Genomic DNA, 72089 nt, shown 5'->3' with positions numbered 1-72089 from the left:
AAGCATATAATACACATAAGGAAAATAGATACATAGAGCATGGAAGAATAATCACGTACCAGCCACAACGTCTGGCGTTGCGCGTGCCTCTTCGGTAGTCAGCTGAAATGCACGGCTCTTCACTGCTGGAGCTTCCGCCTTAGCAGAGTGTCCGTCGGTAATCCTCATCGTGGCAGGCGCAGGCGCCGCCACCGCTCCTCCTCCTCCCTGCAACTTCGGACAGTTGACCCGCTTATGGCCGGTCTGGTTACAGTGAAAACAGATTAAGCCCTTCACGGGGCAGTCCTTGCTTATATGGCCCTGCTGGCCACATGCATAACATCCCGAGCCTGCGATATGGCAAGCTCCACTGTGTACCCGACTACACTTGGCACATCAGCCCCGACCCTGCTGACCCTTGCTGGAAGTGTATGACGTCTTTGGCTTCTTAGCCTGTCCTACTGCTGCCTGAGCCTGCTTAGGCTTCCGCTTCGTGCGGTATTCCATCTCCATTTCCCGTTCCCGGGCCTTCTCCACCATTTCATTCAGGGTCTTACACCCCGTAAAGCTCACAAACTCCCGAATATCGTCCCTTAGCATGGAATAATATCGGGTCCGCCTCATTTCCTCATCGGTAGCGTATTGCGGAATCAAAAAAGCTCGTTCCCGAAACTTGGCGGTGATTTCCGCCACAGTCTCGGTGATCTGCTGCAAATCATGCAACTCTCGCACTAAACGTTGCACCTCAATGGGTGGTGCGAACTCCAGATCAAATCGCTGAACAAACTCGACCCACGTCATCTCAGCCACCCCGGCTGGTCCCACCTGTCTAGTAACCTCGCCCCACCAATCCCGAGCTCTGTCTCTCAGCATACAAGAGGCAAACCCAATCTTTGCCACATCCGGGCAAGAACTCGTGCGTTGGACGTTTTCGATATCCGCCGCCCAGCGTCGGCTGACAATGGGGTCCCTGACCCCGAAAAACTCTGGCGCCCCACACGCCTTGAACTCCCTAAACGAGGGAGTTCGGGCCCCCAACTGGCCCACAACAATCTCATTCCGGAATGATCTGAGTCTATCTTCTATGATCTCCATTATGCCCTCCTTGACCGTCCCAAAAATTACTGGGGTAGCGTCAAGGATGCCCCTGGTAACCTCGACTGCAATAAGCTCACGTAGCCTTTCATCTATGCCGTCTGTGGTGTCACCCGATCCATTCCCGGATCCCGATCCCGATCCTGATCCTCCCGTCCCGAAACGTTTCACTACCATGCTGAACTGGAATGTCATAAATCATAGCGATCAAGATTTTCATAAAACGGATCTCTCCACACCGGTCCTCCTTGAAATTGTCAGATCTAACATTGGCTCGGGTACCGGTCCTGTGCTTTCAGTAGTACGGGCCCAATACTACCTTCCACACCTACCCGTACCTTACCCCAAGGCTCGACCTGATAAGTCCAATTTGCCCCAAATAAACCGTATTCTACCAACCACCACATAACTTTGTAAAGTCCTTAAACGGATCTTACCAGTGATCAAAAAGCAAACACAATCAATAACAATAAAGAACAATTAGCAACAGAATGATAACAAGCTTGCACACGCTTTCTATTAGGAAAAACGTCAGGTACAACTTGTGGAAAAAACTGCCGTGAACTCTTGTGGCATCAACAACTGACAAAAGACCTAGCACACCTATATTTATACTGGACCTGGGTCGGCCTTGGGTTTACGGCCGTAAACAGCTTACGGCCGTAAACTCACTGTCGGGCCGTAAACTACTCACTAACTACCAAAAATTATCAATTTACTCAAAAGACCCTATTACATAGAGAGCCTAGACCAAACCACTAATTGGACCCTTCAATCTCCCCCTTGGTTTGGTGCTAGCTTTAAGTCAATCTTTGTCCACGATCAATACATCATCCAGCCCCATCGCTCCATTCCACATCCGCTTGTTGATAATTTCAGCAACCATCGTGGTATAATCTTTCGCAGCAGTCTCAAAAATCTCCTCAGCAACCTGAATCTGGAAATGGCTCAAATGATGAATGTCCCATTTCCCAAACTGGTACAAATCCCTTTTGTCATATAAACGAATACACCCCTCCTTTAGTTTGATGACAGCAGATGCTGTGGTTTCATCAAATACCCAATAAAGCATAGAGCTTAGAGATCCATCCGAGTAATCCTGAAGCACTGGAATTTGTTTGACTTGCTTGCTTTATCTTCTTGAAGATCAGATACTTGAATCTTCAAATTTGTATTCTCACTCAAGAGATCTTTAACATGAATGTTTATCTCAATGATTTTCTGATCTTGCACATTTACTCTTTTCTGAAGCTCGTCTATCACGAAGTCATCTTCTCTTGACTGGCCTTCTCTAAAAGCAATTCCTTTCCCCTTAGGAGCAGCAGCTTGTTCCTGAGCAAGATGAACGGCCAAACGCACAGAAGCTGCATCGTGAACAGGTCTTGGAGGAGAGAATCCTGGTGGAATAGAGGATCCACCTGCTTCAAAGAGTGAGCTAGGGCCTTCCCGTAACGGTTCAGTGGTTACTATAACAGGAGTGGTAGTTAGAGTAAACGGTAAGCCTTGAGACATGCTAGAATCCAGAGGCTCGAGCCTAGGATCTCGTCGTCTTCTTTTGGACGGAGGCTGCAAAGTCTGATCTGTTGAAAAATCACCCTGAAGTGGCTCTGATGTAGGTGGGACAATATCAAGGGGAGGAATCCTTGATACAGTCACCATTGGAACTGAAGAGACAGCCACTCGTTCTGTAGTTATGGGGGTTGATTCGAGAGCGTCTTCCGAATCCCTACTCTCCGTTGCTGTATGAGCACCATCACTGAGATTATCTAGCAACGAGATGAGGTTCACATTTGCCAAAAAATCTTCATTAGTTCCAAAATTGGCAGGAATATCATCTTTGTCAAAACCTGTGAGATCAAGGTTTTCAAATTGGTTTGGCTCAGCAGTATTCTTAGAAGACCCTTCATTATAGTCTCCTTCGACTTGGACATTTTGTAGGTCATGCCCCTCTGCAGTTGACACAGTAGGAGCAACAGTTTCTTCTCCTTCTTGATCTGATTCAGTGATCACATCTCCTCCTGAGATCACCTTCTCCGATGACGTATACTCTGAAGAAATCTTGTCTGACGATCCATGAGACTCAGTTGCTTCGTTTGGATTAGCAAATCGTCCGAACTTGACAACAAGATACAACCCTTGAAAGATCACCTTTCCCCTGCGATTCTGTTTAATGAGCCCAATAGTGTGAGGGCCCAATGAATTCATATCGAGTGTTTCTCCGTCCTTTACCAAGTTGGGAAATTGCTTATTTATGAAGAGCTGAACGAACCGGGGGTACATTAGAAAGGTATCCCGAGTAGTGGCATTAATGTTGACTACAAATTCGTCCAGAATAAATCTAGAGAAGTTGAAGCCAATCCCCGCAGCAAGAGAAACAATAGCGCCAGTGTTTCTCAGAGATATCTCATCAGCACCAGACCTTCTGCCGGAGATGCAGCTCACGAACACGTGGGCTAGAAATCTCCAATAGGGCGGCAGAAGTTTCTTCATTGTTGGTGGAGAAACACCCTCGTATCCCATCTTCCTTAGAATCCTTTGAGCATCTTCAATACCAATCTCCGTGGGAAAGCTTGGAAGGTCGTTGATCAGCAAGGTCTCTCTCACAAAGGTTTCATCGATAACAATCTTGCATCCCTGAACGGTCGCATCCACAGTCACAACTCCATCATCATCCCTTGTCATTTTGGCAGTCTGCCAGAACTCACGAATCATTTTCTGATAGACATTAGTGTTCATGGTAATGGCAGAGGCCAACCAGCATTCTCGCAATCCGTGAATCATTGATTTAAACTCCTGATGAGCCACAGGAGGGTCAGCAAGAACTATCGCCAGGTTGTGCATATCTGCAAATTTTAAAGCTGCCATTTTATCTGCACTAAAATATACCAAGTAAGACAAGAGAAAATGAGCAATTAAAATTTAAATGATTTAATTTTTAACCTCAAAATGAATTAATAATAATATAATTTTTTTAATTTAAAAATAGGTCAAAGTCAGAGTTTGCGGTCAACGAGGGTTTGCGGTCAACGAGGGTTTACGGCCGTAAACCCTTGACCGTATGCTAATGACCACTTGGGGAGTTTACGGCCGCAAACACCTTATGGCCGTAAGCTTCGACCGTAAACTCTGTCGGTCACATTTTCGTCGATTTCAGGCTCAAAAACACGGTTAATCATAGAATGAGATGCATATTCCTGGTCGAAAACGCAGTACCTTCAAAGCTATCGGATTAATTTCGCAAAAATCGAAGAAATTTTTTTCGGAGGAGAGAGAGGGTGAGAGAGTTTGCGGCCGGAATCAGAAAAATGAAGGGGATTCCGGCTGTAAGCTCCTTTCATACATACTTTTCATTTACCTGATAACCACACAGAATAAGGCAGGATCCAACACAGTCCAATATTTTTCAAAAATTTTAAAAACCAAATCTTTTGAGGATTTAAAATTAAAATTAAAATTAAAATAAAATTAACTAATTTCTAAAATTTAAAAATTAAAATAATTAAAAATTAAATTTTTTGACAATTATAAAATAAAATTACAATTAAAATAAAATAAAAAATAAAAAATAAAAATAAAATTAAAGTAAACGCAGACAAAATTTATCTCAAAATTTACTGAAAAATTTTCTTGTGATGCTGGGATCAAAGTTGTTAGACAGCCTTAATCTACTTGTCGGTACCTTTCATCTTCACATCTTTGTCTGGTCGATCGCCGACATTGTGGTCCACTTAAACACGAAAAATTGTGACAATTTTTGGACATGCTAATAATTGTAAGACAAAGTGATCCTAAGTTCCTAGATACTATACCTGATCCTAAGTTCCTAGATACTATATCTTAAGGACCATTCAGCTGACGACGACCAGGGATATTGTTGTCCACCTAAATTGAGCAGCGAGATCTATAGACAATCTTTGAGTGTTCAATTTTAATTGTACTGGAACATGTTTCCCGCTTCCTGATATGCCCCAGTAATCAAGAACTTCCAGAGTACTCCTTACATCGGGTGAGCAGACAATCATTAAGAGAGAGAATGGATTCAGATTATTATTAATTATAGTTCTTAGAGGGATTGAGAAGTAGAATGGTGCATATACTGTGTACCAGGTCGGATTATGTGTCACGCAAAGGAGACAGTATATGGCTAACAGATAGGAAGAGTTTCACAGAAATAATATGTAGAGAAATAGATTTGCATATGTTGCTGTCCAGGTCGGATCTCTTCCAATCACGCAAAGGATGCAACATATGACTGACAAATAGGAAGAGAAAGAAAACGATTTTCTACAGACCTAACTCATCGGAATTTACCAGTCGCCCCATCAATACCGGAATTAAGGACAGAATCTGCACATCGAGGAAAAGTTAATCCACGGTTCCAAGTACGGGTTCATTTAATGTGACGAGTAGATTCCCATATTTATCTCCCTGCTCAACCTATCCAAGTGTCGTATAGTCAGGCTAAACGGATCTAACTAGGTCAAGATTTGTCAAGTCTAAGAATTTCTTAAGGTCAGTTCTGCCTAGTCATGTCCATTTCGAATCTTTCGTGCCTACCGACGCATCAAACCAGAGCATAGACCCTTCAACTTTGGGTACGTTACGCAGACTCAGGTTGCCTGTTATCACTAGATAATATCACTTCCCAAACATCTCCCTCAAGCACATTCCATAACCAACATATTTTTGGATTTTCTGACTTTCTAATGTTTTTGGATTTTTGAATGTATTTCTCAAAAAAAATAAAACAGAAACAAAATATTTTTGGATTTTTGGATTTTTTTTATTTTTTTTATTTTTTTTATGTTTTTGGATTTTTATTTATTTCTCCCCCTAAATTTGTGCATGGGAAAGAATGAAATGACTAAAATGCGCAAATTTTAAAAAAATTGACGAAACCAAAGAAAATTAATCCTCAAAACGAATCATTTTTAAAAATCCCACAAGCACATCGAATCGAGCTTTGTTAAAAGGCTTGGTGAACAGATCCGCCACATTATTGTCAGTGTGAACATGTTCTAGCCTAATGAGCGAGCGCTCATAACAATCTCCGATAAAGTGAATTTTGATGTCAATGTGCTTGGTTTTAGAATGTTGGACCGGATTTTTAGTGATTTGAATAGCAGCCTCATTATCACAGTAAATGGGGGTTTCTAAGTAATTCAAACCGTAGTCCAACAGTTGATGTTGGATCCAGATAACTTGAGAGCAACAAGCAGATGCAGCAACGTATTCCACCTCCGCTGTTGAGGTTGAAACAGTGTGTTGTTTCTTGCATTGCCACGACACTAATCTGTCACCAAGATATTGACACCCTCCCGAGGTAGATTTCCTGTCAAGCTCACAGCCTCCATAATTACTGTCAGCAAAAGCATATAAATCAAATTCAGAATTCTTTAGAAATACCAAAGACCCAATTTTGGGCTACCTTTGATATACCGAAAAATTCTTTTGACAGCAATAAGATGTGAAAGTTTAGGATTAGCCTGATAACGTGCGCATTGACAAACTGCAAACGTGATGTCAGGACGGCTGGCAGTAAGATACATCAGCGATCCGATCATCGATCTGTAGAGTGTCTGATCTACGGATTCGCCATCAGGATCTGGAGTCAGGAGAGGTCTTTCAGCCATTGGCATTGATGCAGATTTGGCGTCGTGAAACCCGAACTTCTCAAGAATATCTTCCACATACTTGGCTTGATGTAGCAGGATTCCGGTTGAATTTTGTTTGACCTGAAGCCCCAAAAACATGGTCATTTCCCCCAACGAACTCATTTCGAACCTCTTTTTCATAACATCTTCAAATTCCTCGCAAAGTTGCGGACTGGTCGACCCAAAGATAATGTCGTCAACATAAATTTGAACTAGAATCTGATTATCACCGACATGCTTGATGAACAAGGTTTGATCGATAGTGCCACGAGAGTAACCATGCTCGTGCAAATGCTTTGTTAGAGTCGCATACCACGCTCGAGGAGCTTGATGTAACCCATACAAGGCCTTGTCCAACTTGTAGACATGATTAGGAAACTTGGAGTCAACGAACCCAGGGGGCTGATCAACGTAGATTTCTTCCTTCACCTTGCCATACAAGAAGGCAGTCTTGACATCCATTTGGTAAACAGTAAAGTTCATGTAAGACGCATATGCAAGGAAGATACGAATAGCCTCCAGGCGAGCAATTGGAGCATAAACTTCAGTGTAGTCAAGACCCTCAACCTGTCGAAACCCGCGAACCACCAATCTAGCTTTGTTCCGCACTATAACCCCTGAATCATCTTGCTTGTTTCGATAGACCCATCGTGTGTCAAGAGACTTTTTGCCCTTTGGCAACTCAACCAACTTCCAAACCCCGAGTTTCTCAAATTGATGTAATTCTTCATGCATTGCATCTACCCAGTTGGGCTCATTCAGAGCCATTTCAACATTCTTGGGCTCTATTTGAGAGATAAAGCAAGAGTAAAGACATGTATTGACATCTCCACTCTGACTTCTGGTTTTAACACCGTCGCCCAGCTGACCAATGATGTTGTCGATAGGATGATCACGTTGAATCCTTGAGGGTATTTCCTGGCTGATGTCATTAAGCGAGACAGGAAGATTGTGAATATTGATACCTCCCTCATTTGCTGATTGAGTCGCGCCAGACGATGTTGCCACAAACTCATTTGAAAAGTTTTCAGGAAAGAGTAGCTCCATAAAAGTTGAAGTATCAGTGGAAGAGTCTTTGGACATGAACTCTCTTAGGAGTGAGTGGTGTTGTGTCAGCATCAGGAGTAGTATTCTGAACTGGAGATTTCGGACTTTCAGGATGTACAGATGACTCCCCCTCAGGTGAAGCGAGGGACTCCCTCTCAGGCGAAGCAGGAGACTCCCTCTCAGGCGAAGCACGAGACTCCCCTCAGGTTGTGAAGAGGATACTGTTGGAGGTCTGTATACAACTTCTTCGTCTTCGTCATCAGAAACATTCTTCGAACCGGAGATAGATCCAGATGAGCTACCCGAAGACACATTTATAGATTTGAGCAGGGATGTGTAATCAAACAACCAATCCGGACCTACTCGTGCATCCGTCTCATTTTCTTCCAACCAGCGCACGTCATAAGATTCTACAACTTGCTTTGTTTTCTTATTATAGACCATATTAGCGGTGCGAGCACCATACCCTATGAAGTAACAATCATCGGCTTTGGCATTGAACTTTGGGTTGGACTCTAAGTGAAGAAGGGTGCAAGGGCAGCCAAATACACGGAAATGACTGACTGAAGGCTTGTGACTATATAGAATTTCGTACGGAGTCTTCATTTGAGCTTTCTTGATCAACACGCGATTCTGAACGTAGCAAGCAGTGTTTATCGCCTCATCCCAAAAGAAGACTGGCAGTTTGGAGTCACACAGCATCGCCCTTGCGGCGTCTTTCAAAGTTCTGTTTCTCCTCTCAGTAACACCATTTTTTTGGGGTGTGTGAGCGGAGCTGTATTGACGCATAATACCCTTTTCTGCGCAGAAGTGATCGAGAGCAGAATTCTTAAACTCTGTTCCGTTGTCAGTACGAAGCGCCTTCACCCTGTTGTTAGTTTGGTTCTCAATTAACACAATGAATTTCTTAATCAGATCAGCAACTCCAGCTTTATTGGATAGAAAGAAAACCCACGTAAAACGCGAGAAATCATCAATCACGACCAGACAATAGGAGTTTCTGTTAATGCTGAGAACGTTTACTGGTCCGAACAGATCCATGTGTAGCAATTGAAGCACCTGACTAATTGAGTTGACCTGTTTTGGCAGGTGTGGTTTTCTATGATGCTTACCTTGGGCACATGACACACACTTCTCAAACGTGATAAAATCCTTGACAGGCAAACCACGGACCATCTCATTCTTTTCAAGACGATTCAAGTTCTTGGCGTTAGCATGACCGAGTCTTCGGTGCCACAACATTGCATTTTGTTCGGAGATCTTTGAAAAGAGGCACGTAACTTGTTCAGGGAGATTGCTATTCATATCTATGATGTAGGCATTCCCATCCCTTTTAGATTTCACAAGGATCCACTCTTTTGGGATGACAAAGCCTGGCTTGATAATCATACATTCCTTTTCAGTGAAATGTGTAGAATAGCCTTTGTCCCAAATCTGAGACACACTCAACAAACTATGCTTCAATTCGGGAGCAAAGTTGACATTCTCGAAACTCAAAACCCCATTTGTGATAGTTCCTCTTTGAGTGATTTTGCCACCTTCTCCACCCGCAAAGGAGATGTATCCCCCATTAAAGGATTGAATGTTGAGCAGTTGGGCGATATCTCCTGTCATATGCCGGGAGCAGCCGCTGTCGACGAACCAGGGTCTGACGACATTCCCCCGCAACTGTCCCTGCAAGATGTGCGGGTTTAAATAGATTTGGGAACCCAGGTCATTATTTTTCTGGGTGGTCCCGATGCCTTTCTCAGATTTATTATCATTTACAGATTTTTCAGAGGACGCGGATGATAAATTGGAAGCTAATTTGGGCAACTATTGATAGTTAGGTTTTATAACAGTCTCGGGTGGTTTTGAAATCGGATGTTTATCAGTTTGCTTGAAGCATTTGGGTTTTCTACTAGAATTAGTTGAAGACCCACTGCTGCTTCTTGACGAAACCGACCTTGGCTTGGCCATGCTCGGTTTTGGCAAACTGCTTGGGACTTTGTTATGAAAGACCTTTTTATGTTTTTGAAAAGCAGCCCGTTTTCTACTCCGATCATTTTTCCAATCATCATTCCGAGAACGATTTCTAGAGGACTTTCTAGTTAAAGACCTTCCTCTGAATTCATTCTCTCCTCTTGGAGACTTAAAATGTACAAACATACGATTTTGACAATTTCTAGCTATATGACCACCAATTCCACAATTGAAACAAATCTGTTTGTTATTGTCATAGCTTGTGCTACATTGATCAGATTTGTTTTCCATACTAACACCCTTGCTTCTCTTACAAGAACAAGAGCAAGAATTAGGTTGTAAGACAAGTAAGGGTACATTAGATGGAGAAGCTTGTGAAACTGGTGGTTTTTCAAGATTATCATCACAAACATTAAAATTGTCAACCACATTATTCAAACTAGTATCAGACACTTTAAAACCATTCCAAACGGTATCAGAAGAGACAGAAACACCACAAAAAACATTGTCACTTGAAACATCAGAAAAACTATTGTCTTTATTTAAAACTAAAACTTCAGGTTCAGACTCAGTTTTATTTTTAGAAACAGATCCTTCAACTTCGTGCTTTGACTGATTCAAGGATTGATCTGCAGGAGAAGTAGAAATGTTAGTACTTTCAACATTAATAAATCCTCCCGAAACAAAACCAGATGGCTTGCCATAAACCATGAATGATTCATTGGCAATCTCTTCTTTGGACAGGGGCTGAAACTAAAATGTATGATTGAAAGGAGGAGGTACTTGATTATACCCCTAGACCCTTTGACTGATTTCTTTTAAATTGCATGCAGTGGTCTATCATATTTGCAACTACCTCACTCGATACATCAAATTTTCTAAAGTCAAAATCAGCAGTTTCAAATTTTCCCTTTAATGATTCAATTTCCGCCACTAGTTCAGCGTTCTGTTTCATTATATAGTCATAATTTTCGCATTTATTACTATAGTCTTCCTGAAGTCTCCTAAAGTCCTTTATTTTAGATTCTAACTGGGCCTTAAGAGGTTTTTGTCCTTTTCTAAGTTGGTAACCTTCATATCTAAGGTCCTCTATTTCCCTTTTTAGTGAGTCGTTAAGTTCACGGAGAATTTTAAGGTTCTCTACTTCTCTACTTAATGTCTCTATTTTCTCATGCAGAATTTTAACATAATCAATACAAGCTTGAGAGCATGAGGGTAGACTTACCTCGTTTTCATTAGGTTCATGAGAAGAAGATACCATCAACGCAAACTGCAGCTCCATCATTTGATCTTCAGCTGCAACAATCTCTGCCGGAGCATCATCACTAACCTGTGCCAGGTGGGCATTTTCAGGTCCAGATAAGTTCAGGGCTTGCATCTGATCCTCTCAATCAAACGATTGTGCAACCATGGCCTTCTCGTTATTGACCTGAGCACCGCTTCGATTGTTTCCAACTGCAACCATTGTCCTGTCATTATTTAATCTTCTGTCTGGCTGTGGACAATCACGAGCAAAATGCCCTGGCTCGTGGCAGTTGAAACACCTCAGCTTTCCCTTGTTGAATCCAACCTTCTTGTCAGCACTCATCCCCCAGTTGTTCTTTCCGGTCTTCTTGGCAAACTGTTTCGCCCTGAAAACTGCCATGGCAATTTGCCATGTAATATCCATCTCTTCAACGTCTTCAGGGTGAATCTGACCGAGATCGGAAAATGACAGTTGGGGTGGAAGATCTCCAGCTACGAGTGCATTGTAGCAGTTGACAAGCCCTGTAGCAAGAGAAAGATTTTCATCACCCTCCTTTCCTTTTGAAGAGGAAGCCACATTTGAGGAGGGAGCAACTTGAGTAGCCACGAACGATTGGTTCTGAGAAAGAGGCATGGCTGATGCAGAGGAAGCTGATGGACCTGCAGAAGGAAAAGTAAGAGATGAAAGAGCATTGTTAGAAGAGATTCCAAGGTTCGCAGCTGAGTATGAGTTCACATGGTTGATCTCTCGCTACTTGTCATCAATATCACAGGCCTTGATGACAGCCATCACTTCAGCAAAAGAGAGCCGGCTAAGATCCTTAGTCTTCTTTATAACAACTACATTCATATCCCAAGACTTTGGAAGAGCATTCAGTAGCTTCTTGTTTATCTCAGACTTTGTGTAGAAAATCCCAGCTACAATCATTTCAGTGTTAAGAGATGTGAACCGCTGCAGCTGTGCTTGAAGAGTTTCTCCAGGAACGTAGTTGAACATATTGAAACGTTGTCGCAGCATATCTTGGCGACTCTCCTTCATATCTTCGTTCCCTTCATAGACCTCAATTAGGGCTTCCCACAAAGCCTTGGCAGAAGTATATTCCCTGAAACCTTGAGCAATGTCTGGAGATAGGGCCATGGTCAAAGTGGCCAAAGCTTTTTCTTGCTCTTCAACCTTCTCGAAGTCTTCATCAGTGTAGTTTTCCATCTTCTTGTCAACCACTTGCCCTGCAACAGTGGTAGTTATTCTGACAGGATCTTTTATTATGCTTCTCCAGATTTTGAAGTCCTTTATTTTTATGTACTGTTCAATCCTATACTTCCATTCTGGGAAACCTTCAGCTGATAGCAGTCTTGGAATTCTAGTGGTTGTGCCCATTACAGAATCCAGCTCGTGGTGATTTGTTTGACTTTGAGAATCCATTAATATTAAATTAATTTTTAAACAGAAATTAAATTATTTTGAAAATAAATTAAGTTTCTAGTCAAACACAGAACAATCAGTTTCCGGTCAAACCCAAGTTCACGGTCAGACGCGAGTTTACGGTCGTAAGGAAGTTTGCGGCCGTAAACTATGTTCACGGTCGAAAGGTGTTTCCGGTCTAAGTTCACGGTCCAAGAGTCCAAGTTTCCGGTTTATGAACAATCCTTATTCACGGCCCAAGAACCAAATTCACGGTTTAAGAACTGATGGGAGTTTGCGGCCGTAATCTAAGTTTACGACCGTAAGCTTAGGCCGTAATCTCCCAGAAGCTTGAGAAAAACGCAGTTTTTGAATGACACTTGAAACCCTTTCGCAGCAAATACCAACTGCAGTCGCAAACAAATAAGAACACGGTCCAAAATCGATTGTAGAGTGCTTTTGACGCTGGTCCTTCTCTGATACAAATTGTAAAGTCCTAAAACGGATCTTACCAGTGATCAAAAAGCAAACACAATCAATAACAATAAAGAACAATTAGCAACAGAATGATAACAAGCTTGCACACGCTTTCTATTAGGAAAAACGTCAGGTACAACTTGTGGAAAAAACAGCTGTGAACTCTTGTGGCATCAACAACTGACAAAAGACCTAGCACCCCTATATTTATACTGGACCTGGGCCGGCCTTGGGTTTACGGCCGTAAACTCACTGTCGGGCCGTAAACTACTCACTAACTACCAAAAACTATCAATTTACTCAAAAGACCCCATTACATAGAGAGCCTAGACCAAACCACTAATTGGACCCTTCAAACTTAAATCCTAGACTATTCTAAGATTTTCTCTACCCACATCAAACAGACCAATCACAACAGGTTGCCTTTATGCATGAAAATTATACACAGAAGAGGATCAAATAAACTTTCGAATAAAAGATTCTACCCTAGGACCATAGCCAAACAAGGAACAGGAAATAAGGTCAAATCGATCATTCTAAGGCTATAAGCTCCTAACCGTATATAATTTAAAAAGCATATACATAGCATATTCCATACGATCGTCCAAGTTCAAATATCAGAATAGCATAACTAGCATATTGGGGATATACTTACTTGGCTCAGCTGATCACGCGCGTTGCACTCCCATCTTTTCCTTCTTTTAAAAGCTTTTTATGTTATTTTTGAAAACAATTACCCTTTCCTTAGTTTGAGTCCTGACACACCCGAGGGTACGCCCGAATCCCTCAAACCAAGGCTCTGATACCAACTTGTAACGACCCAAATTTTACAAAGAAATTTTTCACTTTTAATTAATCGACCATATTTCATAAAACGTGAAGATCCCAATAATTGTTTTCAAAATCATCAACATTACATCATTATTATTTTCGAAACATCAGAGTGTCCCTCAAACTATATCGGAAAAGAGAGATAGAGTGCACGCCACATCATCACGCCTTGCCTTTACCCTTGGACTCCGAAGTACCTGAAACAAATCCACAAACTATAAGCTAAAAGCTTAGTGAGTCCCCCAGAGCATACCCCACACAAACCACATTTCACTTTAGCTATAAAGCTACCTCTACCACATATCACATGTCAATTAGCCATGAGGCTATCTCTACTGTTAGCCACAAAGGCTATCTCTACCATCAGCCATAAAGACTGTCTCTACCATTAGCCCTAAGGCTATCTCTACTGTTAGCCACAAAGGCTATCTCTACCACATATCATACACACATACATATCACACCTCTACATAACAAGTAAACCAACTATCACAAGATGGGTCGGCCTTGGTGCCTTAGACCCATTGGTATGGTGAGAAAACTCACCTCTCAAAGGCTGAACTGGCAAATTGTAGTCAGATATATCCCACACTGCTCCTCCCAAACCGCCTATAATCAATGAGTAAGTAACTCAGCATAATCCCATAAATACCCCCAGGGTCAACCCTGGTCAAAGTCATAGTCTATAGTCAAGGTTAACATGTATGTTTGTATTGTATATGGGTCCATTCAATGTTTACACTTATCCGTTTTTAGGACGGACGTCGTTTCCTGTCGATTCGATAAGTGTTATTTTGATAAACATCGTTTTCGTGTTTTTTATGAATATTGCAAAGCAATAAATTGATGTTGCTTTACACACAACATCAACATTCAATTTCAATGGATTTTACGAAGCACGGTGTTCGTTTATACATGTATAGTTTGTCGATATCCGTCATGTGTCATTTCGATAGTTTCCACTTCGATAAATGTCGTTTTGGCAATTGTATGACATCGGGTGTAGCCTGATATTATTCGATAGCTTTTTTGACTAGTTGCGATAGTAGTCATTTTGATAATTGCTATTTGATTATTTCTCAACTAGTTGCGGTACTAGTTGTTTCGATAATTGCCATCTCGGTAAATTTCGTTTCAATAAATATGATGTTGGCTTATGGTTCATAGTGCTAAGCTTTGACTTAGGCTTTACGATATGTGATATCGAATTTGATCAACCTTGGAGTCCCGTGGAATGGACTAAGATATGTAACCGATTCGAAAATTAGTGTTTAATGAACCGTATCATCCATTTTAAACTTAAAGATGGCATGTCAAGCCAATCCAAAGTTGTGATTCATATGATGATTTGCATTATTTACTTAGGAAAGACTTTGTCAAGTCAATCCAGATTTGTGACCAATTATGACAGAACAAAATGTCACATTTGAATGATAGAGCAAGTTGTCAGCTCATACGAAAGTGGCGAATATGAGGCGCACTTTGCACGTTATCCATGTGCATTCTTATCCACTTATTATTAGCGACATACTAAAAATATATAAATTGTACCTTATGATCCATATGATGTGGTGTATGGTTAGAAATATTAGATTTTTTGCTAGAAAGTAGCTTTGCTCGTCTCTTAGAAGGACGGGGCATTGGTTTTGACATTATATCATTCGTTTTCGAGCGATTAGAGTAAACCGCTTCCAATAAGATAGTACGATCGCATAATCCTTTGAGATGATTAATGGTCATTATCATGTGTAGTTCTTGAAGCAGTAACATCATGAATATTTGAATCAGCCTTGCATACTCAAGTTTTATTTAAAGAACTATGTTGAGCTTGACCCGTTCCCAGAAGTATACTTGTGAATCTTGTTGATGGTTATTGTTGGAAACCAAGAATAGGATCGAGTGTATGGAAAAAGGTAAGACCAGGAGTTGTTTTTGTGTTGGTCAGGGAAGATATCAAACCAATTGCTTTTAAGGCAAGTGTTGGGTCAGGCTGTGGCGCTTTTATCAAACACATGGAGTGCGTTGTTTGTCTCTTTTCGTTTTCTAGTATGGGCCTATCTTTTCCTCGACAATTCAAACCAACAAACAACAAGGAAAGCTTGTAAATGTTGATTGAGTTGTTAATTTCTAGAAAATCGATTGTGAGAATTGAGTACTTTTGGTACACATTCAAACACTTATGGTCAACGGTAGGGATTTTTGATCATAGCAAGTTGGGTTAACTGCAGGGTGCCAGCCCTTCCCCACTAAAGCATTAGAGACATGTCGTTGTGTGTGTAACCCAATGGCACTTTAAGCACTTTAACTCTGTATTATCAGCTTCATGATCTTCTGCTTTTCTTAACTAATGAAAATAGCCATAGATGTTTGTGAAATCGAGGTTTGTACCGTCTTGAAATCAGTTCTTATTTATGTAGCCTTTATTCAATATTTTAAAATCGAGTTTTAAGCAAGTACAGACAATAGGTTTCATGGGGGTTGTGTTCCCACCATTGCTCGACGAGAATCCTCAGCACTTTTCGTCGAATACTTTGTGTGCGAGATTTTTATTTCTCCTTTGCTAGCCCATTAAGGTGCTAATGTTGAACAATGATCTTCTGAAATAAGCAAAGTTAAGAATCATCTGATCAAGTGTATCTGCTTCAACTAGGGAAGGCGAGTATGAGTTTAAGAAGGAATAAAATCAACGATCCAACGAGGGCTTCTAGGTACGGTCTTCATGTGCATTTTGTAAGCTGTGCTTTTGTGAATAAGAACGTATAAAAACTTGGATGACCGAACCATAAATGGTTGAGGTGCAGGCGACCGAACCAATGATGACCGAACAGTAGATCTCGTTCCATAGATAACCGAGAACAATACGTGACTGAAAGCTCAGATACCGAACCATATTTGACCGAAGCTTAGATACCGAACCATATTTGACCGAAGCATAGATACCTAACCATAAACACCGAACCATAGATGCTGAAATGAGAGGACCATAATTGAGACGATTTTTCAAGCATTTTGTGTGCATGCTTCGTCTGCAATCTTTTTTGCTTGAAAACGTTAGACACAACCTCCGTTTACCCCTTCAACTCCGCCAATAAGATAAGATTATATGTAGACGAGATTGGGAAGATGGAAGCGAAGTATCATGTGGCATAAATAGGCATTGCTAACTGATTGGTTCTTCACGGAAATAGATCAGATATGGATCATAGTTTGATGCTCCAAAATTCACCGTTTAGAATTGGCGATGGTGAATTTGTATACTTCAATTTGAGCATGAAAAGTCTGAACAGTGTGTGCCTACAACGAATAACATAATATTGCTGGTTTTATATTTAAGTAGAACCCATTAGGCAAGGTAAAACAATCAAGGAGCCAAATAGCATCGATTTTACGATCAAACCATTGAGGGTCTGAATTATAGAAGCAAACCACTGGCTCGATGAGAACTGCAAGGCAATGTTGATTTGAAATCAAACCATAGATGTCGAACCCAGATGCTGAACCATAGAAGTCGAACCATTGGTTGGACCAATTTCCTTCGTTTGTACCGAACAGGTATGATCGGAAGTGTTTTATGGGTAATGAGTTTGGCATGAGTCGACATTATCTTTCTACTGGCGTTGTGAATTGAGAAAAAAACAAGAAACTTGGGTTGCTTTCAAAATTGTGATTATAGAGATTGAGTTAACAACAACAAAATTTTGGTACAACTTTGACGGTATTGAACAAGAGAGGAGTATAATTTTTCAGGAGTTTTTCTGCAATGCAATAATCGTACAATTAAAAGCTGTGGATAGTACTTTTAATTGGCTTTTGACTTGCTTTTTAAAGTCAATATTATGAATAAGTACCATTGCCGGATCAAATGATACAACTCAGCTTAATATATTGGAAAAACTACAAAAAAAAAAATTCATTATATATTAGTCTCTTAATCTAATCGATTTAGTTTTTATATATATATTTTTTATTCAATTAAGTCTCAAAAACCGGTAATCGTGTTCAATTTCACTCTTTTACCGGGTAACGGGTCATCCAACTTTCAAAAATTACACTTTTGGCCTAGATTTCAGAATTTTATTATGAATTCATCATAACTTTAGTTTTTTTACAACTTTTTTTCTCAAAAAAAAAAATTCAAATATGTTTTTTCTTTAAAAAATTCGTATTTATACAAAAAAAATATATTTTCACTTCAAAAATCTTATATTTTATATATAAAAACGTTTTTGTATACGAAAACCTATTTTAAAAAATAGGTGTTTATTAAGTACATAAATATATACAAATCAATTTTTATTTTATATTGAGTTTATATTGAGTTTTTCGATTTTCTTGGTGGAACAACTTCATCTTTCATGCTTATCTTAATTTTCGATTTTTGGTTGTTGAATCATTGTTGATATCTTTGTTTTTGCTCAATCTTGATGCTAATGTTATCAAATCTTTGATGATGTTGTTTTTATCTTGATTAATGGTAAGTTCTTGTTGCAATGTCTTAAATTTATGCTTAAATGTCACATATTCTGCTGAAATGTCATTAATGGATGCTGAAATGTCATAAAATGTTGTTGAATTGTCATGAATTGTTGCTGAAATGTCATGAAAAGTTGCTGAAATGTCATAAAATATTAAAATATACCAACTTCTTTTAATCCGAACATTCTGGGACATAATAGGAGGCTACGACGGGTTTTCAAATGAGCAGTTGGTGCACTTGATGACACTTTGATACATGTTGTTGTCCCTGCAAACAAACGAGATTTATATAGAAGTAGGGGAAAAGACGATTGTTACCAAAAGGTATTGACAATTTGTGACTTCAACATGATGTTTATGTTTGTTGTGGCCGGTTGAGAAGGGATAACACATGATTCTAGAATATTATCAGAAGCATTAGCAAATCCAGATGCACCATTCCTGTTTCCACCATCAGGTAAGCTTGTGGTTATTTAAATAGTTTTATCTTAGTTTGAAAACTGAATGATTTTTTTTTTGCATTTTTACAGATAAATATTATCTTTGTGATGTCGTCTATGAAAACATTCGAAGTTTTATGGCACCGTATCGTAATGTAAGGTATTAGCTTGGAGATTTCGTCGAAGACGTGCATTAACCAATAAAGAAAAATTTAACCATGCACACGCAAAAATTCAGAACGTCATTGAGTGTGCTTTTGGTGTTTTGAAAGCACGATTCCTTATATTGAAGAGGATGACATCATTCTCGTTGGTTACACAACGAAACATTACCCTTTCATGTTTCACGCTTTATAATTTTATAAGAAGAGAGGTAGTACGTGATGAGTATTTTGCACGATATGATGAACCAAATGTCTCGGTTCAGAATAACAATGTAGTCGTTGATGATGATGAAGATTAGATTCCAACACATGGTACTGCAGCGGACCGTAAATATATGACTCAATTACGGGATGAAATTGTCGAGCAATTGATGCAAAATATGGAATAAGAATTATTAAAGTTTGGTTGTATGAATTTTATTTCAAAATGTTATTGTAAGACTAATTTGGTTGTATGAATTTTATTTAAATGTTTTAAGACTATAATTATTAAATTTTCGATATTGAAAAACTATTTTTGGTTTATTAAATCAGTTTATTTTAATTTTTTAATATCTGCAGTAGCCTGCAGATGTTAAAAAACAAACACGCTTCTTATTACAGTCTGCAGCCGTTTGGCCCACATCTTCTACTACAGAGGGTTGCAGAGGTGGTCCGCAGACTTTATGAATTTTTGTTATAGAAATGGTCTCCCTGGTTAAAACTTTTGTTAAATCAAGTCCATTTTTTTCAATTAAAACCTTAATGTCCCAAAATATTTTTTTTGTCACCAATCGGGTCTTGGGGTTGAAGGTGTTAATCTTTGGCCTTTAAAACTATGGAGGGAGGCAAAACCTCATAAACTCTATCTTTCGAGTTTAAATGGTCATTGAACTAAATTTTGTATCTTTTAGACCATTAAGATCATCTCCTACCCATCCCAAATACCATCTTCCCTTATTTTTGACTTCATTCATTTCCAACATTATCCCATTTATTTCGGTATTTTTAGAGAAATGAATAGTAATACCCAAAATATTAATCAATAACATTATTCATTTCTCCAAAAAATAAGGTTGAATATTCAGTTGACGATTTTAATCATTTTTTATACATTTATAGTTTATTTTTATCTACTAGTTATACTTAAAAATATAATATTTAATAGTTTTAACATCCTGTTATATATGTTAAAGTATATTAATTAATCATAAGTGTAAAGTTTAATATTTATGTATCTAATTCATATGAAAATCAAATACGTATCAAAATTTGAAAACACATTAACATGTTTTATAAAAGGCTTATAATTGAAATATATCTAACAAATACAATAACATACATTATTATAATGTAAAAAGATAAAATATTTATTTGTTAAAAACTAATTAATAGAAAAGGTGTTTGACAATTAATATAAGTTACAAAAATTGAATATATGGGGTTAAAAATAAGATAAAAATGAATTAGGGTTATAGATAGAAAACTATTTATCCTATTTTAAAATTTCTTTTTGGGGAAAATAGAGATAGGTTGGAGATGGTCTAAAGTAAAAAAATTCATGTCATTTACATCATTTTGGAATAAATGAATGATCTCTCGGTAACTAAGTTGATGTGGATGCTCACCAAAGAAAGTCTCCCTCCTCAATGTCCACATAGTGCTAACTTGGCTTCCACGTGCATTTTTTATTTAAAATAACACATAATAATAATCTATATTCCAAATGTCTAACACATAATAATAATCTATATTACAAATGTCTTGTAGGTTGAAACAAACTCACTTTACCTTTCTTCAATGCTTTCCACTTTTCCAACAAGTCCATGCTTACTCACCTATTTCACACATAACTCTTATATCTCTTGTCCACAAACTCTATTCCTATTCCTCAAGCTTTTTCTTTCTCATTGATAACCACCATCTCCAACCACCAACAGTGGCGTAGCCAGGATTTTGATCAAACCATTTAAAAGTATATTATAATAAAACTATTATCAGAGTACAACCTCAAAATCTCAAGGTTGCAGAAAATATGGGTGTATGCGTTGCGATCAAGTCGGGCTCTTCCCCTTTGAACCGAAAGTACCTGAAACCATAAACAACAACTATAAGCACAAAGTTTAGTGAGTCCCCAAATACCACATACCATATAAAACATACGAGTCATACTTATCAAACATGCAATAAGAGGTGCTATGTGCCAACCATAGTCTTGCCATTATGACACGAGCCGTATCATGGTCTTTCCTTGTCAGGTCGGGGACCAAACCCTGGGTCTTCCATGTAAGCATCACAAAGACAACTAACATACAATCTACAACTACTTATTTACTTAACTGCTAGAGTCCAAAATCTAGTCTTGCATAAATATTTGCCAGGAGCCACCTCCTTGTCTTTCATACAAATGCCAAGGGTCACCCCTGGTCTTCCTATAATACATAAACCAAATGGGTCGGCATTGGTGCCTTCGACCCATAAGACAGTGAGGAGACTCACCTCAATCCAAGATAACCGAATACTCAAACTGCTGCTACCTGAAACCTCGCACTGACATTAACAAATAATATTTCATCAATAATGGATTCCAATAACCCAACCTTCAGGGTAAAAGTCCATTTACCCTTTTCCTTACTTTGCCAAAATCCAAAGACCAATCCACTAGCATCATAAGCCCAAATCCCTCATTTGACACCACAAGGCCCAATAAGGCCCAACTATCCAAATTAGGTCCAACCCATCATGGACCTACCCCGAGAAGGCCCAGTATCCTAAAAGGTCCAAATTATCCAATGGTCAAACCTGGTCAAACTTATGGTCAATGGTTAAAGGTCAAAAAGTCAACATTTCAAGAAATCTCAAACAGACCGAGTACGCCCCGTGTACTCAGCTGGTACGCCCAGTATGTACACCTTTTGGGGCCAGTACGCATAGCGTACTAGATGGGTACCCCCAACGTACTCCCATGAACCCCATCCTGCTCCATTAAGCACTTAACCACTTAAGACCTTGCTCCAAACTCTCAAATCTGATTCCTAGGGATAACTTATCACGTAAAGTTGGCAACTTTACTTGCATGCATGGCTTAATGGGTGTATAGAGCTCAAAAGAGCTTAATAAAGGGTCTTAACACATGCGTGAGTCCAAATAAACCATAATGATCAAATTTTTGTGCCTTTGGGACACCTAAAACGCCCAGATCTAAAAGATCGAGCCTGTGAAACAACCTTAGCTCGCAAGGACCAACCAAAAGAGGCTAAAATGACCATAAATAAACCCAAAAGAAGATCTATACAATGCTTAGAAAAGATAGGGACTTTATACCTCTAAAGTCTCGAAATGAAGATGCTAACACTGGATCTCTAAGCTCCTCTCCGAGAAATGAGTCTTCAACCTTCTTCTTCTCTTACACAAACCATAATAAACACTCTTCCAAGCTCCAAAACTCACTCAAGGCATTCTAGGGTTTCAATGTATGCTAAAGGGGATGGAGGCTGACTTAAAATGCCTAGAGGAAGGATATAATGATGCTTATATAGGTAAAAACCCTGAAATTAGGGTTTGGTGCTAAAGGGAGTACGCCCCGCGTACCCCTTAGTATGCACGACGTACTCAAGGACCACCCACGACCAACTCACCCATTATGCCCCGCGTACACGACGAGTACGCCCCGCGTACACGACGAGTACGCCCCGCGTACTCATTGAACCACTAAAACCCTAAAACTTCATTTGGCCTTAAAACTTTTCGAACAACAAACCCAAAATTCATAGAGACCCGAACTGCCAAATTACGATTATGCCCTTGGGCTCCGAAACACAATCGAACCCTTGGATCATCTAATCTATAATACCCACATCCAAAAAGGGCCAAATCCCTTCTTCCCCAAGGCCCTAAACCTTATGATAACTGATGATCGGGCCACCGCCCCGAATAATGAAGCGATCCTAAACCGAGTGTTACAGTCTTGTATGTTGAAACAAATTCACGTTACCTTTCTTCAATGCTTTCCACTTTTCCAACAAGTCCATGTTTACTCACCTATTTCACACATAACTATTATATATCCTGTCTATAAACTCCATTCCCGTTCCTCAAGCTTTTTCTTTCTCATTGATAACCACCATCTCCAACCACCAATCACCATCACTAACCACCATCTCCAACCACCACCAAGCACCATCGCCAATCACTACCACCCACCTACACACTCAAGAACAAAAAACTTAACCCGAGATCAAAAATAAAAAATCAAATTAATAAAGCTTCATAGTTGTGCTAATTTTAACTCAACCCATAAATCAAGAACAAAATCGATTTCATAAGTATTCATCATCATCAATCTTTCCCTTATCTCTCTATAGATATGAAAATGAGAATGAACATGAAATGAAACCCATTTTAAAACATGTATAAATTAGCATGTCTTCACAGACACATACAGATGGTACAACCCTAAAATGTCGTATTCTTTGGAGCTAACTTTCCTGATTAATGTCTACGAGAACATTGCACATGGTACAACCATAAAATCTGATTTTATAGGTTTATTTGCAAAAGGGATCTTGATGAATGCCCCTCTTTCCATTAAAGCAACTTGAGTCAAACTCATTAACATCTCTAACTGCCTAAATGGATGGAACTTAAATATAAGAGTATTCATCAACCTAAGTAGAGTTTCATCAAACATTTGGGTTTTGGTTAATAACTTACAACTATGAATTTTATAGCTACAAAACAAAAGTTAAGAATCTCAATATATTCTTCATAAGATAACACATTTAAATAATATTTGAGGGAAGGAAATAAAAAGGCTTAGACAATAACACACAGTCGATGATGATGATCACTTCAATTTCAACTTCGACTACGATCCAACTATCGTGCTTCACGGAACGATTTAAAGATCATGTTTTGTAGAAATTGCTAATCATTCTATCCTTTAAATATAATTTTGTTGTGATTTGGCTCAGTTTTGATGTTGATTTGGAGAAATCGATAAAGTTTTTGATCGACTATGGTGATGAAAATGATTTGTATCGATTGAATGGCTGGTTTTTTCGTGATATGGAGAGATATGATAACTTGCGATTTTGGTGGTTTTAAAACTAAAATATTGTAACGTCATGATTTTTCACCCAAAATTTGTTTCATTTATTTTTAAAATCTTTTAACGGAAAATGCAGCGGAAGATTGTAAACACCGTTCATTTCAAAAACATTTCAAACCACAACGTTACATTCAATTCAAAACCAAAATGTCAACAGTATTTAATTGTAGCGGAAGCATAAGTTTCAAAATTAAATAACGTGTCCAAGTGGCATCTTTATTCTAAGGATAAACTACCCAAAAGTGACCCCATCTCACCAAGCCAAGCTCCTAAGCTACCTGTACCAATCGTAAAGACACAAAGCAAAGAAACAAGTGTCAGCAAATGCTTCGTGAGCCAATAGGAGTTTGTACACAACCAAAGGGAAAACATACCATCCCCTAACGGGTCAATCATTCAAATTATGATCATATAAACAAAATTCCCATATCAATCAATAATCAATCATCTTTCACATAAAATTCAATTATTCAACTTTGTATCATCCATTCACATATCATTCATTTGTGTGACATCAATTGTATTTCATGCATAATCATATCGTAATCGTATATCATCATATCAAGAGAATATATCATAATCGTATAGGCGTAGGTAGTCTCGTAGTAATACCTAACCCCAAAGGAAAAAACCCGTTCGCTACTTGTGTGCTTGGCCAGCCAAATGCTTTAGGTGGATCGCGACTCCCACCCGTCACACCGACCCCAAGACTCCACTTTCACTACTCCGACTATGCAATGTACAAGTACATCGCGGTGTCGTTCTGGTGTTGGTACAAGCGGTGGCATTCGTCCGCCACCTCCCAACACCTACGTGATGTTTGTACAAGCCTCGTTCGAATGGCCAACATCACTCCAGTCCGCAAACACCGAAGTGTACACGTACCATGTGTCGCGCGGGCATCTAGAAAGACCGAGCAACTCGTAAATGGCTTAAGCTCTTTTCCTAGAAGGTATTTTTCAACCAACCAGGCTCGAATGTATCCGGATAGGGTTTCATGCTAAGTGCTAGGTTCTACCCTTGCCCTCTATGCATAACCTCGCATAATCGATCGTAAATCAAGTACAAGCATGCAATATTCGTATTATCATAATCAAGATTCATAACATTTATACGCAGAAGATACTCAACAAGATCATAGTCAAATATCAAGCATTTCACATAGCACATCATAGTTGCAATTAATCGTATCAAGTACCAAGATAGGCATATCAACCAAATTTACTAAGCATACAAATGTCACAGAAGGCAAAACAATGACATATCTCATACTGCACATATAGGCATAATCAACAATTAATAATATTCTAATTTGACTAATCGAGCCGTTTCCGAAAAGTAGTTTTCGACCATGTACAAGGTTTATGAAAAAGTCTATCGACTCACCTTCTTATTCGGAAATTGAATTACTCTTTCACTTTAATCCGCAAACTCTATAAGAGACCTAAACAGAAATATATTTGTGTTTAATATCAGTCTTTATCGCATAGATTATAAATTTATAATATAGATCTCATAGTGGACTTAAATTAATTAGAAGTCCGTAAACACATTATTATTTAGATTTAGACTATGGTTTTTATCCACTAATTAAATTAACATTTTAATATTATAACCCTTACTGTTATAAACCAACATGACTTATTATTATATTTTCTCTAAACCTTATAATTAGAATTAAAACTTCATGGTGGCAATCAACTATTATGCTATAGCCTTAATAAATAATAGATTACATACCATCACTCAAATATTCCGTAACAATGGAATACGATCGCATCACCTAACATGTTTATCATAGGAGTATTGTTTTGGCAGTAAATCATGAATTAGAAACGGAAGAAGCTATGCAAATATGGTTGTATGGCTGGAATATTAATTAGGCATAAAGGGGGTGTCTTTATGGTTAAGCAAACGTGAGTCACTTACACACATGCCATGGATCCTTTTTTTTAATATCACATGAACATATGGGTTTTTATGTGCAATTGCATCACAGTGGACTTTTGTAATTAACAAAAAAAAATACCCCTTCGGCATCATCTCTTATAATTTTATCATAGTAGGCTTTTACATAAATATATATATAATCCAGGTAGCCAAATCCTTAAATATTCTAATTTACCATAGGCAGTTGTTCGCATCTTTACACACCTACTTATACTTACATTAACACAGTTACAAGTATTGTGAAAAGGTATTTAGCACATTAACTCTCACAATTGGATGTTATGGTTGGACAGAATAGAGTCATTCTTGGCTGTTGTACGATGCTTTGGGTGGGGTACATGTTCGCATGGTAATGTTAGGCAGCATGGCTGTTTTGTTTTTTAACACTTAATAAGAGGCTCAAGGGTTCTGCATATAAGTATGTGTGATGGAACAGAAAGAGACTTGGCTATGGCAGTAAGATCGCGAAAAAGGAGAAAATAACATGCCCAGAAGGTCGACAACTTACCAGCACAAATCAGGGACAAACGTAGAAGCAAGAGTACCTCTCCTTGTTTCTCTCCCTCGTCCTCACCTTCTTCCCGTCTCGGTCGCTCGTTGATTCCCTCCCTCTCTCCGGTAACTGTCGATGGTGAAATAACCCCAGAGGGAGTGCGTGACGGCCCTTTTAACCGACCTCCAGCAACTCAAACGATGAAACGGACGTAAACTAAGGGTTTTAAATTCATGGGCTTTTAATTGAAAATTTCAATCTTGATCCCTACACTTTGATAGTTATTTCAATAATAACCCTAACCACATTTACATATTAAATATCATTTCCCCTTTTTTCTTTTTTTTTTCTTTTTACTCGTTTAATTAGATTTACATATAAAATAAACTACTTTTTAACAATTTGAGTTTTAACTAAATCTTAATATACTGCTTACATACCTTTTATACATAGTAACTATTAAATTAAATCTTATAAATTATCTTAATCGCTATTAAATTCTTAAAATCTTAATTAATATCTTTTTGTTATTTTTTTTATATATAAACCGATCTAACCTCACACCTTAGACGCATGTACGACTTAATTCTATGTAACCGAAAACTAACTTCACTAACGTAGAGAATTTGGGTCGTTACAATTCTCCCCTCCTTAAAATGATACCATTTGTCTTTCACACTAGTCCTCGAGTTCGAATCAAGGGTTTAATTTATAGGTGAAAGGAAGGGGTGGCAGTGTTGTGGTTGGATGAAGTGGTAGAAACATAAGTCGTTGGAAGAGAAGGGGAGGAGGTGGAGGGGGAGCAATCAGCTAAACAGGGTGCATTGACAAGTGAGAGTAAAGATAACTATATGGGCCTATGGGGTGTGGTATTAATAAGCTCATGTATCTTGTCTATGTAGCATTAATAATCTACATCATACAAGTCTAAATTGATGAGGACCTACAAACCGGATATATCATTAGACGGGTGGGAGCGTGCAACTGGAGAGAGCGTTAATTTGACATGGCACACAAAAAACGGCGTTATAACGTCAGCTACACCACCCTCGGTAGGTGTTAACCGGCGTTATGTTAAGGCGCATTAGGGTGGTAACAGCTTCATTTCGATCGAATTTTTCAAATTTTCATAAATTGAACCGTTTTTAAACGGTCAAAATGTAATATATATATATATATATATATATATATATATATATATATATATATATATATATATATATAGACACACACACATCTAACTTCATTTTTTACCTACAAATCCAAATTATTTCTCTCATCTTATTTCATAAAGCATCAAAAAATTTCTCATTTCATCGGATCAAAACCCTAACACTCCTCCTCCAAACACAAACACATCCGCTCCTCTCGGTTTTGCACAATATTAGGTGTACGCGAACATCCTCAACTCCGACAACTTTTTCAATCCCGTCTCACCCCCACCATAATTCCCTACAACCCTTCCACAAAACCTTTTCAACATATTCTCTCATATGCAACAAAATACCACACAACCACCGCCAATGCAAGAAACGGTTCCTGAGACGCAAGCGAGGGGGAGCCGGAAAAAAACAGCCAACAAAGGGAGAGCAAGAAGGAAAGGGAAAGTTGTCGCAGTGGAACAATCGGCAGAAGAACCTCCAACATGGTGGACTGCAGAGGAAGAATACGCGTTGGTGATGGCATGGAGCGGGACCTTAAAATATCCAACTCAGGGAAACGATATGAGAAAAGTCGCTTTTTGGGAAGCTGTGATTGGAAAATTTCGGACTATTTTGAAAATGGATAAAATTATTGCAATCACGATATGTTGAGTAGCAAGTGGACTTAAATAAGCAGGAAGTATACCAAGTTCAATTTCATCTACAATAAACTTTCCTTGCACAAGCAAAGTGGTGCGAACGATTTTGATATTTATAGAGCGGCGAGGGACCAATATCATGTCGAGACGGGTCACGTTTTCGAGCACGAAAAGATTTAGGAGATTGTTAAAGACGACCCAAAATGGAATAAAACGGACGTATTTTCGAAACAACAATCCAAGAGGTCTCGCGGCTCGGGTTCGGTCGACATTTCAGGCGCACGCACGAACATCGACCTCAATGTGGACATGGATAAGATACCGGACGACTTCAACAACATCGAAGAAATCTCCCCGCCTCGACAACTGATAGGTCACGAAAAAGCGAGGCGGGCTCAACGTCATGCGGAGGAAAACAAAAGTAGACTTCGAGAGCAAACGGAAATGAAACAAAAATTTGACGCCCACAACGAAATCATGCTTAAAAGATATGAGTTGCAACATTAGCATTTGGAGTTCCTTCGTCGAGAAGCCGAGGAAGATCGTATGACGAATGATTTGGCAATTCTTCAAACTAACGAGGAGAATATACCACCGAGACGGGCGGAAGTGCTCCGAAAAATGAAGGCGAAGATCGAGCGGAAATATTTAGGCAAAGAATAGTGTCTCAGTTTTATGTTTTTAAAATTATTAAGACTATCGTATGTTTTCGGTCAATGTTTTTTTTTCCTTTGTAATGTCGTTTTTATTTTTAAAATGGTATGTTTAATTAAGTATTTAATTTAATTATGTTTTATTAATTTATATGTTTTTTTAAATATTATGACATAAATAAAAAAATAAAACAAATTAGAAAAATAGATTTTAAAAACAAAACAAAAAAATAAATAAATAGAAAATGATAGGTGTTATCACATGTTATTTGGTGTTGCTCATTGCTACATTGGGTGTTATAACACCAAAAGTATAACTAGGATGATGAGGTGAGCATTTTTGGGTATGATAACATATAATAACATGTTGCCCACACCCAATAATCTTACCTTGTCCTAATAGATATATTATTTTTCATTTTTAATCGTTTAAAAGTAACAAATTTTAGTTAAGGGGCCATTTAAACACTAAAGTCACAATTTACGGTGTTTTGACGACAATAACTATAATAATAGTTACTAATTTACATGATCGTAAACACTCTAATTGTAGGGTATGTTAATATGTTTGGCACAAGTTGGTAGTTGTGGGGCTGATATTGGTTTCGAAACCGGACTGAACCAAACTAGATTTGAAAATTTGATAACCAAATTTATGGATATGGAGGAACCGAATTACATATTCAGTTTCCAATCGGTTTAGGTTCCAGTTAGATTCGGTTCCAATGAGTATTTTGCTTACTCCTAGGTGGTCACTGGGTGTCTAAACTGGAATTACAAAACCGAAAACCGAAAAATGGGAAGTTCAAGAACCGAAAGGATGAACCTATGCGGTTCCAAAATGGTAAATTAGTTGTAAGTTTTAAAACTATATAGATTAAGACTAACCTTAAAATCTACTTGTATTAACTTCTTCTTTTTTTTAAAAAAAAATTTTAAATAAAAGTTATAATTTCTTACTTACCAATGAAACCTTTTATTTTAATTCGAGTTTTTTTTTATTATTAAAAGTTTACAGCTAAAAGTTTTAAAAACTATCATAATCCCTCGCACACATTTTTGAAAACAATTTACGTAAACCGAATAATGGACTATGGAAGTGGTTCTCTTCCACAAGTACCTGATCCAAAATGAAGCATATTGAACTTGTGACACGTTTCTTAATCGTGGGAAACTTCTCCCGAAAGAAGAGCCTCTTTGATAAACCGATGGAAGTTATTATATGATGAACCACCAATATCATTCGCTTCTTTTGCTTTTGTTTTCCATTCATTGGCCTTTCTTCTCATTTCCTTTCCATTATTTCCGAGAAGCATTTCCTTAACAAGAACTTCAACTTCATTTCGCTTCACATCATGATTAATCTCCATCCCAATCCCCCATTCAATGCAACAGTATCGACAATTTGTTTGTTGATCTGCGAAGAAAGGCCAACATATCAACGGAACACCTTCCGATATGCTCTCGGTCGTAGAATTCCACCCACAGTGTGTTAAAAACCCACCAATCGATGGGTGGGCCAGAACCTGATCTTGTTCGCACCAACTCACCATGAGTCCTCTATCCTTCGTCTCCTTCAAGAGTTCTTCAGGCAAAATCGCTGAATCCCCCATTGTCACATCTGGTCGAACCACCCATAAAAACGATTGCTTGCTATTTGCTAAACCCCATGCAAACTCAATCAGATGTTGCTCTGTCATAGTAGCCAAACTTCCATAATTGACATAGATAACAGACCTTTCCTTCTTCTGGTCTAGCCATTGCAAACATGAGGAATCTGGTTTCCATAAACTCGAATTCAGCGAATGTACTGGACTATCATCTGGAACGTATTTGGCGAGTAAGTGAAGAGGGCCGAGTGTGAACATGTTGTGGTAATTGAATTTGGGTGCAATGGCTTCTAATACTTTGTGCTCTAATGCATCGAAAGTATTGAAGATAATCGCGGAAGCATTCAAGTTATTTTGGGTCTCCTCCCCCGCGAAATCCAGCATGATATCATCGGGATCTGTTGTTCTAATGAAACTTGGAATATCTTTATAACGAATATTGCTCATCCCGGGGATCCAATCGATTGTTTTTTCCATTGTTCCATCCGTTAGATAGTTATCATCTACACAGTAACACAGTTTAATACGATTATTAAAACATGAAGTTTAAAGCAAATACACATTTGCAGATTTGCTAACCTTTAAAAGGAACAATTCCTCTTTTGATGAACTCTCTATAATGCAAAAAACCCATGAAAGAACACGCCGAAGAAGTCCAGAACTGAACCTCCGGAATCCCAAAATCCTTAGCAGCTTTTATCGCAAAGGTCATCAGGCCATCTCCGACGACGCAGCTGACTGGTGGGATTCCGGCCGACGAGTTCAACTTCTGCAACAACTCCTTGAACGGAACCAAACATGTCTTTCTGGTCATGTCACAAAGCATCGGTATGTCCTGACTGGCGTCTTGATCTAAGTGAGGCATGCCGTCGGGGATGGTCTCGAACCGAAAATCCGGCAAACCCTCGACGGACTCCGGACCTTTGGAGCGGATGAGACGGTGGTGGTTGAATTCGGTGTTGACAAAGGAGATGTGGAAGCCATTAAAGTGGAGAAGCTTCGCGAGCTTCATAAAAGGGTTTACATGGCCTTGGAGTGGGAATGGCACAAGAACTGCATGCGGTTTGTTTCTGCAACTCATTTTGGTTTAGATTGTCGAGTTTGCTAAGGAAGATGCTAATAACCATTAAATAAATGTTCGGCGGTCCCAATCATTAGCTACTCAGAGAATCTATAAATTTTTATGAAATTTATACATTAACTATAATTGTTACTTTGGGGAAAAAAATCTTTAGTACACGAATATATGTCAAACGTTTGTTAGCTACAAAAAAATCGATGAGGGACCAATACCGTCAAACGTTTGTTAGCTACAAAATATTGACGAGGGACCACCATGTGTGTCACGATTTATAGACGGGGTTAACATTTGGATAATATTTCAAACGTCTTGATTGAAAGGAATTCCTAAGAATCCAACGAACAAAGTAAATAGAATCAATAACATTGTATTATCCGATTCATAAGGATGCCAATACGTCTTGGTATTGCCAAAATGCGGAATAGAAAGAAAGGATTGTATCATATTTCTTACATTCTCATCAATTTTATATACTTTATTATTTGAAAAAAAAAAGGATGTGAATTCTTTTTCAATTTTAATAAAGTTACAAAACTAAAGTTTTTGTTACTTATTTTCGAACATTCTTTACCCCATACAGATATTGAATAAAAGGTGGTATTCCTTCTTCCATTATAATTTTGAAAATGAACATTTAAATGTCCTTCAAAAGTAAGTAAATAAATCCGACACATATAAAATGCGGTTAATCTTGTCGTAGACCAAGCTATTATTCCAAAAATAGGTGAATACAACCAACTATCATTAAGAATTTCATCTTTGGACCAAAAACAAGCAAGGGGTGGAATACCGCAAAGTTGGTTTCAAATAAAAGTAATTTGTGTATGGGTAGAAACGTACGTATAGGTAGTTTTGTAGCTTTAAATAGGATGATAAGAATAATTTTTATAAGTAGGTTTAAGATGTTTGCGTTACAAACATATTTCCAACCCATTTTTTTAGCCAAAAAAATTTGTGTGGTCCATTCTGGATGGTTTAAAAGATAATTCACACACCGTGTTTGTGGATTCATGAGAAACTTAATCATAATGTCTTCAGCATGCTTTAATATAGACCTTGTTTGTGGATTCATACATTTTAAGCATGTAAGGACAGTTGTGTTAACCAATTTTCCTTATGGAAGCAATTGGGTGAACCTTTTCCATTTAGTTGTTGGAGTGAATGATGATGAACTAGCAGGAGCACTTTCTTAGATTGCCAAGTTGCACGACTGACTCAATATAGACAATTGAGTGAGTGAGTGTTTGGTAGCATCTTAATACTTCTTAATAAGAAGCAGCACTAAATCTAAATCTGTAAGATTGGTAGCACTTAATATAACATCCGAATAGAAAATAAGCATCTTATTGGGTTAGATATGAGCTTAAAAGGAGATGTGTCTTCTTTATTTGACCTAACATTTTCCTTTTTCCCTCGCGTCTAAATCAAACAACTGACTACCCTCCTCAACATCATGCATCTCTAACATCGCACTGCTTAGAAGGTGCCACCATCGTACAACTCCAACGCCACCATTCTCAACTTCGATCGACTCCATGCCTAACTCTAAACGTGTTTTCCCTCTTTATGCCTCCATCCTAACACAGTCGGCCTTGCCTCCTTAGCCATCGTTCGACGTCGGCATTGTCGACCTTACCTCCTCAACACATCACTGACACCGCCCTCTCCACCTTTGCACAACACTGTCGCCCTCTCTGTTGTCGTACAACACCACCCTCTCAAACTTTTAGAAATCGGTAAGAAATTCCAAATAACATGTGCTTTTTGATTATTTTTTTATGATTCCTTGCTGAAATATGATTTTCTTGATGAAAACTTATTGAAATCTGATTTTTCTTGATGAAATCTTGTTGGAAGAGGAAAGAAGCCACAACATATTTAGGGTTGAAGACAAATGCGCTTCAAGGAAGGCTCGGGTTGATGTACACATCAAGCAAAAGAAGATTTTGTAAATAATAAACAAATTTAATACATTATATTATTATTAGAACAAATTACACGAATAGTCCTTTAGGTTTTAGTTTTTTCCCTAAAGTAGTCGTTACGATGGTTCTTTCCCACAAATGGTACCTACGGACGTTAAGTTGCACGCGAATAGTCCCCGAGTTGGATGTCGGTCCACTCCGGTCTTAACCTGCCCCATGTGACTTGCACATGAGGGTATTTATGTCAATTTACCCTAAAGGACATTTTCTGAACAGAATTTTAACGCCTATATTACGTCTTCTCCTTCCCCCCCCCCCCCCCCCCCAATTCAATCGAACACTTCTATTATTGGAGAAAGAAATTTGCAGAAAATGTCGATATATGCTTGTGGAAATCGTGATCTAACCATCATTACTTCCTGGTCAGATCGCAACCCTGGAAGGCGATTTTAGTCTTGTCTTCATAATGAGAGAAGGTGTGGTTGGATTGGGTGGTCTGATGAGCCCATGTGCCCTAGATCGGTGGAAGTGATACCTGGGTTAATCAGTTCTATGAACAAGCTCTAAGAATCTCTTCAACAAGCTACAATGCAAGCTAGGATGTATAAGTTAATCATTCTCTTAAGTTGGGGTCTTTTTGCAATTCGGTATCTGAAGCAAGGTGGAAGTTGTGTCTGAATGTGGTGTCTGATCATGGTGTCTGAATTAGGAAGTGTTTTGTTGGTCGTAGGTTAATGTAGCATGGTTTATGTAGTATTTGTGTTTTTTTTGAGTCTAAATACAAGAAATTGTGCTTTGGTTAATGTTGTCTGAATGATATACTCTTTGTGTAATCAAATGGTTTAATTTCAGTATGTGTGTTGTATTGTTTCCATTTGTCCATACACTTTGAATATCACAAATATTACTTGACAAGAACAACAATATAACAAAAATGCTATTGTATATCACAACAACAGTTGACATTGTTTCATAGTTTACCTATGTGTATAATGATTCAAGGTCAACATGCATGGCCATACAAAATAAGGAGCCCAAAGTAGCTATTGTTTGTTACATAAACATATGTATTAACAAAACCATAAAAGTAAGTTGTAAATTACATCAAAAGACCTAACACTTAGCAACACCCCATCCTCACTTCTTTCCTCTTGTGCCTCCAGTTCATTTTTTTATTAGGGCCACCTTGACCTTTACAAGTTCGTGAATTATGCCCTTTGTTCTTGCACTTTCCACATGTAACAATGGTCAACTTCTTGGACAGTTTATGCCCCTGGGTAGCAGGTTCATCGTATGCCCTCTTCCTTTTCTTCTTGGGTCTACCCACTTACAAATGTACATAATATTAAATTGTTGTTCTTCACAAACTGCAATTATATTGATAAATGTAGACATACCTGAACAACATGTTTGGGTGGAAGCAACTTGGTTGGGCATGGTGATTTGGGCCATGATGTAACCCGGATCTTCGTCACGAGGCTTATCGAGTCGTTTCTTCTGCTGTATGCTTTGATGCTACTAGCAAGCCTCGATTTGATACCCGTTACATACATAAACATGATCATTAGAGTCGCCCTAGGACTTATGTCCAGGGAACAGCCTCCGACGATCAAGTTAATGTTGATACGAAATGAGGTCGGGTCCTTCGAGTGGAAGGAACCCGATTGTATGTAGAGAGAGAGAGAGAGAGAGAGTTGGAACTTAAATTCTTATGTGGATTGAGAGGTATATATAGAGGCGAATGTACATTTTTCTTGGAGAAGAAGCTTTACAACTGTTCATGGGAGGATGAGACGATCGGTGGGTGGGCCAGAACCTGATCTTGTTCGCACCAACTCACCATGAGTCCTCTATCCTTCGTCTCCTTCAAGAGTTCTTCAGGCAAAATCGCTGAATCCCCCATTGTCACATCTGGTCGAACCACCCATAAAAACGATTGCTTGCTATTTGCTAAACCCCATGCAAACTCAATCAGATGTTGCTCTGTCATAGTAGCCAAACTTCCATAATTGACATAGATAACAGACCTTTCCTTCTTCTGGTCTAGCCATTGCAAACATGAGGAATCTGGTTTCCATAAACTCGAATTCAGCGAATGTACTGGACTATCATCTGGAACGTATTTGGCGAGTAAGTGAAGAGGGCCGAGTGTGAACATGTTGTGGTAATTGAATTTGGGTGCAATGGCTTCTAATACTTTGTGCTCTAATGCATCGAAAGTATTGAAGATAATCGCGGAAGCATTCAAGTTATTTTGGGTCTCCTCCCCCGCGAAATCCAGCATGATATCATCGGGATCTGTTGTTCTAATGAAACTTGGAATATCTTTATAACGAATATTGCTCATCCCGGGGATCCAATCGATTGTTTTTTCCATTGTTCCATCCGTTAGATAGTTATCATCTACACAGTAACACAGTTTAATACGATTATTAAAACATGAAGTTTAAAGCAAATACACATTTGCAGATTTGCTAACCTTTAAAAGGAACAATTCCTCTTTTGATGAACTCTCTATAATGCAAAAAACCCATGAAAGAACACGCCGAAGAAGTCCAGAACTGAACCTCCGGAATCCCAAAATCCTTAGCAGCTTTTATCGCAAAGGTCATCAGGCCATCTCCGACGACGCAGCTGACTGGTGGGATTCCGGCCGACGAGTTCAACTTCTGCAACAACTCCTTGAACGGAACCAAACATGTCTTTCTGGTCATGTCACAAAGCATCGGTATGTCCTGACTGGCGTCTTGATCTAAGTGAGGCATGCCGTCGGGGATGGTCTCGAACCGAAAATCCGGCAAACCCTCGACGGACTCCGGACCTTTGGAGCGGATGAGACGGTGGTGGTTGAATTCGGTGTTGACAAAGGAGATGTGGAAGCCATTAAAGTGGAGAAGCTTCGCGAGCTTCATAAAAGGGTTTACATGGCCTTGGAGTGGGAATGGCACAAGAACTGCATGCGGTTTGTTTCTGCAACTCATTTTGGTTTAGATTGTCGAGTTTGCTAAGGAAGATGCTAACCTTTAAAAGAATGGTCGCGGTCCCAATCATTAGCTAGTCAGAAAATCTATAATTTTATGAAATTTATATATTAATTATAATTATAATTGTATTTTGGGAAAACAAATCTTTAGTACACAAACGTTTGTTAGCTACATAAAAACGATGAGGGACCACGTGTGTCCGCCTTTCGATTTCAAATCGAAGTAATGTGTATATGGGTAGAAACGTACGTATTGGTAGTTTTGTAGCTTTAAATATGATGGTAAGAATCATTTTATAAATAGGTTTAAGATGTATGAATTACAAACATATTTTGATATTTTGATTCATTCGAACTCATTTTTTTAGTCAAAGAAATTTGTGTGGTCCATTCTGGATGATTTAAAAGATATAACATTATCTTCTTAAGCATGTCGGTAAGGAAATTGATTATTCAAAAGTTTGGTTTGCATTCATTGAAAACGAGAGTTGAAATACAAGAACGTATCCAAATTGGAAACAAACTAGAATCATAATCATACTATATTATAAATAAAGGAAACATTTTTTCTTTCACCCTATTCATTTGAAATTTGCATTCATTTTTCTTTTCACCACATTCATTTGAAACTTTCATTACTTTTCAATTTCTTTCTAATAATGATTATAAGTTGGTTAATAAGATTAAATAAATATCAAACCTAAAGTGTAATCATATATAAACTAAATTTCAATATTAAAATAATATATTTACTTCTACTTATAAAATTATGTTTTTTTAACTTTTTACATATTATACATAATTTATTTATTAGTTTTAATATATTGTTGGATGTAAACCATTATCATTTTAAAGCTACAATTTTTGAACAATTTGTATAAAATATTTAAATTATAAACTTAAATATAACATTACATGACCAACTTAAATATAAATTTTAGTTTAACTTAAACAACACAAATAATATTTTGTAAATAGTTAAAGGTGATAAATTATAGTGTCTTTCTAATAATGATTATAAGTTGGTTAATAAGGTTAAATAAATATCAAACCTAAAGTGTAATCATAAATAAACTAAATTTTAATATTAAAATAATATTTTTACTTCTACTTATAAAGTTATGCCTTTAACTTTTAACATATTATACCTAATTTATTAGATTTAATATGTTGTATGTAAACCATTATCAATTTGAAGCTACAACTTTTGAACAGTTTGGACAAAATACTTAAACTGTTAATTTAAATATAACATTACAATGTCAATTTAAATATAAATTTCAGTTCTACTTAAAAAACCCAATGAATATTTTGTGAATAGTTAAAAATGATAAATTGTAGTGTTAAATGCAAAAACTAAATTATAATATCAATTTAACTAAAATATTTCCTAAAGATATTTGTATAATCGTTAAAAGTTTTGAAATAAATAGCTTAAAATAACTTACAATAACAATAGTTAAAAATAACTCTATATACATGATTATATTGTTACCTTTAAAATCAAAAAACAATGTCTAATGTTTTAAATAATTATAATGATAGAAATTAAAACGTTAAGAAAATAAAATTTAAAAACTTAATTAACAATACCAAAAACTATAAATAACATTTAAGCTATATATTATATTTAATTTTATTCATGAGTAACTCGCGGGTAGAAATCATTCAAACGGTTGAGATTATATAGTTATAATAGATGTATATATTATCATATAATTCTAAATAATCAATATATTGTATCAATTTAGTATACGAATTATTATATCAAATTGAACAACAACGTTATTGTTATATTTAAAAAAAACATATATTTGTAAAGATTTCAACAATATAGGTGTTTCTGCGCAACGCGCGGGCATTCGCTAAGTAATTATGATAAAGCTTCTAATAAAAGAATCTTTAAGGTGCCACATGTCAATTTTTTATATTCATATTTTGCCACATGACACATTTCTAAAGCGTCACACAAATAATTTCCCGCCCATTCCTACATAATTATAAAAAATGAATTTAAGTAATTATTTCTCATTCAAATTCATATTTCAAATCTAAAGAAACCCAAAATGTTAACCTAAATTTTCGTCAAGTATCCTTAGATTCTAGGGTTTTATTTGTTATGATTTCACCTTCATCTATATCTCGGCCGCTCCCATGACTCCTTCCCTTATTTCTCATTATGCTTCGAGCTCTTTCATTGATTTAATTGCTTTATTTAAATTTTATTAATGGAGAATTTTGGGCAGATAAGGTTTTTGTTGTAGATAGAACCACCATATTCAGAGCTAGAGCTATTTCATTGGCAATACAGGTATGATGATCAACGTAGTTTTCCCCATCATGTATTACTCATGGTGCTTATGTTTCTTGTGTTCATTTTGTTATGTAGACTGTAAATAATCGAGATCTTTGAGCTATGAACGACTAAAACCTTAACCTTTGAAACCAATACTGACATCTAACAATCCCATTCAAAGTCGGTACTTTATAGAACCCCATATAAGCATTATACTATATATCTAGATTAGATCTTTGTTTTATGCGTTTTCTTTTTTACATTTTATGTTTCTTGCTACCACTTTCACTGACATGGTGGATCTATTTTTATCAAATTTGGTTTGCTATGTTTGTTATTTGTTGAATCAGTATAAATTATGTCAATTAGGGTTCTATCTGCTTAACTGTAATCACTTTCCGTAATCACAATTTAATCGTATATCTGTTCTTTTTTTTCATCTACTTATACTCTTTGTCATGTGTTTTCTCTCAATCTGTTAAAGATTCAATTGTTGGTGGTGTTTGGCATTGTTGCTTGACAGCAAGTAACTCGAGGAATCTGGTGTACATAATTCAATGGTTATGTTGGATCTATTTTGATCAAAATTTGGTTTTCTATGTTTGTTATTTGTTGAATCAGTTTAACTTATGCCAATTAGGGTTTTATCTGTTTAACTGTAAGCATTTTTCCTAATCACAATTTAGTCATATCTCTCTTCTTCTTTTTTTCATCTACTTATACTCTTTGTTGTGTGTTTTCTCTTAATCTGTTAGAGATTCAATTGTTGGTGGTGTTTTGCATTCCAGCTTGACAACAAGTAACTTGAGGAATCTGGTATACATAATATCAATGGTTATGTTACTTTGTTGACTAATAATTTGTTAATTTTCATAATTGCCAATTTAAACCAAGACCTGATCTCAAATCACTTAACATTTTTTTTATTCTACTTGTGACTTGTGAGGAAAGCTACGTCTTTGTGATCTAAGAAAGGCATGTCTTTACAAAAACTCTTAAAATTAAGTTCTTATCATCGATGTTGTTTATGATTTATTTTATTATTTGATTTTTTGGATTTGGTAGTTAGTTACAAATGAGGAAAGTAAATTGTTATCTCAAATAGATATTTAGGTAGATATCATGTTCTCATTTTGTTGCATAAATGAGCTCATTTTTTCTTATGTTAACAAATTTTAAATTCTAAGTTTGGTAAATATAATTGGAGAGCATTATTTGTTTTGGATTGAAAGTAAGATAAATGGGAAACCTTGGAATTTTGGGCCAAAATTATTCATTTTTAAGCATACTATTGTACTTAATTTTAAAAGTATGATTGTTTTCTTAAAACAACTTGCACCACATTGATCTTGTCCAAGTCTTTATCAGCATCATCTACTTCAATGACTTCAAATGATAAAAGTTGATCAAGCAAATGCAAAATAATAATAATAATAACAATAATAATAATAATAAAATTGTAATTACAATTAATAAGAGTCAACGGCACTCATTGTCGAATGTTTGTTTGTTTCTCAAGGACCATGTTTTTACATTTCACCAACTGTATGTTGTTTTATTCATAGTTCAAAGTAGAAAATGATTAAAATTGTTGATTTTATATAAAAATAGTAGACTAACAAATAAAACATGTAATATTGTGTATAAAGAAGTTTTTAGAAATTTATAAATACTTTGTACAATTTTATTATTTATATCAAATTTTATTTATTATTAATAAATGAACATTACTTCAGCATTTTAATGCATACATTTTTTCTTGTCTCTGCTTGTTTTTATTATATTACAATAGAGTTTAAATTTCGTAGAATACCATTTTCATTAATATTTCCATTTCTATTTTAAACTATGTTCAAAATTATATTGCATTGTATAAAATCATAATTTCCTAACATATCTACAAATACAAATTCTCGATCAGTTATTCAAATCACTATGATTTCGTAGTTTTAACCTATCATTATATCATTAAGAACTATCATTATGAACTTACAGACAAAACAACTATATTTATAAATTATTTAATTTTTTATTATCATTGGTCAATAATTACCTTAAAATTTTAATAAAAAATATTTTTACGTTTTCTACCTGTGGTGTCCACGGGTTATAACCTAGTATCATAGTAATCCGCTAGGATGGTGATAACTACGATGAAATTCTTTATTTCCCTTCAAGTTGGAGCATGTAAGTTCCGAATGCCCAACTTGCATAATAAAAATTGTAGACGTTGTGCACCTAAAGCTTTGGTTAACAAATCGGCTACTTGATGTGTCGTATGAATGCAGAGAGGTAGAATCTTTTTAGATGTTACTCGCTCACGAACAAAGTAGTAGTCCATTTCAACATTCTTTGTTCGTTCATGGAAGGGTTGTTGGCAATGTGCCTAGCAAATTGGTTGTCATAAAATAAAGGCGTAGGTCCATCAGAAGAAAAGTCCAAATCCTTGAGAAGCCAATGGAGCCATAAAATTTCACTTACTGTTTCGCTAAAGCCCTGTACTATGACAATCGGTAAAATTATGTCATCTTTCACCAGTCTAAGTTACCGTGAACACAAATTGTAATAGATCTAATATAATAATATATTCCAATCTTTTTATGCAATGGAAGTTTTCATACTTGGAAATGCATGTGGAATACCACTCAAGTACTCTTCGATGGATATAGATCGTTGACAAACAAACACTATACAATATACATTAGTAATCTCTCTATCTAATAAAATACTCTTTTTTTTGACATATGGCTTCTCCAAATTGCTTTTAACCTTTAACTTAAATTACCAATGTACCCTCATAACCGATTTAATTTGAATCCCTTTAAATAAGGACTGCATTCAATTTGATATCCTCATAGCCATAAATCTCGGCAAATCACCTCTTTCCCATCTCGTTTAAACCCTTAATTCCTTCTATCATCTCTATCAAGATCGAAAAAACAAAAGATACTCCATATGGTTTCATATACATGAGTTATTACCGGCTCTCGCCTGTTGCCCCTAGAACGATAAAGTCCCTGCTTTAGCATTGAAATCCACTTGTTGTTGCTACCACCTAATTTTAGGTAGTTTTGTAAGTTCTTTTTTCCATCACTAACGTTCAATTTCAAATTCTGCAACTCAAATGGTTTTTCTTTTTTTGTCCACTTGATCGACTCACTGAAATCCATTTGTTGTAGCTACCACCTAATTTTAGGTAGTTTTGTAAGTTCTTTTTTTCTATTTTTTACTTCAGTTTCTATAAGGGATTTTGAATTGTGATTTCAAATTACCAGTTTACCTTTTTCTTTATTCATTCATAAATTAAGCTTTGATTTGAATTTCTTTAAATCAGGAGAAAAAACTATTGATTTAGATATTTATAGATTTCACTTCACTGATTTATATGGTTATAACCACCCCACTTTTTGTCTGTCGAATTCTAGGGTTCTAGCGAGGTCCGACTATGATTCCGAATAATAAGATTTCTCTAGTACATGTTTTAGAAGAAGGAAACCCAGTAATCCATTTGAAATCGTAAAAGGTAAAACACCGACGCTATTATTTCGTCTTCTTCATCCACCAACACATAATATCTTCCCCTCATGGATAACCAATTCCATTCATTTGATGGACTATGATGCATGTGTATTTCATTGTATTTGGAAAACATGGAAGAAAATAAGTTATTTTTCATCAGATTCATCACCCACCACCAGGTAGTTTCATTTACAATGCAATGCTTTTAAATTTTAAATTTTTTGACTCTTAGGTTTGTTACAGGTAGGAGATATATTTTTCTAGGTTTGAGAAGAAGAGATTCAAATTGAAAGGTTTGAATTTATCATGCATTATAACATGTATATGAAGAAATTCATTCAAGGTTAATAAAATCACAACCAAGTACATACATGTTTAAAAGGATGAGACAGAGACAAAGCATCTATGGGATGTGATACAGAGGCTACCATTATTGACCTTCGTTATTGAGCTCTAACGCTCAGGTAATGTTTATGATCTATATTTATATGATTTCACATTTACCAGGTGTTTAGGGGCGTAATATTAGTGATAAAAGTGTTTTATTTATTTGGGGGTGATACATCAAGAAAATAGAAAGAACATATTCCGTAGAAAAATGAGGGTTTTTATTTCTATCGATCTAAACTAAAGTTATTCAAATATATATATTATGGAAGAAATCGTCTACGGAGAATACTTTTTATGAAAAACTTTTAACTCAAGCATATAAAGAAGCTAAAGTGATTATATTATCTTTCTGATTCACATACATACTTGGTAGAACTGTATGATTATTGTTGTATTAATGTAATATTCGAAATCTTGAAGAGAAATTGTTGAGAATAACCCTATTTCTAGGTCAACTCGACGAGTTGGAGGGACCAACTCGACGTGTTTAAGATGGAAGAATCGCGAGAATTAAATGAACCAACTTGACGAGTTGAGGAGCCTCAACTCGGCGAGTTGGCAACTGGGAAGGAAACCCTAATTTTTAGGGTCTTACACCCTATTTAAAGGCCTTAAGTCCTTTTTTCTAGCCTCCTTATCAGCCTCCATTGTTATCAAAACCCTAAAACGAGGTGTAGCCTCCATTGTCAAGTTTTTAAGCCTTGGAAGGAAGTTTGGTGTTCATTTTGTGCATTGTAAAGGAATTAGAAGATCTTGAAGTTTCTAGCTTGGAGAAGGAAGTCTTGGATCCAGAATCACTCCATTTCTTGCAGTCACTTTAAGGTATCAAGTTCATACCTTGATTTGTAGATGATTAGATCTCCTCATTATGGGTTTTGTTGTGTTTTGGCCTCTTTTTGGGGATAATGATGGAGTGAAGTCATTTAAGGGGTTGTCCTTTCAGATCTAAGTTGGTTTTGGTACCCTTGAGCTTAAAGGTGCAAACTTTATGAGGATTTTGGTGTAATGCATGCATTAAGTCAATTATTAAGTTCATTCTAAGCTTAAGAGCTTCATTTAGATATGCATGGATGTAAAGTTGGCAACTTTACGTGGTTTTCCAGCTCAAGGAAGTCAGATCTATGTTTTGGAGTCATGTCCTTATGGATTAAGTGCTTAATGTATTAAGATGCGGGTTTCTGGCGAACTCGACGAGTTTATGGATAAACTCGGCGAGTTGGATCGGATTTCCCCGACATTTTCAAATTGATAGAGGAACTCGGCGAGTTTGTTGGTCAACTCGGCGAGTTGACTTGGTTTTTCCCGATCTATGCAGTTGATGGAGAAACTCGACGAGTTGAAGGACAACTCGGTGAGTTGGGTCAACTTGGATCGTTGACTTTGACTTTCGATTTATGTATTTGAACAAGTTTGTCCCAAAGGGAGGGGGGTACTTGAGGTAATTTGTATTGTAATAAGGAAAATTATGGGCTTAGGATAAGGCCCATATGGGGTTGGGCCTAATTTGGAAATTAGGCCATTAGTGGGCCTTTATGGATCTTTTGGTTTTGGGCATCAGTTTTGGTTCATGTTAGGTCGGGGGTAAAATGGTCATTTTACCCCAAGTAAGGATTATGGATTATAGCATGGAACCCAATTGCTAATTGGATGTGTTGTTGGTATTGATAGCTCGGGAAGCAGGCAGGGCGGCAGCTAGGGATTTCTTTCGGGGAGCTTCTGCATTCGAGGTGAGTTGTCCTCACTGTACTTGAGGGTCGAAGGCACAAATGTCGGTCCATTGGATTGATATCCTGTTATGCATGTTTTGTACTGTTGAGATTTGTTAGATCGGTATCCTGGTAGATAAGATGATGTTATGCTATAGTGATCTGTTAGATCGGTATCCTGGTAGATAGGATGATGTTATGCATAGTGATCTGTAAGATCTGTTTAGTTGTTCGCCGACTGGTTAATGGTATGCTTATCTGAATTATGTGCACATGTTTGGTCGGTAGTTGAGGCTTCACTGCTTTATGCGTGAGCCAACAGGCCAGGGCATTCCAACCCGATGGTTGAATGGGCCCGAGGGTATTCCATCCCGAGGATGACTGGACCCATTGTATAACCCGATGGTATTCCAACCCGATGGTTGAGGGTTTGGGGTATTCTAACCCGATGGTTGACTGGACCCATAGTATGTTGGCATTCCAACCCGATGGTTGAGGGCCTACGGTATTCCAACCCGATGGTTGATTAAACCCATAGTATGTTGACATTCCAACCTGATGGTTGAGGGCCTGGGGTATTCCAACCCGATGGTTGATTGGACCCATAGTATGTTGTTATTTGTATATGTTTGTTATTTGTTTGGGTATTGGTACTTTGGGGGAACTCACTAATATTCGTGCTTACAGTTTTAGTTTATGGTTTCAGGTACTTCAGTGGATCGTGTTAAGGTGAAGGCATGACCGTACACATCCTCGCGTTTTGGACTTATGATTTCTAGGAAACTCTAATAATGTGAATGTTTTGAAAACTATGTTGAAAGTGATTCTGATTTTTAAATAATGTTTTGGGAACAATGGTTTTTGTAAACACTTCTTTAGAAAAAGGGTTGTTTTGAAAAGTTTAAATTTTATGAATTTTTATGGATGTTACAAGTTCGTATAAGAGCCTTCGTTTGTGTGAATTGGAGGAACACTCCTGTGATTCCAGTCTCAAACTAAGGAAAAAGGTTTTTAAAACAATTTTCAAACGGTTTTCAAAATAATCAAGGAAGATTGTTTAAATTGTGGGGCATGTGATTGTATTCATGCAATAGTCGCCTGGAACAAATGGAGAGCCGCGTGGCAATTAGTGGTATGGTGAGTAGTATGGGGTCAGCTGGCCAGTCGGGTTATTGGATGAGGAGGCGGTGGTTTCCTTAGAAGGGGCTCAATTCGTAGCGGGTCAGCGCGAGGAATGATCAGCCCCTGTTGATAGAGTGGGAGCAGAGCGAAGGTGCACTATGGTGTCGGGAGTTTGAGATCGAGGATTTCGTAGAAGGATCTGTCATATTTTATTGCATTTCAGTGTTAGTCGGCTCCTCTGCACGAATTTTACTTGCTTTGTGCTTTGTGGAACTCATGAGTGATGTAAGTTAGCTATTAAGTGAATATGCAAGTCACATGTGAGAAAGGTTGGATAATCTCAGAGTGACAGATTTGACCCTGATGTGCAGCTCTTGTCTGAGTCCAACCGTTGTAGGGATGAGTCATTTACTCGAAGGATTATATGAGCTTTGTTGCATGTGATTGTATTCATGGAATAGCTAATTGACATTGTGAGGAGTTCTTCAACAATTGATGGCAAAGAAGTGTGGAACCCTACGATAGCCTATGGAGTATTTTAGTGTTGTTGTTTCAATTTCAGGAGTATTATGTGACTAGGTCTTAGAGGTCCCAAGATGATTCTTGAGGAAAGTATGGATATTGGGCCGTACTATTGGAAGCACATGATCCATACCCGATTTAAGGAAGATTTCAGGGATTCTAAGGACTGGTTAGAAAAGATAGCATGGTTGGATACCATGGTTTGAGGCAGTAGTTTCGTATCTATCGGTCTTTTGACTTGGGCCGCCCAGGCGAGGATGGGTTTTGTGTTTGTTCAGGCCCCTGTGGCAATATTGATGTGGGTTGAGTGGTTCAGACCCGGATGAGTATGTTGGTTGGAAGTCTCGGAGGTTTGGCTAGAGGTCGTGCCTTGGGCCTCGAGTCATAGGGAGGAAGCGGTTGATATGATCGGTTTGGAATTGCATCTGGGATTTAAGTGGCAGATTGTCGGATTAGATTGTTGTTATATGTGGCAAGGATCTTGCCCTTCAGATTTCCGAGTTTGAAGGAGTGGACAGGCTTGTGACCTCCCGAGTTAGGTTGGATTCGCGGTGGTTGGTGACAATATGTCAGTGCCGGTGTGCGCAAGTGGTTCGATGTGGCACGAGTACCTTAGTGATGCGAGCAAGGGCCGTATTCGTGGGAGATGGGAAAGCCAGGTGCCGAATTGTCGTGTAGGTTGCAAGCAAAGGGTGTATGTTTGGATCGTAGATCGGTAGTTGCCTATGCTTTGTAAGTGTTTATTATGGGGAATTCAGAGGTTTTCAGCTGAAATTCAGGTTTTTCTTGGGGTTCATTTGATCCGTATCTGGAGGACCATTCTGCGGATGATATTCATTCCATGGTCAAGTATGGTTGTACCTGGTAGGGCTGTTTGGGTTATGTTTTGGTATCACCACCAGTGGGTGGTGGTTCGAGTTCTAAGTGGGGGAGAATTAGGATTCTCAGGTTGAGCGTCAGTCATTGAGGGTTCTGTCAGTTTGATGTTTGGTTTGCTGCTATCAGATTTGTTGGGCAGATGTTGATCGGTGAACCCTTTCCAGAAGTAGGTATGTTCAGCTACAAGTGGGTTGTGGTTCTCTAGTTTAGGTGTCAAGGTGTCCTAGACCATTGGTCGTTGAGTTCATCTTCCAACGGGAATTCTATGAAGGATTCAAGTGGTGACAGTTTAAGAGCAAGGAATGCGTGTCCTACCCTCCAGTGCAGTATGTATGTTCCCTTGGTCCGTGGGTATGTTTACCCTCAATGGTGAAGTGGAATTCTGATTCATAGCAGACTCAGGTTTTGGTACCTTGTAGGATCATCTTGGAGGTCTTCTCGAGCTAGTGATGTAGTTTTCGGAATCTGTTCAGTCTCAAACAAGTATGGGGTCTTGTTTGACCAATCATGAGGATGTTTTCTGTTTTGATTAAGGTGGCCTTTCGATTATCTCTGGTGTTTCTTTTCTTTTCGGATGAGATCATGGGGTTCTTAAGTATGTGTATGGGAGTACTCATTGTGATCTGGGCAAGAGGGAACTGGAGCATTTGGCTCAATTTATGTGCATGGTCCTTTTGGGTTATAGTTTTCGAATTTGACCAAGTATGCGATCGTTATCCAATCTGCGGATCGTGTGCGACTTTGTTTTCGTAAGCTTTTGCTTGGTATCCGTTCTGTGGTGCTAATTTGGCATTGTAATGGAGTCGATTAGGTCCCTTCGAGGCAATGGAATGAGGTGGACATCTTCAGGACCGGAGTGTTGGGCAAATGATGCGATGACTACAATTTCGGTGGGTTATCGGGAGCATTCCAGTCATAGGTTGCGGGCCTAGTGATCATGATGGTTCATTTCTTCTGCTTGTAGTGCTTTCAGTGTGGACGCGTTGGCGGGCGGTCTGGAAAATCGTAAATTTGTTGGTTGGATAAGGGAAACAGTAAGGATTGAGTAAGTATCAGTTCGGTATTAGAAAGTCTCGACAGGTTGTATGCAGTATAATTCCAGTTGTTCGCAAGCCGTTGTTAGATTTGTGATTCTCAAGTTAGAAATTTCTTATGTAGTCATAAGTCATAAAGTTCTTGGTGATTGTATTGAGTGGATGCCCAGATGGGGATGCACCGGAGCCGGTAAGGGTTGGGTGTATCGTAGAAGTTCATGGTTTGATCGTCGTTGCTCGTTGAAACAGTGGTTTGTAATGACATAGCAAGAGTCAAGGGTTGTTAAGATTTTGGTTCATCATATGGTTCGGTTTTGGGTTAAGTTCGCGGTCGGTGTGTTTCGAGGATCATTCTTCATGGTTCTGGTAGTGCCCCAGTTGGGGACTGAGGGTAGAATCAAATGGATATTCATCAGTTTTAGGGAACGTTCCATGAGGAGGTATCATGGGTAGCCATTTTTGCGCAGGCTTTTGGTGGGAACTCGTGTTGGGAATCGCGAGTGGGTTCGTGCAAGATCCGTATCCAGAGCGGAGGGGGTCAAGGAATCTGTATGTCAAAGGCATCGGTTAGAGGGTTCAAAATGTAGTCTATGTGCCTGCGCTCTAGGATATCTCCATCTTGTGAATGAAAGGAAAGTAGTGAGGTTTCGGGCTCTTAGCAGCAGTGTATCAACCCGACAGTCGTTGAAGTCTATATTTTGTATATCTTGTGTGTTTATGGAATTGTTATCATCAAAGGTTGGATAGATTGTTTGATGGATAAGTGTCATGGTTTTAGCAATCGGTTCAGTTTGGGAGGTCTGTCAGGGAGTCAGGCTAATTCGATACCCAAGTTCGGATATATAAGGCTAGGCCTTTGCATGGGATTATGGGTTGTCGTTTTTCTGGTTGGCAGTTTCTGTTTGGGTTTGATTGTTTTGGGAAGGTCGTTTTATGTACAAAATTTTCGGGTGCATTCCTTAAGTGTTGTTTTGTTATGAGTGTTAGTAAGGAGCGATTTCGAGGACGAAATCTAATTTAAGTAGGTGAGAGTTGTAACATCCGAAATCTTGAAGAGAAATTGTTGAGGATAACCCTATTTCTCGGTCAACTCGACGAGTTGGAGGGACCAACTTGACGTGTTTAAGATGGAAGAATCGCGAGAATGAAATGAACCAACTCGACGAGTTGAGGAGCCTCAACTCGACGATTTGGCAGCCGGGAAGGAAACCCTAATTTCTAGGGTCTTACACCCTATTTAAAGGCCTTAAGTCCTTTTTTATGGCATCCTTATCAGCCTCCATTGTTATCAAAACCCTAAAACGAGTTGTAGCCTCCATTGTCAAGTTTTTGAGCCTTGGAAGGAAGTTTGGTGTTCATTTTGTTCATTGTGAAGGAATTAGAAGATCTTGAAGTTTATAGCTTGGAGAAGGTAGTCTTGGATCCAGAATCACTCCATTTCTTGCAGTCACTTTAAGGTATCAAGTTCATACCTTGATTTGTAGATGATTAGATCTCCTCATTATGGGTTTTGTTGTGTTTTGGCCTCTTTTTGGGGATAATGATGGAGTGAAGTCATTTAAGGGGTTGTCCTTTCAGATCTAAGTTGGTTTTGGTACCCTTGAGCTTAAAGGTGCAAACTTTATGAGGATTTTGGTGTAATACATGCATTAAGTCAATTATTAAGTTCATTCTAAGCTTAAGAGCTTCATTTAGATATGCATGGATGTAAAGTTGGCAACTTTACATGGTTTTCCAGCTCAAGGAAGTCAGATCATTGTTGAAACCCATTTTAACGATCGGTTTGTGCGGAATAAGAACATCTTGAGATTTAACGATCATAAAAATATAAATGAAGAACATAAGACGAGTAATTCCATGATTTTACTAGAAAAGAGAGATAAAAATAACACATGAAGAACATGGGTTGGGAGAGATAACTCTCCCTTGGTGGGAGAGATCCCACCACACTCTCTCTCTAGGAACTACATTTTAGTGCACTCTTACATTTTACATGACCAACTCTCTATATATATAAGGAGACAGAAACCAAACAATACAATAAAGGGAATAAAATAACCTAACTTATCACTCATAATTTGTAGAGCATTTACATGCTCCAACATTCTCTCCCTAAATGATCGTAAATAATGAGGGATACAAATGAAGTGATAAAAGGCTAAAATGCACAGTTCCTGACTAGGAAGTGTGGTAATAAAATGAAACATAATGAGAACCAAATGTTGAAATGTCTCTGAAACTCTGAAGTGTCCATGATGTCTGAAACTGGTCGATGAAGTCTCTTTCGTCAAAGTCTTTTAAGTACCGAGGCATAAGCTTCTCCGATGCTGAAGAGTGAGATTCCAATCTGCAGATGCAATCAGTGAACCGAGTTGATCAACTTCAAAAAATGTACCAATAACTTTTGAACTATATGTCCCGTAGTCAAGTCACACTTCGGCTTCAAAAATTCTGAAACATCTCTTGTTCTCGAATCATAATACACCTAAAATTCTTCAAAAGAATAACCTGCTAAATAGGGGTGAGCATGTGGACCGGACCGGACCGTTTTTTTGGACCTCCGGGCTGGTTCTCGGTTCTAGGAATCCATCAAAACCGGTCCGGTTTTTACCAGGTTTAGAACCGGTTGGACCCGATTTAAAAAAAAAATTGTAATCTGTAAAAATTTTTAAACAACCAAAACTCATTCTTTTTAAGTCGGATTGACACGCGGTTTTTTCCAACGTTTAATTTACAATTTGTAGATGAATTTATACTATAATTTTGTTGATTTTGGTATTATATTCAATGAGTTACGGTCTTTCAAAGTTGAGCTATCAAAGCTGAAAAATATCAGCTTTTCAGCAACATTTTTAAAATTTTGTAATTTGTGAAAATTTTTAAACAGCCATAACTCATTCGTTTTAAGTCGGATTGACACACGGTTTTTTCCAACGTTTAATCTACAGTTTGTAGATGAATTTAGACTATAATTTTGTTGATTTTGGTATTATATTCAATGAGTTACAGTCTTTCAAAGTTGAGCTATCAAAGCTGAAAATTTTCAGCTTTTCAGCAAGATTTTTAAAATTTTGTAATCTGTGAAAATTTTTAAACAACCATAACTCATTCGTTTTAAGTCGGATTGACCTGCGGTTTTTTCCAACATTTAGTTTACAGTTTGTAGATGAATTTAGACTATAATTTTGTTGATTTTGGTATTACATTCAGTGAGTTACAATCCTTCAAAGTTGAGCTATCAAAGCTGAAATATTTCAACTTTTTAATTATTATTTTAGACTATATTTCTGAATTTTATGTATATTTGACAAATAAATCAAATGAAAGGGATCTTGGTGAACTTGATTTATATGTTAGTTGCTTTTATTTGGAAAATTAATTTTGCAAGTTATAATATTATAACATCAAAGTAGATTAGTTATGCATGAAACAGAAACCTAATCATTTTTACAAGTTGTATCGTATCAAAACCAATTACATATTCGTTTTAACGAATTCTATCAAACCCAAAAACTTATTTTAACGACTTGTACTCTATGCAATTAAAGTTGTACCGGTCCAAACGGGTCCAAGAACCGGAAAACCCGGACCTGGACCCGGACCCGGTCACGGACACGGACACGACTCATTCGGTCCGGTCCGCGGTCCACAATATTCTCCATAACCGGTCCGGTCCGGTACGGTTCGGTCCAAATGCTCACCCTTATTTGTGAACACTTCCAACAAGTTTGTTACCTAGATGTGTAAAAAAAAGATAAATACCCAGATGTAAACAAACAGAAAAGTTAATTACCTTAACAAGTCATATTCCATCGATCAAAAATAGGATGATATAATAGTTATTTATAGTTTTTCAACTTTGTAATTTTTAAAAGTTGGGGGTTGGATGGGCCAAATAAGAATCTTGAGGGGGAAGAGGGGCAGAGGGCTGTCATCAATTACTCGACATAACGTGATTTGCCGTCAAACGTTACCGCTTTTCTCCTTTAGATTTAATGCTCCGTCAGGGTCGCTATACCAAACCTACAAATCGGAGAACCCCTCTTCTCTCACCGACGAAACCCGGTCAATCAAATCGAATTCTGGGCGTTTACTCAATTGTTTGTTGATTGGAGGTCTGTTTCCGCAAACAACCACAATACATACGTATATAGAGCGAAAAGAGCTGGGTGAGCAACACAGACAACTAGCAAAGTAAAAGAAAAACAAAATCAATGGGTGTTCCGGCGTTTTATAGGTGGTTAGCTGACCGGTACCCTCGATCAATAGCGGACGTCGTGGAGGACGAAGCATGCCAGGGTAATGGGGTTGAATTGTTAAAGCCGAACCCTAACAACATCGAGTTTGATAATTTGTACTTGGATATGAATGGGATTATTCATCCATGTTTTCACCCGGAAGGAAAGGTAAATTACTTTGTTTCACCTCTGTCCTGAAAAAAAAAATGTGTATCGGAGTTAAACTACTACTTTCCAAAAAGAAAATCTGAAAGATTTTTATCAAATTTAACACCACTATCTGTATTTAGCACACGAAGCTTGGTGTAAAATTTCAACACCTATCCTTCAACTATTGCATTTAATCCAATTTGAAATTTTTCGTTCTTGCTCGAATCAAACAAGGATTATAGAACTTGTATTGCATTATCTGAGAATAGAAAGTATTTTCTGATTAAGTCTTGCACTTGGTATTGCAGCCTGCTCCAGCTACATATGATGATGTATTCAAGTCAATATTTGACTACATTGATCATCTCTTCTCATTGGTGCGTCCAAGAAAGATTCTTTATATGGCAATAGGTAAAGCCAACAACTTTCAATCTTTTAAATTATCATCCAAATTGAACTACCTTTCAGCTGTTTGCACTTTCACTTTTTGCAGATGGTGTGGCCCCCAGAGCCAAAATGAATCAACAGAGGTCTCGTCGATTTAGGGCTGCTAAAGATGCTGCTGAAGCAGTAAGATTCTTTTTTCATTCTTATATAATATCTATCAAAGTGGTTGAGATAAATATAATAACCAAATTAAGTAATTAAAGTAATTTTGTGTCATTTAGGAAGCTGAAGAGGAGAGATTGAGAATTGAGTTTGAAGCTCAAGGAGCTGCACTTTCTCCTAAAGAGAAGCTTGAAACATGTGATTCCAATGTCATAACTCCTGGAACTCAGTTTATGTCTGTGCTTTCTGTAGCCCTTCAGTATTTTATACAATGTAGATTGAACCACAATCCTGGTTGGCAGTATACAAAGGTTTATTGATAATCCTTCACCTTATACTTTCTTTTCACCAACAATCAAAGTGTTTTTGTGTCTAGTTTGTCATCAGTTCAATTCTGATTCCTTTTTTGTTATATATTTACTTGAAGGTGATTCTTTCTGATTCAAATGTTCCTGGTGAGGGAGAACACAAAGTAATGTCATTTATTCGGTTACAACGAAATATTCCTGGTTTCAATCCAAACACACGTCACTGTCTCTATGGACTGGTGAGTTAAAGTTGTATTTAGTTATTTACCATATTACCCTTCTCCTTCCTTATCATTTTAATGAGGTATATGGGTTATTTTGATAGGATGCAGATCTTATTATGCTTGCTCTAGCCACTCATGAGGTTCACTTTTCAATATTGAGGGAGGTTAGTGGATAATGACATAATGTATAGTGGAATCTGTGATTTATGCTCATTGGTTTTTTACCAATCTAACCTTAAAAGTTGGGCAGGTGATCACACTACCTGGGCAGCAGGAGAAATGTTTCCAATGTGGGCAAGTTGGTCATTTGGCAGCTGAGTGTCGTGGGTCTGTAGGCAACCATGTTGATGCAAATGGAAAGCCTGTAAATGATATTCCAATTCACAAGAAAAAATATCAGTTCCTCAACATTTGGGTGTTAAGAGAATATCTGCAATATGATTTAGAGATTCCAAATCCTCCTTTTGAAGTCAACCTAGAAAGATTGGTGGATGATTTTGTTTTTCTTTGCTTTTTTGTTGGCAATGACTTTCTTCCTCATATGCCAACTTTAGAGATTCGAGAGGTATGTGAAGTAATTTTTCATGATAAACCAATCATATCCTAATGTATTTCACATTTATAAATATATATATATATATATATATATATTTTTCTTTTTTGTAATTCTAGGGTGCTATAAGTCTGCTGATGCAAGTTTATAGAAGGGAGTTTTCTGCAATGGGTGGTTATCTTACTGACTCGGGTGAGGTATGTAATTTCTTGAACTTTATGTTCTTTTCACACTAAAAACAACCATATAATCATTTTCTATCAAAATGGTTAAAATTTGATCAGTTTATGTAATAGCATAATGCATAAATAACATAAAAATCCTTTTCTTTTTGTATGTATTATTATATACAAACACCTAAATTTCCAGGTCTTGCTGGACAGAGTTGAGCAGTTTATTCAAGCAGTTGCAATTCACGAAGACCAAATATTTCAAAAGCGGGCCCGCATACAAAAGGTAATTTTGGAAAATGGAAAATGGAAATCTCACTACAAAATTTATATGCTTCTTATAATAACTTATAACTTATATTATGTTGTTTTAATTTTAGTCATATGAGAACAATGAAGAGATGAGGCGTAAAGCAAGACAAGAGGTTGTTGAAGAGCCTGTATCTCCAGTAGTAGACAAGGTACAATAAAATATAAATTTTCTTGAAATCAGTATGATTAATGCTTTTTGTTTTGTTACATCTTAATTCTTAAACCATTTTAATTTTTCTTTATTTTTTTTTTCATAGATCAAATTAGGGGAACCTGGGTACAAGGAAAGGTATTATAAGGAGAAGTTAAATCTAACAGATCCAAAGGAGATTGAAGAGGTTAAAAGGAAAATGGTGAGTTCCTTTTAGTCTCTTAAGTTTTATCATTTAATAAACACAAATTAATTTATAAAAATTGTTTTTTTTATTCAGGTATTGCATTATGTGGAAGGATTATGTTGGGTTGCTCGTTATTACTATCAAGGCGTATGTTCTTGGCAATGGTAAATAAAAATTATCCTCAAAAAATTTTTCTATTATTACTTTTTTGCCTCTTTTTTTTTTTTTTTTTTTTTTTTAAATTGCTCAAATTGACATTTTGTAGGTATTATCCGTATCATTATGCCCCATTTGCATCTGATCTTAAAGATTTAGCTGACTTGGAAATAACTTTTTTTCTTGGAGAGCCATTTAAACCTTTTGATCAGCTCATGGGAACCCTACCAGCTGCAAGGTACTTACTTTACATCAACCAATAAGAAATCGACACGTGTCTTTTTGAATTAGTTTATATTATATCTTATTCGGTAATATTGTCTTTGAATTCTTTTTAAAAAAATGCTACAGTTCAAATGCTCTCCCTGACAACTACCGAAAACTCATGACTGATCCCTCATCACCTATAATTGAGTTCTACCCTTTTGGTAATTCCAACTAATCTTCTAATTTCACTAAGTGTTTATTTATTAATTAATCTTCATAACAATAAAATGTTATATCTACATGTAGATTTTGACATTGACATGAATGGAAAGCGATTTTCATGGCAGGTAATATTGGTTAAAAATGTCAAACAAATATTGTTTCTTTACTAAATTATTTAATATCATGATATTTTGTTCTTAGGGGGTAGCGAAATTGCCATTTATTGATGAAAAGAAGCTACTCACTGAAACAAGAAGACTTGAGGACACTTTAACAGTTGAGTATTTTGCTACATTTCAATCTTGATTTTTTTTTTTTTTTTTTTGATGTTTTTTATTTTTAAAATGCTATATTTAAAATATGGGTTTTATTATTATTTACAGGAAGAAGAGCAAGCACGGAATAGTATTTGTTCTGATTTATTATATGTATCTCCACATAACCCCCTGGCCCCACAAATTATTGCATACTATAATTTTTTCAGTCAAGTGCACCCAACTCAAAGATGCCTGTGGCCAATTGATGTATATGCTAGGTTTGTTGTTTCCATTTAGGCAATCTACTTTTCCTTTTTTCTTTTTTCTTTTTTAATATAAATTTTAATTTTAACTTTTTATTCAGTGGTGGAATGAATGGTTACTTGTGGTTGTGTGAGAGAAATGGTTTCAGAATGGTGCTTCCTTCCCCAATTAATGGCTTAGGGGATATTATGAATAACCATGTCATGTAAGTTCAACAGTTTTTTTTTTTTTTTTTTTAAAAGAAAATTAGGAAAAACTTTTTTTTTTTTTTTTTTTTAAATTATTGTTGTTTTGCAGAAATGCGACGTATATAAATCCAGCACCTCATAAACATATTCCAGAACCTCCAAAAGGTGTAGCCATGCCAAAGAAGGTGTGTTTTTCACTTTTTTGTTTATATATTTATTGAAAGAATTATTATATTAACTTGTAATTGTAATTATTATTATTTATTGCAGATTTTGAAACCTGTTGATATAAAACCGTTGCCTATTTTATGGCATGAAGACAATAGTGGACGTCGAGGGCAAGGCAGTTATAATAGGTACACTTGCATCTCTCTTGCTAATAATTCTTAAATATATATAAGGGTATTTTGGTCTTTTTTGTTTTTTAATGCATGACATTGCTATAATTATTCAGGCCACAAGTACCAGGGGCAATACATGGAAACGTGTTGGGCGAAGCTGCACATCGTCTTTTGAAAAACTCACTGAATATAAGATCCAGTGGTCCGTCTTCCGGGTACTACGAGCAGTCAAATTACCGAAATACCCCTGGCAGCAACAATCTTCAACATAGACCAAGACCAGCCGGTCCTTCTGGGCATGGAAGAAACTCTAACCCTAACCCTAACGAAGATCAATTTTTTTACCAAAATTACCCCCCAAATCCTAGGGCTTCAATGGCTAGGCCCAAATTCGGTTTCTCCAGACCACAAGGGAATAATAATAATAATAATTACACATATCAAGAACAATACCACGATTTAAGTAATGGGATGGCTGGTTTATCAATGGATAATAATGGAATCAGAAGCAGACAGTATCCGATTAGGGCACCACCACAGAGCTCCGGCAACCTCCCGTCCCCGCCGTCTACTTGGATCAGTAGACCTTCTTCTTCACCTGCCATGGGAGGGGATGGAAATGGAAATGAGAAAGATGTAAAGAAGGTTTATCAAATCAAGAGTAGGGTTTCAGTTTCACAGGAGGATTCTGTTTCTGGTAATAATGGAGGAATATAATGGGGATAGTTTGTTTGAATATAATGGGGATAGTTTGTTTGATTTTATTAGAGACATTTGAAGGTTGTAGTTGTTTGTTGTATATCTTCTTGGTTTATACGACAGGATTAGTCAAAAGGATAGAAAAAGGGAATATGCATATACCTCTTTCTGCAATTGTGTAAGGACATTGACATTGTAAGTTAATTTGTTTTTATTATTTATCAACTTTATTTTATTTAACTGTTTGTTACTGGATTTGTGTACTTTCATCTACTTGGATACATTAATGACTTGATATAATTCCGTGTACACATTTGGTCTCTATATATTTTTTTGTACATTTTTTTTTATCATAAAACTTATATTTTTTATCATAAAATATTATTTTGACCAGACATTTGGCCATCTTCTCTCTGCCAAAAACCTGAAAATCGATTACAAAATGGTGGTGTCGTTTAATTTTGTTGAAGATCTTGTTTTCACATATATCCTTTGGTTGAAGCGATCAAGCCCTTATCTCCCTCCCGTATTGAGTTTTTATGTTGGACTAAGGATCACACGGGTGGAATGGAGGAAACATTTGTTAACTCAAGAGCATGGAGGTCCAAACTGATTTGAGATCCTGGACAAAATAAAAAAAAATGGAAGGCCCTTGCAATAAAAAAATAGTAAAAGATGACGGCTTTTTTGCTTTTTTTTTTTAAATGGACACATGTTATAAATTTACCCTTGGATCGTGTTTGTAATAGTATTAGTTGTTTGGTTGTTTTTTTTCTCACTATCATATAAATATTTTGTAGAAAATATATTATTTTAAACTTATAAAACAATAAGAAAAAAAATGAGCAAAGGAAACGAAAACACTTATTTGTGAACTTGTGATGTTGGATCGTTTCTAGCAACAAAGATAACGATTTGTGAATGGTTTTTTGGACTCTAGCAACAAGGATTTCAAAACCTGTGATGTTGAAGTTTCAAGTTATCTATAAATAAATCAGAAAGGAAACACAAAAATTAACTTTTTATCAGAAAACTAACATGCAATAAGTGAAGAACAATAACAAAATCTAACAATTTACACAAATTAAAAATTAGATTAACATGAATCAGAGATCAGAAAGCAGAATCGATGAGACTGCCTGAAATCAGATTAACACAAATACATGATCAGTTTTTTTGAAGGATGGTTGAAATCATATTATCAGGAATCGATGTATTAAGAAAGATTGACATCAGAAATTGAAAATCAAAAAGTTGCATGAAAAAACCATAATCGATTTATTATGAATCGTTTTTTTATCGTTGAAAGAATTAGAACTAATTTATAGAGCCCTTTGATAGATGATGGTGAGAGGCCAATCAAAAATAATTCAAAAAAAAAAACCCTTAGATTCTTTTAAGCACCCGACAAAGATTTATGAAATCCGGTTTCAACACCGAATTTTTATGAAGCACATTGTAGTAGTGATGGTTTTGTCACTGCCTCTTAATGCAAGCCATAGTTACCAGAAACGCGGTACGGTATGGGGTTCGCGACATTTAGCATATCGGGTAACCGGGGGGGGGGGGGGGGGTAGGCTCATTTCGGTACGAACCGGTACAGTGTATTGTATAGTCCGATACAGGAACAAAAGAAATACCACAATTACTTCATAAAATATATGTATACTATTACTTAACAATTTAACACTTCAAAGTTCAAACATAAAATACTTAATAACAAAAGTACCAATTACCAAAACAGGAACAAAAGAAATACCACAATTACTTCATCATAATACTTAATAACAAAAATATTAAAATACCATAATCTAGTTTATCCGCTGCCTTTTTCCTCTTTCATTCTCCATGCCTTTATCATCAAGGTTCTCCCACACCATTTCCTCTAGACGAGCACTTGAACATTCAATGTGATCACTTTCCGGATTGATGTCCCATTTTTTGTTGGGTCCGGCTTTGTAAGATTCTGAAAACCGGGACAAAAGTCTAATATTAGAGTGAATATACACAAGTTTATCCGCTCTTGGGCCATTTAAACGATTCCTTTTGATGCTATGTATATGAGAGTATGTACTCTAATTCCTCTCAGCCGAAGAGCTACTAATCGGCTGCGAGAGGATTCGTTTTGCCACGTCCGCCAAATCCGGAGTCTCGGCTCCATATGTTCCCCACCAATCAATCGCGTCCATAGTCACCGCGTCGGCTTGCGTCCCCGCCAATGAATAGATTCCTTTCTTCATGTGAAAGGTTGCAAATTGCTCTCTCAACTGCTTTTCTTCTTCTTCACTCTCCGAAATTTTTTCAAATGCTTTCAAAACACCAACAATAACTTCTCTGTCTTCGTTAGGAGGATTTCTTTTCATGCCTCCTGGTGCCAACTTTGAAAGATAATGTTTGTCATAATATTTAGGATTTAAAGCAAATCCTAAACAATAGAGGGGGATAGTCATCTTGTCCCACCTTTCGAGCACAATTTCTTCAACTTTATTGTAATACATTGAGAATTTATTGTCCCTCATAGTCATAGCCTCTTTGATTTGACCCATCATATTGTCCATTCGTTCATATATTTCTGCCATTTTTGGACCTTCACCATCACAAAACTTTACCATGTAAAAGATAGGTTTTGTGACAGCCAAAATGTGAGCAATATCATCCCAAAAATCTTCATCTTTAATTGTATCTGCCACTTTATTAGCAAGTACCCTAGTGTGCTCATCCGCCTTGTTGACCCATTCCTGCCACGAGTTTACGACAATAGTAGTAGCAAGTGCTTCCCTACACTCGGTTAGTCTTTTCAACAAATATGTAATGCGATGCAAATCGTGTTTGTGCAACCTTTAACAATTGCAATTTCGAGTTGTCTCTAAAGAAAGCTAAGGCGTGTGTGTGGTTTAAAAAAAACGTGACAATACCCTTCCCTCTGTTATACGTGTCGGACTGCCAATCAAATTGCTTTGCCATGTCTTTAAAAATCAAATTTAAAGAATGTACACAACAAGGGGACCAGAAAATATGTTTATATACCTTCTGTATTTCCCGTCCAGCCGCCTTGCAATTCGCCGCATTATCGGTTACAACTTGAATAACACTACTTGGACCAATCTCCTCTATAGCTTGTCGAAGAAACTTAGCAATCTCCACCCCCGTCTTCTCAATCCCTGAAAAGGTCTCCGCGTACATAAAAGTTGCACCACGTGAATTTTGTGCAATAACATTTATAAGTGGTTCATTTTTTACATTCGACCAACCATCCGAGATAACGGATACTCCTTGTGTTAACCACGTGTCTTTGACGGGATCAAGTTCCTTGCCCACTTCTCTCACACATTGATCAAGCAACGGAGTTCTAGCTTTTTCATATGATGGTGGTTTGTAACCTTCCGATGCTTTCTTAATAGCTTGAATCATTTCAAGGAATTGTGGGTTCCCTAACACATTAAACGGAATCCCATTAGCACACAAGCCTCGAACTATCTTCATGTCAACCTCCTCTCTCTCGAGCATCTTAAATGCATCTTCAATCCTACTTTTTGAAGCTGAGTTTTTTGAGAGCAACGAGTTCTTCAATGATTTGGCAGCAACACCTTTCTTTTCCGCTTCTTTCACCCTATTATATAGAATGTCATAATACGGGTTACTTTTAACAAGAACCGGACACCTTTTGATCTCAATTGTTTTCCCCACAGGAGGTCCAAAAAAGTGAACATGGATTCGAGTATAAGAGCTTGTATATTTGCCTTTACAGTGGGTACAGGTCCAACATTTAGAACCTCCACTATTCTTGTTGTTTCCTTGAACTTCTTCATACGTAACTTCTTCATGGAGTGGTTTTCTTGGATCTTTCTCAACATTGTTTTTTGGGGCTGTTTGTTGAACCTCATCATCAATATGAATTGTTGTTTGCTCTTGGGTCTCACTAATGTGAGTGCCTTCTGTTTCACTGTCTGAATGAGTTAGCTGAGACTCTTTTTTTTCTTCCAAATGCCATTCTTCACAATCGGAATATCGGATACACAATTTGTAATGGAAAATAGAAAATTAGAAATAGCAAAATTAAGTGCAGATATTGAAGATAGAAAGCTGTAATCGAAATTGAGTTTGATTTTGGGTGTCCAATACAAGGTCTATATATACTGATCTCAAAGACTTGCAATTTACAGTGTGCAATTAACATTAAGAAAACTAAACATCGATCCATCGTATCTAGAGTCGACGATTGGAGAAATCGAACACGACGATTGGAGAAATCGAACAGACAGTGTAAAGCGCGGCTTATCTCCCGCCCAAATCGCCATGTCATCGACGCATAAAATCCGATCGGAAGCAATAAAATCGACTTCAGGTACGATCGATTTTGACTCCAGGTACGCCCGATTTTGACTCCAGGAACGCTATTAGGATCGATTGGGTTCGCTATTAGGATCGATTGGGATCGCGATTGGGATCGATTGTATCCAATTTGAGGTTCGCTAATATTTCACGTACCGGACCGCTTTCGCTTCGATTGGGTACAGGCCGTTTCGGTACGTGGGACGACACTAGTTGGACATTTCTGGTAACTATGATGCAAGCCACATAGTCATGCAAATGTCGCAAGATATATTATTTATTATCATGAACTACACATTGTCCATGCAATGATGCAATAGAAGTACTTAAGTACAAACAGATGCAATACAAGCCTCACAAACTCCTTGCTTTAGCCCAAACTAATGTGTGTTCAAGTCCAAGACAGTTTAGACTGAGTCGGATGTAAATGACACAAACTTTAAAAAATTGTTGCTCAAAATGATGGAACAAAGTGAGAGACATGTACTTGCTCTCAAACTATCGTGAATATTGTGAATCGTCACCCTCCTTGTCATAATGTTCGGAAATAGCCCTAGAATGCTCGAAAGTCATGTCTAGTGGAAATGTAGGATAGTTTCTAGTTTATTTTCACCATAGCCCTACAATCAATCCAATTAAAGGCAAATGTTGGTGGCTTGAGGAGATTTTTATTATCTAAAACACAGTTTGTTGCATTAATATCCATCATACATATTCTTGAATCGAGAAATTGAAGAAACAGATATCAACAATCATATCAATAATCAAGAAACTCAAAAAAAAAAAAAAATCCTACCCACATCTCTTTTATATATATATATATATATATATATATATATATATATATATATATATATATATATATTCACCTTCAAAAGATTTTGCATTCACCTCTGAACAATGGATTCAGAACTTATATGAGAAGGGTATACAGATTACAAAAATTCTTTAAAACTATACCGTTACCAGTTACCACCACCATATATGTGTTTCATTGAAGAAAATAACCAGACAAGAACAACACAAAGAAGAAGAAAAGGCTACCGTAGATAAGAATCGCCTTCTGGCCGGAGGTGAGCGTGTTACCCCCTAAACCAAACTGCTGATTCTGAGCGAACCCCGCAATCTCCACACTCTTACTCTGAAAGAACGTCTGCGCAGCGCCACATGTCGGACACCTCCAATCGTCCGGCAATTTATCGAACGGCAAACCAGGTGCGATCGGGTATGATGGATCTCCGGCGGCTTCGTTGTACAAGTATCCACACGACCGGCACTCGTAAATTCCGGTGTTTAGGACTGCGAATTTCTCTTCTAGTCTGCGTTTATCGAATTCTTCTGTGGTCTCTACCGGTTCTGTTGGCGGATCTAAGATGGGTTTGTCTTCTTTGGAGACATCAATGGACTTCGAAGCGATTTGGAGTTTTGGGTATTTGGGAATAGGTGAAAAAGCGTAGGGTTTGTAGGGGAGGGTGAAATGAGGTTTTGGTCTGGGAGAAGAAGAAGACGAAGAAGGCTGAGTGAGGCGAAATGTTGCTGATGCTGCAGACGCCATTTTCGTTCGGATAATGGAGGCAGTGGTAGTGGTGGAGATGGAGGGGTGGGTAGAGCAGGAGGAATCAAAAGGGAACCATGGGAGAGGATATGCTGCTGCTTGTAATGGAGGAGGATACGGATTGGATAAGGCTGGGTGGTAGTCGTGAGCTTGGGACACCTTACTTCATTCGAAAATCGAAACTGCTATCAAATAATGGGTTAAAATAAATTTTTAATTTACATTTTAAATGTCAAAAATTAGTTAGCTGTTTATTTTTTATTTTAATCTTTTTGGGAAAAATAAAATTTATAAAGATTATAAAAAAGTTAGAAAGTGAAACAAATTAATATATAACATGAGTGATGCGGCTAATCCACTGAGTTAATTTATAGTGATAGAAAATAACCCCTTAACGTGTTCATCCGACTATTTTGTAATGTTTTTATCAGTTGGGTACAATTATATTATATAACATGAGTGATGCAACTAATCCATCCATTCAATTTATAATGTCGGAAAATAACTCGTTAATGTGATTATCAAACTATTTTATAATGTTTTTATCAGTCGGATACAATTTTATTATGTATCGTAACATTTGTCATAATAACATAACAATTTGTCATAATAACATAACAAATCCCTACACTTAAAGCATATGTATGATGCATATGACATTTTGTCTATAACTTAAGAGACTAAATCTATATGGTTCTATAACTTACACATAAGATGGAATTGATAAATTAAACACATAATTATGAAATAAACTTGTGAGAGGAATATCAATTGATTCATTTGCTCCTAACATAAAGTCTTCATTTCTATAAAAACACCACAATCACATATATGTTATCCACTCATTTGAATTGATCAATAAGACATCATTACGAGAAATAAAAATGAATCGTGAATTATCATCTTCAAGATCAAGGGGATATCATCTTCTCCAAAAAAGTGTTCCTCATTAAAATTTAAGTTATCAGGTTTATACTAAATTGATCTTGTGATTATACTCATAAATCCAACATGTGATATCATAGCGATTCAAATTTCTTCAAACTTGATTTTGATTATGATTCTCGTTCGATAAATATCCTCACTGCAATGAGGAGAAGGGTTATAATTGCCCATAATCGTGTAAGCCTAAGATTATGAGGTTCCTGTATTGTTTTGAAAGGATGATTTACATGATAAAATTTGAAAACGCTTCCACTATGTGTGATAATTGTTCGTGTCTTTTTCATACCTTATTCAAAACAAAAACTTAAACCGAAAGTCTGAAACTTGATTGCTTTAAAACTTTATCTTCTCCAAAAAACAGTAATTTTTGTTGCATCAAATTAAATCGAGAACCCACCTCTTTCATATATATATATATATATATATATATATATATATATATATATATATATATATATATATATATATATATATATATATATATATATATATATATATATATATATATATGAGTTATTGTGAGAACTAAAAAAAACGTGTGAATTTGTAAACTCATAATTAACTCATCATTTTTCAAAACCAAAAACACTAATCTTCTCCAAATGATGCTTAAGTCATATCCACGCTCAAAAAAAGATTTGACAATTTTTTTTCGAAATTTGCAAGTAGGTACAATCAACAGCCATATGGACTATTGATGAGCAATCAACAGTCCATATGATTGTTGATTGTGCTCATCAGCAGTCCATATGACTGTTGATTGTGCTCATCAGCATTCATACAAAACAACAAAAAAAACCATCAAATCTTTTTTTTTTGAACCTATATATGGCTTAGTCGCACCATTTGGAGAAGATTGATGTTTTTGGTGTTGAAAATGATGAGCTGATTATGAGTTCGCAAGTTCTCATAAATTTTTGGTTCTCAAAAGAGTCTGGATATATATATATATATATATATATATATATATATATATATATATATATATATATAGGGCTAGATTATTTTGTTTCCTACATCTATTGTGTGCCCCTAAGCACAATTCTGCACCAATAGATGAATAAAATCAATGGTCATGATCTGAGGGTCTACGATATTAGAATAGGGTAACATATACCATATAATCACTCAAATTTAATTAAAAGGGTATTTTGGACAATTAACTATATTTAAAAAAGGAAAATTTCGAAATTAAAGGGATAATTCTGATTTTTTTTAAAATTAATTCAATTTCAATTCTAATTTAATTTGTAATCATAACCGATTATAACTTATTTTATTATGACAGAATGAGATTCTATTAGAATTAAATTTTGTTATAATGACATTCTGTTAGAATAACAGTTTATGAAAACTTTTAAGAATATATAAATAAGAAGAAAACATGAATAAGTACATTATGAAACAATATACAAAATCGATTCTTGAACTAATAATATATCAAATAATTATATTCTATGATCGTGATACAAAAAGAACATTCTTGAATAATAACAACATTATGAAAGAATAGCAAGTGTGATTCTTAAAAAACAACAACATTCTTAAACTATGAGTGTGATCAATCTTCGATTCATTCTTCACGTCATTCCTATAAGGTCTTCAAGCCATTCCTATCACAAATGCAACAAAAGTATCAAAATCCAACAAAAAACACTAACTCATTCTGAAAGAATAATGTTGCTAAGATTCATTTTATACATTCTGGCGGAATACATTCTACCACATTCTGCTAGAATACAAACATTATAAAAGAATAGATTTATATAAATAAATTCTGACAGAATACACACAATTTCATTCATAGTTGACATTAAATTATAATAAAATATTTAGAAATGCATAATACAATCTTTTATATTACTTTTGATAGATTAAATATCAAAATGACAATTTTCGATAATCAACTTACCCAAACAACACTTACAGCCATTAGGCACACGAATGTGAAGTAAATTTTCCTCCCTACACAATTATTCAACCACTCCACAAGAAATAATTTAGAATTAAAATTAAGTCATGTGAATTTACATATAAACAATGAAAAAAATTCTAGAAGATTTTTCATCTGTGTGTTTCCATTTCTTTCATTTTGGAATTTGGATCTTACCCTACAATGATGATCAAACCCATCAACACATTTATCACAACTTCTGCAGTGTTTGCTATACTTTCGAACCTATAACAAATTAAAAACAAGATTTTAAATAATTTGTCCAGAAAATCAACAATCATATCATAAGAAGTTGAGTATACAAAATACGACTTCAGAAATCGAATAAAGTTTAATAAAAAATGATTTTTTTTACAGAAAATAGATACCTCAACATTGCATAGTGTACAAAATAAAGCTTCTTCCTACCCTCCTTGTTACATATCTTCATATTTTCTACAATCCTCTATTACAATACAACCACAAAAGAATCCCCAAACTTTTGAACAACAACCTGAGCTACCATTATCATATATTCCAAAATTCTGAAACCCAATCTTGCTAGCTTCTCCCAGATGATCCATTTCCTGATACCCAAAAAAAAAATTGCTTCAAAGATTACAAAACGGGTGGGTCGGTCAACGGGTGGGTCAAAAGTCAAAACAATTTGGATCGTACTTCGGTTCCATTATGGGATCTGTAAGGTGATGCAATTTCCTTGTTTGGGTCAATTAGAATGCCAGGATCAGCATGATCGATAGCTGTGCATCTTACATAAAGGATAAATACACAGAGAGCTTGAAAGATTGTAGGGAAAACACAAACACGTAGCAGATCGAAGTAGCGAATTAAGCACAAAAATCGTACCTGAAAAGTGTGAGCAGGAAGTTCCCATCCATGTCGCCTAGCCATGATCAATAAACGAAGTCAAAAAAACTCAAATAACGATTTTGGCTTGAATCGACAGCAAGAGAATCGTGACTCATAAGAGGCTTGAATCGATTACCCAAATAGCGATTTTGGCTTCAAAAATCGATAATCAGTGAATTGATGAAGAACGCCACAAGTGATGAATTAAGATCAGACGAGCAATGATAAACTGAACTTGGTGATGGTGATGATGTCGATGATGAACGTGTTCGACCACACACATCACTAGGTCAAATATATATATATATATATATATATATATATATATATATATATATATATATTATTTCCTTAATTACAGGATTTGAATTAAATGATTTCGTTAATTAAAAGTACAAAAGGTCCAAAATACCCTTAAATGGTTTATTTAATTATTTATTATTTCTTGAATTCTCATTGGTGCATTTAGGTACACAACAGTTGCTAGAAACATTTGAAGCTAACTCTCTCTCTCTCTCTCTCTCTCTCTCTCTCTCTCTCTCTCTCTCTCTCTCTCTCTCTCTCTCTCTCTCTCTCTCTCTCTCTCTCTCTCTCTCTCTCTCTCTCTCTCTGTGTATATATATATATATATATATATATATATATATATATATATATATATATATATTTGGGTTCAACACATAACCAAATTACATCGTATAACCACATAACCACTTCGTGGCCGTGAGATTACATTTAAGGCAAAAGAATACGACGGTTAAAACCACTAAAAATGAACATATTGAAATCAAACGTTCCTAAGTCCTAACATATCCATTATCCAAATTTGCTTCAATCCATGTTCATAAATGAACAAATATTGATAAATTAAAATATGTCCATAAATGAACAAATGTATATAAATGAATATGGACATAAAAACCAAGCAGATTACAATCATATCACAAATATTCATATAATGTTTAATACATGTTCTTCTATGAACATTTGTTTCATAAATGAACATGTATAATCTTCTTATGTATGTGCAATGGTTGAAATCACAACCCCTAGGATTAAATTATGACTAGATCATACAAAGGAGGGTGGAATCACAATATGATTATATTTGAACATATACAAATGTTCGTTTTCTTTCCTTCTGCACTTCTTCTCCCTATACCGCCATCTCCACCACCATATACAACGTCTTGATCAGAATCTACACCACAAACACCAAAAAACTAAAATGTTTTAACATTTGGTAACAAAATTAAAATATCAGCAAGATCAATAACACTAGTTCCCAAAACAAAATGTATTCATTACAAGTTAATAAACATGTATGAACCTTATGAATCAGAATCATGATGAACTTAAAGAGAATAATATTTTTACCTGAGTCTCAGCAAGTTCATACTTCTTAAACATATGCTCCTTATCTTCTTTAGTCAAGATTTCATGCTTTGGTGCAATAATTTGTTTGGTAATGTTTACAAACAGTTCAGTAATCTAAAAACAAGATTAATCTAAAAACAAGATCAATGCATTAGAATTCAAAATAGGGAGATTAATAAAATGTAGAAATTCAACTTGATTTGTCTTGAATTGATCTATCTGGTATCTTAGGGGCAAAATTTCCACTTTGACTTCACATTCATTGAACATTGCACGAGTATGATTGTTCATCTTGCCTTGCAAACCTAAGATAATCCAGAGCAAGGTATCCTTTTTGGTAATATTAAGCAAATTGTGCTTCACTTTTGCTTTGTTTATATCCCAAGGACCACATAAAATAACCAAAATCTGGAACAATAAACAAAATGAACTAAGATTCAAGCTAAAATCATGGTAAGAAACTGTAAGAAGCCCTTTACCCTTCCCAAAATGTGCTTAAACTGTTGTATCGCAACTAAAACGATGGTATGATCACTACCGCATATGAACATGATTTCAAAAAGTATTACGAAATTGAAAAAATAGTGATAATCATTAAAGCTTTGGGAAGATGTGTAAAAAATTCATTTAATCCTAAACAGTACCAATCAGAAGCTAACATTGATTATGTTGTTCTAATTAGGAAAAAGGAACGAAAGGAAGCTAATCAGGCCACGATTCCCTAACGATGATACTATGGATAGCATCTCCGAGCTTTCTTAACCCTAAAACCTCCACATCGCTATCAGATTCAAGACCAAGCGCGATCAAATTGAGATTTCTAGATTGGCTCGCAAATAGATGTTGTTGTGATTCCTAATTTGAACGTTCGTACTAAATTTGAAGTAGATGATGTTATTCTAATTAGGTTTTACGAGAGAAGACAAGGTGTGTATTTGATGAATTTGATCTGTATTGGGTGTGAAAGAGGGATTTTGATATGTATTTATATCGTATATAGAATAAATTACAATTTACATTCAGAGATCTGCATCTGTTATGTAGAGAGGAAGGGGATGAAAAGTTGCAGTGGTATTAATCGGTGGTTCGGTGATGACGAGGTGTTGGTGGCATCTGGTGGTTTCGATGTAGAAGATGAAGCGAATGATTCAAAATCTAACATTTGTAATGGTGAAGATGCAAAAACCCAGTAATGCCATTTGGGGTATGTGATTCGGTGTTGTGCAGACCAAACTCTTTTGAGTACTTTTTTAATCAAAGCAAGTCATCACATGATCCAAGGGCTATAAATGCGGTTAGCCCATGTAATTTGGTTATATTTTGAACGTCCTTTTATATATATATATATATATATATATATATATATATATATATATATATATATCACATGATCCAAGGGCTATAAATGCGGTTAGCCCATGTAATTTGGTTATATTTTGAACGTCCTTTTATATATATATATATATATATATATATATATATATATATATATATATATATATATATATATATATGAGAATGTTCAAATGAAAACAATTATGAAATCGAGAATGCGAGAATAAATCTGGGCCACATATTTTTTTTGCCGCAAACCCTCCCACGTATTCATTCAACAGAGGAATGTAATATTCATATGTGAATATAAAGGTAAGTATATTCTCATATATCTCAAATTTGTCGCTTAAGCGCTTCAGCGTACCAGGACGACGGAACATATAATATTCATATAGAATAAGTTTATGTCTATTCACATGTGATTATTCATATAGGAATATGGCGGTTGGTTGCGGAGGTGGTGGTGGTATCGGTGGGTGACATATGTTACACCCTCTTTCCAAATCAGATCGATTTATGGCTTCAAGGAGTCAAAGGCATGGTTTTTTGGTAAAACCATGGCTCACGACGTGACCATAGAAGGGTCACGACGTGATGAGTGATTAAATGAAGATACTGAATTTTACTGAGCTCACGACGTGAGATGCGCTGCAGCTCAAGCCCATGATCTTTAGGGTTTTCTTCGTATTTAAACCCCATAAACTTCATTTTAGGGTTCCAAAAATAGCCTCCTTCGTCCTTAAGCTCAGTAAAACCCTAACCCTAGACTCTCATTTTGATTCTTGAGCTTTTGGTGGTTTAAAGAAGAAGAGATCACCATTGAAGCATAGTTTCAGCTTGGGAGTTCCATTTGCAACCTCTAGCTACACTTCTGGACCATCGTGGGTAACCAAGATCCAAACTTTATGTTTCATTGCTGCAAGATGTAAGGTTTTATGAATATTTATCCATGACTTTAAGAGTAGTGTTGGGAATCCATAAAAATGGCACCTTTATGGGTCCTTAGGGTCCCTTGTTGCTTGTATGTTATGGATCTGAGTTTTGGAGGATGTTTGAGTCCATGCTTGAGAATTTATCTCCCTTTTCTTCATGAATGACCTAGTTTGAGCTCAAGTCTCGTATTGGACATACAAGAACTTAAAGAATTGATTTTTATGATCATTGGTGTTAGGAAGCCTCCTAGAAAAGATGGAATAATGACTTAATGGATTAAGAAGCTTTTGGATCAAAATGGCATTCAGACGGATCTTAAGACGTGAGGAGATGCGTGTCACATCGTGAGGGTTGTGAGAATCGACTATTTTGTCCTATAGTGGCTCATGAAGTGAGCCATAGATGGTCACGTCGTGAGGATTTGTTGACTGTTGACTTCGTTGACTTTCGTTGACCATTGACTTTTTGACCAAGTTTGACTTTGGGTCAAACTTTATGATTTTGGGCTATTGATTGAGATTCTATCTTGTTCTGGTGTTAGTTGATTCGTGGGAGCAAGCAGTTCTTAAAAAGGGATCGTATTGCAATGTTCATAGTTCTTCGATTCTGGTGAGTTTCGCCTCACTGTACCGTGTGTCGAAGGCACCAATGTCGGACCATTAGTTTTGGTTATCTTTAGTAGAGGGATGTCATAGGGAATGTATATAGTCATCTAGGATAGAGTGAGGACTCTTGATCTAGGCTTTCTTTCCTGTTCCTTGTTTGGTTGTAGTTCTAGATATGATGACATGTCCGGGTGTCTATATTCTCACCTATGAGTATATACGGTTATGCATTCTTTGGATTGTTGGTATATAATATGTTGTTATGTTGTAGTGATCTGTTAGATCTATATACTGATATATAGGATGTTGCTATGATGTAGTGATCTATTAGATCTGTATCTTGGTATATAGGATGTTGCTATGCGGTAGCGATTTGTAGATTTGTATGTCTACCTGTACTTGTCGGTTATCATCTAGTGGAGTGCCCTAGGGACTGTATGTGGTCATGTAGGATAGCCTAAGAACTCTTGATCTTGGATTTCTTTCCTGTTCCTTTTTTGGTTGTGGCTCTAGAGTAGGATCATCTGTTCGGGTGGCTATCTCACCTCTGGTTACCTATGGTTACACATTTCATAGAGGATAGCTGGTAGTAGGACAGTGTGTGGTGTGAGGACTAGTAGGCGATAGTGAGTTGTATGATTACTATTTACTTGCATTATGTGCCTACTTTGGTCCTTGACTGTTTATATCTCAACGTATGGTGGTAGTGGGTTGAGGCGGTCCGACTTTGTGTTGTAGGCCAAGCGGGTCTGCTGTAAGCCGAAGGCACGGAGGCTCGGAAGGAGTGGTTGGGTTGAGGCGGCAGGCCAACGAACCCTGGGCATTCCAGCCCGATGACTGATTGGACCCGATGCATGCTTGTATGTTTATCGTATGGTGTATTTTGGGGGAAAGTCGCTAAGATTTGTGCTTACCAAGTTGTTTATTGTTTCAAGTATCATCGGTCATCATGGGAAGCCGAATGCGTGACTGTACACATTCATCAGTAACAATAAAGATTTCGCGTTTTAATATTACTTTGATTTCCAATAAATGTATTTGGAATAAACGGTTTTCTTCATAATGGATTTATAATTGGGAAGCTTTACTTAAATAACATGAAAAGTTTTGGTTGTAAAAATGGGACGTTACAAGTTGGTATCAGAGCTCTGGTTTGAGTGAATTGGAGAACACTTGTGTGAATCCAGTCTCAAACTAGGATCC

At 36.7% G+C, this 72089-nt stretch overlaps 4 protein-coding genes and 1 long non-coding RNA gene across 8 annotated transcripts; 1 reads left to right on the top strand and 4 right to left on the bottom strand.

The window, feature by feature from the left end:
• Nucleotides 1-24019: 24019 nt before the first annotated feature.
• On the bottom strand, nucleotides 24020-31574 carry LOC145159913 (linamarin synthase 2-like). 3 transcript variants are annotated; one of them, XR_013737956.1, is made up of 4 exons: nucleotides 30948-31574; nucleotides 29879-30871; nucleotides 25248-25305; nucleotides 24020-24139 (listed from the first exon to the last, which is right to left on the bottom strand). XR_013737956.1 is itself a non-coding variant. In XM_079078970.1 (3 exons), the coding sequence occupies exons 1-2, from the start codon at nucleotides 31447-31449 to the stop codon at nucleotides 29919-29921; spliced, it is 1455 nt and encodes a 484-aa protein (XP_078935096.1). In that variant the 5' UTR covers nucleotides 31450-31574; the 3' UTR covers nucleotides 24020-24139; nucleotides 29879-29918. The 3 variants fall into 3 exon arrangements, 2 of the variants coding, with proteins under 2 accessions (XP_078935096.1, XP_078935095.1); XM_079078970.1 differs by lacking the exon at nucleotides 25248-25305; XM_079078969.1 differs by lacking the exons at nucleotides 24020-24139; nucleotides 25248-25305 and having other exon boundaries at nucleotides 29744-30871.
• A 2840-nt stretch (nucleotides 31575-34414) lies between these two features.
• On the bottom strand, nucleotides 34415-36389 carry LOC145159912 (linamarin synthase 1-like). Of its 2 annotated transcripts, none has more exons than XM_079078967.1 (3): nucleotides 35854-36389; nucleotides 34772-35777; nucleotides 34415-34700 (listed from the first exon to the last, which is right to left on the bottom strand). In XM_079078967.1, exons 1-2 carry the CDS (start codon nucleotides 36353-36355, stop codon nucleotides 35143-35145), a joined length of 1137 nt encoding a protein of 378 aa, XP_078935093.1. In that variant the 5' UTR covers nucleotides 36356-36389; the 3' UTR covers nucleotides 34415-34700; nucleotides 34772-35142. The 2 variants fall into 2 exon arrangements, with proteins under 2 accessions (XP_078935093.1, XP_078935094.1); XM_079078968.1 differs by having other exon boundaries at nucleotides 34415-34693.
• Nucleotides 36390-51788: 15399 nt separating this feature from the next.
• XRN4 (exoribonuclease 4) lies at nucleotides 51789-57241 on the top strand. Its single transcript, XM_079078966.1, has 21 exons — nucleotides 51789-52231; nucleotides 52522-52624; nucleotides 52707-52783; nucleotides 52882-53073; nucleotides 53190-53309; nucleotides 53396-53458; nucleotides 53545-53859; nucleotides 53967-54044; nucleotides 54217-54303; nucleotides 54398-54478; nucleotides 54587-54682; nucleotides 54761-54831; nucleotides 54933-55061; nucleotides 55175-55251; nucleotides 55337-55377; nucleotides 55454-55528; nucleotides 55636-55787; nucleotides 55874-55978; nucleotides 56071-56146; nucleotides 56232-56317; nucleotides 56416-57241. The coding sequence occupies exons 1-21, from the start codon at nucleotides 52040-52042 to the stop codon at nucleotides 57017-57019; spliced, it is 2820 nt and encodes a 939-aa protein (XP_078935092.1). The 5' UTR covers nucleotides 51789-52039; the 3' UTR covers nucleotides 57020-57241.
• Nucleotides 57242-61592: 4351 nt separating this feature from the next.
• LOC145159910 (Rubredoxin-like superfamily protein) lies at nucleotides 61593-63059 on the bottom strand. Its single transcript, XM_079078964.1, has 2 exons — nucleotides 62378-63059; nucleotides 61593-61953 (listed from the first exon to the last, which is right to left on the bottom strand). Exons 1-2 carry the CDS (start codon nucleotides 62886-62888, stop codon nucleotides 61943-61945), a joined length of 522 nt encoding a protein of 173 aa, XP_078935090.1. The 5' UTR covers nucleotides 62889-63059; the 3' UTR covers nucleotides 61593-61942.
• Nucleotides 63060-67531: 4472 nt separating this feature from the next.
• LOC145159909 (uncharacterized) lies at nucleotides 67532-69259 on the bottom strand. The gene is made up of 2 exons (XR_013737955.1): nucleotides 68014-69259; nucleotides 67532-67837 (listed from the first exon to the last, which is right to left on the bottom strand). It is a non-coding gene; the product is annotated as an uncharacterized LOC145159909 (long non-coding RNA).
• Between the last annotated feature and the right edge of the window lie 2830 nt (nucleotides 69260-72089).

The sequence above is a fragment of the Lactuca virosa genome, chromosome 2 (genome assembly GCF_052849685.1).
Source record: "Lactuca virosa cultivar CGN04683 chromosome 2, Lactuca_virosa_CGN04683_v6, whole genome shotgun sequence".
Lineage (NCBI taxonomy): Eukaryota > Viridiplantae > Streptophyta > Magnoliopsida > Asterales > Asteraceae > Lactuca > Lactuca virosa.
Note: the sequence above shows the minus strand (reverse complement) of the source record. Positions and strands in the feature narration are given on the sequence as shown.

What these genes read in the sequence shown, in the direction of transcription:
- LOC145159913 (XM_079078970.1), bottom strand. Translation starts at nt 31,449, where the DNA reads ATGAGTTGCAGAAACAAACCGCATGCAGTTCTTGTGCCATTCCCACTC. An exon ending in AGGAATTGTTCCTTTTAAAG is followed by an intron (nt 30,872 to 30,947) that starts GTTAGCAAATCT and finishes GTTACTGTGTAG; the next exon opens with ATGATAACTATCTAACGGAT.
- LOC145159912 (XM_079078967.1), bottom strand. Translation starts at nt 36,355, where the DNA reads ATGAGTTGCAGAAACAAACCGCATGCAGTTCTTGTGCCATTCCCACTC. An exon ending in AGGAATTGTTCCTTTTAAAG is followed by an intron (nt 35,778 to 35,853) that starts GTTAGCAAATCT and finishes GTTACTGTGTAG; the next exon opens with ATGATAACTATCTAACGGAT.
- XRN4 (XM_079078966.1), top strand. Translation starts at nt 52,040, where the DNA reads ATGGGTGTTCCGGCGTTTTATAGGTGGTTAGCTGACCGGTACCCTCGA. An exon ending in GGCGTATGTTCTTGGCAATG is followed by an intron (nt 54,832 to 54,932) that starts GTAAATAAAAAT and finishes GACATTTTGTAG; the next exon opens with GTATTATCCGTATCATTATG. An exon ending in ATTATGAATAACCATGTCAT is followed by an intron (nt 55,979 to 56,070) that starts GTAAGTTCAACA and finishes GTTGTTTTGCAG; the next exon opens with AAATGCGACGTATATAAATC.
- LOC145159910 (XM_079078964.1), bottom strand. Translation starts at nt 62,888, where the DNA reads ATGGCGTCTGCAGCATCAGCAACATTTCGCCTCACTCAGCCTTCTTCG.